This window comes from Heteronotia binoei, chromosome 2 (assembly GCF_032191835.1).
Source record: "Heteronotia binoei isolate CCM8104 ecotype False Entrance Well chromosome 2, APGP_CSIRO_Hbin_v1, whole genome shotgun sequence".
Taxonomy (NCBI): Eukaryota; Metazoa; Chordata; class Lepidosauria; order Squamata; family Gekkonidae; genus Heteronotia; species Heteronotia binoei.
In genome coordinates, this window is record NC_083224.1 from 189,042,512 (window position 1) to 189,112,768 (window position 70,257).

The 70,257-nt window shown below is 48.6% G+C and overlaps 2 protein-coding genes across 2 annotated transcripts in view; one reads left to right on the forward strand and one right to left on the reverse strand.

Moving 5' to 3' along the window:
* The first annotated feature begins 13,503 nt into the window (after positions 1–13,503).
* On the forward strand, positions 13,504–40,076 carry RNF126 (ring finger protein 126). Its single transcript, XM_060232706.1, has 9 exons — positions 13,504–13,664; positions 25,222–25,280; positions 25,953–26,016; positions 27,679–27,923; positions 32,142–32,210; positions 32,308–32,377; positions 36,215–36,308; positions 36,746–36,861; positions 39,161–40,076. Exons 1-9 carry the CDS (start codon positions 13,590–13,592, stop codon positions 39,320–39,322), a joined length of 954 nt encoding a protein of 317 aa, XP_060088689.1. The 5' UTR covers positions 13,504–13,589; the 3' UTR covers positions 39,323–40,076.
* Positions 40,077–56,336: 16,260 nt separating this feature from the next.
* Positions 56,337–70,257, reverse strand: part of FGF22 (fibroblast growth factor 22) — a 15,382-nt gene continuing 1,461 nt past the window's right edge. The window contains exons 2-3 of the mRNA XM_060233411.1: positions 57,070–57,173; positions 56,337–56,673 (exon numbers count right to left, since the gene is read on the reverse strand). Coding sequence (XP_060089394.1) covers positions 56,479–56,673; positions 57,070–57,173 — 299 coding nt within the window. The 3' untranslated portion in view covers positions 56,337–56,478. The remainder of the gene's footprint in view (positions 56,674–57,069; positions 57,174–70,257) is intronic.

The following is a 70,257-nucleotide window of genomic DNA, read 5'->3' on the forward strand; positions in this document are numbered from 1 at the left end:
CAACCCTATTCCAGCGGGGTCTAGAGTGGGCCACCCTTCCCCTCTCCAGAGCTGGCACGCACAACCTACAGGCCCCAGCAGAACGGCCCTGCACCCCGGCCTCATCTGGGGGTTTCCCAACTCACCAGGGGGTCCAAGCGGCCCACCAGGGACCAAGCGAGTCCAGGACTAGCTGGTGACCAAGAGAAGAGGCCCCGCCGTGGCCGGAATGCGCTGGCAGAGAGCCCCACTGAGCACGTCCCCGGATTAGGGGAGAGCAACAGGTCAGTCCTGCAATGTGGGGAGCTGAGAGGGAGGTCCCAATGCAGCGGAAGGGCGTGCTGCAACCAAATGGGGCCCACCTGCGGAGCTGTAGCAGCACAAGCCGCTGCTCCTGAACCAAAAGAAAGCAGCACAGCCTGAAGCCAGCAACGAGGTGGCTGCCCACATGTTGGGGACCCTGCCCAAGAGTCCAGGCATAAAAGCAGAGGTGGAGCCTAGCAACAAGGAAGCCCTACAAGGAGGTAGATCCAGAAAAAGGGAATAAAAGGAGGCCACTTGAGGTCAAGGAGGAGCAAAGGCTGGCGCTGTAGGTAAAGCTAGAGAGAAGGCTGAGCAGGGAGGAGGGTCAAGGGGGTGAAGCCACCTGGCCCACTCCCATTCTGAGACTTCTGGCTTGATCATTAGAATCATAGAATCAAAGAGTTGGAAGGGACCTCCAGGGTCATCTAGTCCAACCCCCCCGCACAATGCAGGGAACTCACAAACACCTCCCCCTCAGTTCACAGGATCTTCATCACTGTCAGATGGCCATCTAGCCTCTGTTTAAAAACCTCCAAGGAAGGAGAGCCCACCACCTCCTGAGGAAGCCTGTTCCACTGAGGAATCGCTCTAACGGTCAGGAAGTTCATTCTAATGTTCAGCCGGAAACTCTTTTGATTTAATTTCAACCCATTGGTTCTGGTCCGACCTTCTGGGGCCACAGAAAACAATTCCACACCATCCTCTAGATGACAGCCCTTCAAGTACTTGGTGATCGTATCACCTCTCAGCCGCCTCCCCTCCAGGCTAAACATGCCCAGCAACCTGTCCTCATAGAACTTGGTCTCCAGACCCTCACCATCTTCATCTTCTTCCTCTGGACCCATTCCAGCTTGTCTAGATCCTTCTTAAAACGTGGCGCCCAAAACTGAACACAATACTCCAGGTGAGGTCTTATCAGAGTAAAGCAATACCATCACGTCACGTGATCTGGACACTATACTTCTGTTGATACAGGCCAAAATTGCATTTGCCTTCTTAGCCACCACATCACACTGTTGACTCATGTTCAGCGTATTATCCACTAAGACCCCGAGATCCTTTTTGCACATACTACTGCTAAGACAAGTCTCCCCCATCCTATAGTCATGCATTGGATTTTTCCTACCTAAATGGAGAACTTTACATTTATCCCTGTTAAAATTCATTTTATTGGTTTTAGCCCATTTTTCCAGCCTGTCAAGGTCATCCTGTATCCTGTTTCTGTCATCTACTGTATTTGCAACCCCTCCCAATTTAGTATCATCTGCAAATTTTATAAGCATTCCCTCTATTCCTTCATCCAAATCATTGATAAAGATGTTGAACAAAACAGGTCCCAGGACAGATCCTTGAGGCACTCCACTTGTCACTCCTTTCCAAGAGAATGAGGAACCATTCACAAGCATTAGGAGGGGTGAGGCTGCCCAAGAGCTACGGCAGCCTCTGCGGGGCTCGAGGGGGTGTGACAAACTCACTGGAGCACAGCTCCGGAACCTCTAAATTTTATAGTGCTCTTTCTTTCTTACCCCCCGCCCAGTACTTCCTTCTAGGCTCCATTGTTCAAACCTCCTGTGAGAATTTTGCTGAACTCTTTAAGATTTGACAAACTTTCTAATATCCCCCCCCACAAAAATGGGGAAATAATCAAAACATATAAAGCAAACAGATGGAAATCTTCCTGATGCCACTGTGGCCACATAGAAGAAAGTCATTTTAAAAGTATGATGGGAACAATACTCCCTCCACACTGTGGTCTTTTGAGCAAAAGTTCTACTTTGTGAGCTACTGGCATTAAAATTGTGAGCTCCTGCATAAATTAGTTTGCTCTGGAGTCATTTTTCTTGAGCCAAGACAAAAAAAGTGTGAGCCAGAGGCTAAAAACCTGTGAGCTAGCTTACACTAACTCAGCTTAGAGGATGGGAGTAAGGTTTTGTTATGACAATTCTAATTCAAGAAGCATTTTAAGGTAGATGCTGAGCTGATATAATTTAGTACACCTTCTGGTGACGTCAGGGGCCTGTGGCATATGCAAATGAGTTGTGCTAATGAGCTCTGGTACCACTTTTTCTATGAAATGACCCCTGCATATGCTCTGTTCCTCCTCCTCTGCACCTTACATAAAAATTCACAAACCTGGATTCTCTTCCCCAGAAAGACTCATCATTTCTGGGTCAAACTTGTTACTGGAGCCTTTGTCCAAGTTTGTAGATTTTTACCTTAAGCCCTTTGTGTTTGAGATTCCTTCCTGTGCAGAAGATAGCAGAGACTTTATCTCCAAAACGGAAGGCTTACAGTTTACGGAAGAATTGTTTTTGCTAACTTTAGGTGTGTCGTCATCATCAGGGCATTTTTTGTAGCAGGAACTACTTTGCATATTAGGCCACACACCCCTGATGCAGCCAGTCCTCCTGGAGCTTACAGGGCTCTTTTTTGTAAGCTCTTGGAGGATTGGTTACATCAGGGGTATGTGGCCTAATATGCAAAGGAGTTCCTGCTACCCAAAAAGCCCTGGTCGTCATTGTATACTAACATCCCTCTTGAAGAAGCGAGAAGTGTGGTTCAGAATGTTCTTGACAGATCAAAATTGTTTCCACCCACTTACTTTCTAATGAAGTTAGTGGATGCGATTTTTGAAAAAAAATTTCTTCTGGTTTTTAGATCAGTTTTATCTCCAAATAAAGGGAGTTGCAATATGGGGAGCAGTTTGGCGCCCTCAGTGGCCAATTTATGTATGGCACATTTGGAGAGCAGAGCATAAGCAATAAAGCTAATACAAGTTGAACAGAGAATTCAGAAAATCGGGGATTGTTTCATGAAAATTGGGGGGGAGGGTGTAGAAGAAATAGTCTTGTTCTTGCCACAAAATGAGTCAGGAGGACTCCTCAGGTTAAAGGCAAGCTGTGCATGGTAGCGGTACTTTTCGTAACAGCTCAAGAATACAGACGAGGATTTATAATGGCACAGACACTTTGAAAGCAAAGTGGACAGGGCTTTTTTTGTAGGAGGAACTCCTTTGCATATTAGGCCACACACCCTGATGTAGCCAATTCTCCAGGAGCTTACAGTAGGCCCTGTAATAAGAGCACTGTAAGCTCTTGGAGGACTGGCTACATAAGAAGGGTATGGCCTAATATGTGAAGGAGTTCCTCTTACAAAAAAAGCCCTGGAAGTGGGTAAGCAGCCGAGACATGGACTTTTTGGTTGTGGCACCCCAGTTACAGCACAGAATTACAAGGCTGAAATTGGCTGGCTGGGGTTCAAGCATCCCTGGTTTGATTCTCCCCCAGGAAACATAAACCCCAGTATCTTTATTCCTACGCCAGTTTCTCTTTCCTTATACAGAGCACTGCATTTCCTCATAGCTGTTTTTACATCTATGCCCTTTAACATAGATGCCGATAAAATGGGATCAAAAGGAAAGGATCCAGGCATGTTGGGAGATTGGCTTTCATAACATGAATTAGATCAGAGCAGTGTGTGGACTCTGTGGAGAGTACGCCAGAGAGAAAATCTAGCAAATGCATTTTATCACACTCTTCCTGCAAGGTTCTTGCTTTTCCATTTTATGCCCACAATAACCCTGTGAGATAGAATGGGTTGAAAGCTCACGATCATAGGGTTGCCAGGTACTATCTTTCAGATGGCGGGGGCAGGGGGATCGATGGACCTTTCTGGAAGCTGCTGCCTGCTTTAATATCCATGTACCACCATGAAGTTCTCTGTGGGTAGGGTTGCCAACCCCTCAGTTCAGGTGAGGTTTTCCCCCTCCTTTGCGACCTCCTCCCCATGGCCCACCAGCTGGTTGGCAGAGGGAAACTCCACCCACAAATGCCACAAAACATGGCACAATGATGTCACCCAGAAGTAACATCATTGTGCTGCAAGTGTTACACAACAATTCTCTAGTTTGGGGGCAAAACTCTATGGTTTGAGCCCAATTTTACCATAGAATTTTGTCCAAAAACTAGAGTGTTGATGTGTGATGATGGCAGGGTGATGACATCACTTTTGGATGACATCATTATGCTGCATTTCAAGGCATTTGCAGGACAGGTTTTCCCCACTCCACCTGTAGAGCTTCATGGTAGTTGTGGAGAAACGCCATCTTAGTCAATGTTGGTGCTTCATTGGGAGGGATCATTAAACTACTAAAGTAGGCTTTGGCCTAGCCTCCCTCCAACCCCCCCCCTCCCTTCCAGAGTTAAACCAGCGCCTCTAGGGGGAAAACCTCCTAGAGGGGCAGGAAGTTCTTTTGTTCTTTGTATTTGAGTTAGGCAGGAAGAAGCTAGTTCTCAGCTGGCGCTCCAAGGAAGAGGTTACCAGTGTGGGGGCTCCTGCCTGTGGGAGAGGCCTGATCCAGAGGAAAAGGACCCCAGGCAGTCAGACCAGGGCAGTCATTCACAAGGTAAGGCCAGTTTACACCAGGGATGAGCAGATGCGTTTAAATCCACCTTTATTTGTCCTCTGGTTGCTATTCAGGGGCTGTGCTAAACTTTTACTTGTAACTGTTTTTGTTTTTTTTATTTTCTTTCTCTTCTTATTAAACATTTTTTTTTCTGTTTTGAATGCTGGCAGTCAAACTCTGTACCACATAGATCCCGACCGCTTAGACCACGCTGCTTTATGAAGGGGGCCCCGGGGAAGGAGGAAGGCATGCAATTGGATAAGGTGCCAATCCTCCAGGGGTTCCCCGAAGAAGTGCTGTGGTCTCTGTGATACCCAAGTACAGGGTGGCAGAGGACCTTGAGGCCTGGCCTCATAGCTGGAGAGGGGGATTGGGAGTCCTGTTCCTCTCAATCTGAACCCCTAGACTGATCAGGTGGTGGCAGCGAGCCCAAGTGGCCGGAGGAGAAATAGCTCCCTCCAGGAGTTGGCGACTCAATAGGGAGTTGACGGGACCAGGTCTGAAGGCAGAATCGGGCCGGTTCCGTCACAGTAGTGCATGGATATTAAACCAGATTTGTCAGATGCTAGTCCAGGGATCCAGAATGTAGTGCCCATGGACACCATGGTGCTTATCGATACCTTTCCTGGCTCCTTTGCCCAGTCTTTTGACTGGCCATCAGGGATTTGATTGGCTGTGTAGATATCTAAGAAGGTTGCTTTGGCAGCAGCTGCCACCATAGCACAAGAATCTTCAGTGTGATTAAAGGTAAAATGCGGCAGCCATTTTGTGACTGGCTTTGCCTCTTGTGGCAGCCATTTCCTGGCAGACATTTTGTGGCTTCGCCCACCACGCTCTGCCAGAATTCAAAAAGTACCCAGAGGTTCAAAAACCTTGGACACACTTTCCCAAGCCCAAAACTCTAGCCCAGGAGTGTCAAACATGCAGCCTTGGGGTCTGAATCAGGCCCCTGGAGGGCTCCTATCAGGCTCCTGAGCAACTGGCTGTTATCTGCTTCCTTCTCCCTCTCTCTTGCTTCCTTCTACGTAACGGTTTGCTTTGCCAGACTTGCTCAATCGCAGAGGACCTACAGAACAAAGCCTCTATGTTCTCCATTGGCTGAGGCTCCTCCCTTTGGGAGAAAGGGGGGGGAGGCAGAGGTTGCTTTGCTTGGCTCTCTCAATTGCACAGCAGAATCACTGAGGTAAGCCTCTCTTCCTCCCCCTCCTGGTCCCCTGGATAGAGAGGGAAAGAGCCAGAGCTTCATTTGCCTAGTTCCTTGGATTCCACGAGAGAAATACAAAGAAAGCACCTTTAAGACCAACAAATGCTAATGTTTTAAGCATGCTTTAGTTTAAGTTAAAAAAAACCCTTTAATTGTGTTTGTCTGTGTCCTTTATAAAGTTTATATCTCTGCTACCTAATCTTAAATAGGTACACATACATGGCCCGGCCCAGCCCAGTCTGGCCTGACAAGGTCTCATTTATGTCAGATGTGGCCCTCATAACAAATAAGTTTGACACCCCTGCTCTAGCTGCTCTACCATACCTTTATCTGGGAGCCTGTGGCAGTGATTAGCATCCCAGTTTGGTGTAGTGGTTAAGTGTGCGGACTCTTATCTGGGAGAACCGGGTTTGATTCCCCACTCCTCCACTTGCACCCGTTGGAATGGCCTTGGGTCAGCCATAGCTCTGGCAGAGGTTGTCCTTGCAAGGGCAGCTGCTGGGAGAGCCCTCTCCAGCCCCACCCACCTCACAGGGTGTCTGTTGTGGGGGAGGAAGGGAAAGGAGATTGTGAGCCGCTCTGAGACTCTTTGGAGTGGAGGGCGGGATATAAATCCAATATCTTCATCTACCTCACAGGGTGTCTGTTGTGGGGGAGGAAGGGAAAGGAGATTGTGAGCCGCTCTGAGACTCTTCGGAGTGGAGGGCGGGATATAAATCCAATATCTTCTTCTTCTTCTATCCCTCATAATCAGTGGCCAGTGTCACTGTGGAAAGCCAAGGGTCTAAGAAACCCATTGAGGGCAAGCCAAACCGGTTGGATGAGCATTGAACTGGGCCCCAGGCAAGGAATCAGCGCCGCAAGTCTCTTAAACCACCTTCCTAACCAGACAAGGGAAGCAGAGGCTGCAGGGGTTTTCCCACCACAACCTCTGAATTGCTAGAATGTACCCTAAACAGGTGCCACCCAGTGTTCCCTCTAAGCCGAGTTAGCATGAGCTAGCTCACAGATTTTTAGCCTCCAGCTCACACATTTTTGTCTTCGCTCAGGAAGGATGATCCCAAAGCACACTAATTTATGCCATAGCTCACAACTTTAATGCCAGTGGCTCACAAAGTAGAATTTTTGCTCACAAGACTCAGCAGCTTAGAGGGAACATTGGTGCCACCTATTTACCGATCCACAAGCAGCTTAATCATTCTCCAGCACTCCCGTCTTAATTGCAGGTTGGCCTTCACCTCAGAAAACCTCAGTTTTGCTCAACAGATGGGAAGCCTGATTGTAAAAGGAAGGTGCTGCCCCTTACCTGAACTCTGTTAACAAATAACCTGCACACAGCCCAGGTGGAAGCCTTCTGAACCCAGACTGTTAGCAAGACTGCCAGTCTCCAGGCTGCGACAGGAGAACCACAGGTTCCGTCCGTGATACACCAACCTACAAATAATGCAGAAATTAAACAAAAATCAAACCAACTCCAATATAAAATAAACAAATTTTCAGAATATTATTTCAAAAACACCAATTCCAAGCAGGAAGGACAACAATGGATGGGACAAAACCCAATTACAAAAATCTCCGTGTTGCTTAAAAGGACTCAGTCCAATATATTCATATGAGAAGTGCAGAATCCATGTCCTCCAAAAGCGCAGCAAAGTACTAATATATTCAGTTTGGTGTAGTGGTTAAGTGTGCGGACTCTTATCTGGGAGAACCGGGTTTGATTCCCCACTCCTCCACTTGCACCTGCTAGCATGGCCTTGGGTCAGCCATAGCTCTGGCAGAGGTTGTCCTTGAAAGGGCAGCTGCTGTGAGAGGCCTCTCCAGCCCCACCCACCTCACAGGGTGTCTGTTGTGGGGGAGGAAGGTAAAGGAGATTGTGAGCCGCTCTGAGACTCTTTGGAGTGGAGGGCGGGATATAAATCCAATATCTTCTTCTTCTTCAAAGTGCTGCAGTACACAATGTATCCTTAGTGCAATGGTGTCCCCATTTCACTGACGCTTCTTCCAGCTGCATAAAAAAAATACAACCTTTTACAATAACAAAAATTATAAATATAAAAGGGCGTAACCAGTTCACATCTTAAATATATACAGAATATTAATTCTTAGATCCCACCTTAATATTCAAATTTCAGATCATGGCAAGGAAGCTTGAAGGCACTCTCTGGTGCAGTAGCTACAATCTTGCAAATTGTAAAACCAACAGGCAGGAATTTTAAACCAAAGGTGTAGCTCATCAATAAGGTCCCCATAAACTTTCTTAAAGACACAATACAAATTCAAATGTCCACAGCAGACAACCTCATAAATTGGGAAGAAATCAGCACCGCAAGTGGCTGGAGAATTCCCAGAATTACAACTTGTCTCCAGATGACAAGAGAGCAGTTCTCCTGGAGAAAATGGCTCTTTTGGAAGGTGGACTCTATGGCATTGTACCCCACTGAGATCTTTCCACTTCCCAAACCCTGCCATTCCCCAGGCTCCACCCCCAAAATCTCCAGGAATTTCCCAACTCAGAACTGGTAAAACCTATCTGTTGGACCAGACCCAGCTCCATCTAATCTTCCATCCCTATTTCTCACAGCAGCCAGCTGATTGTCTCTAGGAAGGCATGAAGCCCTCCCTGGTCAGGTAGACTGTCTCTGAACATGGAAGCTCTGCTTTGCTCTTATGGTTCTTAGGTGTCAGAACGATCTTCCATTAGGCTTCTCAATCCCCAGCTCCCAGTGGGGGATCTCGTTTTTGCAGGCTCCTTCCTGCCCCCAGTCAGCTGGCCAGCAGGGGGAAGCTCGGCCTCAACCACCACGTGCCTTTCCACTTCGGAAGGCTGAAGAAGCTTGGAAACTGCTTGCTTTTTAGAAGGTGTGTGTGCCTTTAAATCTGTAGGAACCAGACTGAATGGGGGTGGGATGAGCTGGCAGAACAACTTGGCTGCTCCCAGTGAGCTGCTAGAAAGGAAGGGAAATCAGCACAACAAACGGAGGGTTTATTTTACATTCCTTTCAGAAGTTGTTTGCACAGTAACATAGAGAGTAAAGAGTAAACTATAACCTTTAGCTCCTCTGTGTCAGTCTGAAGAACTTGGCTGAATATACAGCAGATGGTTACATTCAACAACTCTGTGAGTAAATTACCTCTGTGAGTAAATTACACACAAATTACCTCTGTGAGTAAATTACCCTGGTAAGATCATAAAAGTGTGGGATTGCAAACTGTTTATTTTGGCTGCTTTGTGTGTATGTGTGTGTCTGTTCTGTAGCTGGTTTTTCTTAGTCGGCTGCTTGTATGTCAGCGAGATTTAAGAGATTAGGGATTTTCTAAAGAGAGTAGTAGGAAGAGCCCCATGGCGCAGAGTGGTAAAGCTGCAGTACTGCAGTCGGAGCCCTCTGCTCACGACTTGAGTTCGAACCCAGCGGAAGCTGGTTCAGGTAGCCGGCTCAAGGTAGACTCAGCCTACCATCCTTCCGAGGTCGGTAAAATGAGTACTCAGTTTGCTGGGGGGGGAGTGTAGATGACTGGGGAAGGCAATGGCAAACCACCCCTTAAAAAGTTTGCTGTGAAAACGTTGTGAAAGCAACGTCACCTCAGAGTCAAAAACGACTGGTGTTTGCACAGGGGACTACCTTTACCTTTAAAGAGAGTAGTAGCTGCTGGGGGATGAGCAAATGAAGACTGTATTCAGGGGAACTTCACTGCTGTATTTTTTTATTTATTTCTTTTAGAGAATGTGAAAGTCTCTTGGCTCCACCCCCAAAGTCCCCAGGTATTTTCTGAGTTTGGCAACTCTATCTTCCATGAATGACTCGATTCACTCTTAAAGCCACATGAAGCTGGGGGCAGCAAATCCCACAACTTAATTAGGGGTGCTCTGTTATTGCCTGCTGATTTAATGAGAAGGAAATCATGATTACTAGTTTTTTATTAGTTTATTTATATTCCACCCCTTCCCCCATGGAGGCTCAGAGCGGAGTGCATCAAATATACAATAATAAAACAATCAAAACAGCTAAAATAATAAAATCAGTTAAAGCATTAAGCTCAGGCATTCCTTTCACTTTCCTTTCCTCTTATTCCCTTAGTTCATGAATTCATAAATCTTGGGCATCAGAAAATACTTATTCGGATTCCGTATTTTTTGGACGCAAGGATTATAAAGACTGGATTACTTTTGCATTCAACAAACTACCCTCTTATATAGCTCTAATCTTTAAAACTGGAAATCCCCCATCTCTTTAAATCTCGCTGACATACAAACAGCCAACTAAGCAAAACCAGCTACCGAATACTAACAGGTCACCTAACAGGCATGCTCGCTGACTGATCTGATGCCCCAACGAGCCCAGGTGCCCGCTCTGCCCCCAGATCTACTAAGGAGGACCCAATATTACATGTACAGTTCTAGTCACTGTATCTCAAAAAAGGACATCACACCGCTGGGGAAAAAGTGCAGATGAGGGAATCCGAGAGGATCTTGGGGTTGGAGCACCTGTCCTAAGAGGAAAAGCTGAAGAGTCTGCTGGGATCTCTGTTTAGAAAAGAGATGACTAAAGATGGACATGAGAGAGTATGCATGGGGTGGAGAGAGTTGACAAGAACTCTTTTCCCCTCTCCCAAAATACTAGGACTTGAGGGCATCCAGTGAAGTGACAGGCAGTAGATTCAGGACAAAAGAAAATACCTCTTTACACAGACAGTGATTAAAATTTGCTGCCAGAGGATGCCCTTACTGACACAAGAATAAATGGCTATAAAATAATAATAATATATTTTATTTATATCCCGCCCTCCCCGCCGAAGCAGGCTCAGGGCGGCTCACAACATGTAAAACTTACAATTTACAATATAAAACATTTTCCAAAACAATATATGTAATTTACTAAATAAAACCATATAATTACAATATTAAAAACATAAAATTACAAAAAGAATTAACATTTTCAATGCTATACTCTAGATGTTCTCCTCAGTAGTTTGTGATGGCCGAATATAGTGGATCAATCCACATTTAAGCGAAGGACATTTGAAAAAGGTTAGCCTTGCAGGCCCTCCGGAATTGATCAAGACTCCGCAATATAGATTCATGAAGCATAGGTCTAGCAGTGGTACTAGCAATGGCAACGAAAGGGAACCTCTGCATTCAGAAGCAGCCAGCCTCTGAATCCTGGAGCCAAAGGCACCATCAGGGGAAGGTCATGGCCTCTATGCTGTTGTTGGCCATCCATAGGAACTGGTTGGCTGCTGTGTGAGTCAGGATGCAGGACTAGATGGACCACTGGTCTGATCAAGCAGGGCTCTTCTTATGTTCTTAGGAAGGCCTCAGTCTCTGTGCCCTGTTGTTGGACTTCCAGAACTGGCTGGACACTATGTGAGACAGGATGCTGGACTTGTCTGATCTGATGCAGCAGGGGTCTTCTTATATTCTTATCAGGGAAGGCCTCGGCCTCTGTGCCCTGTTGTTGGACTTCCAGAACTGGCTGGACACTATGTGAGACAGGATGCTGGACTTGTCTGATCTGATGCAGCAGGGGTCTTCTTATATTCTTATCAGGGAAGGCCTCGGCCTCTGTGCCCTGTTGTTGGCCCTCCAAAGGGACTGGTTGGCTGCTGCGTGAGGATGCTGGATCAGATGGACCACTGGTCTGGTCCAGCAGGACTCTTTTGATGTTCTTATGAAGGCCTCAGCCTCTATGCCCTGTTGTTGGCCCTCCAGAGGAACTGGCTGGCCACTTTGTGAGACAGGATGCTGGACTAGATGGACCCCTGGTCTGATTTAGCAGGGCTCTTTATTTTATTCAATTTATATTCCACACGCCCCCACAAGCAGGTTTATGGTGGGTTACACAGCCACATAAACTGTGACAATAAAACAGTATCACATTTAACCATAGAAAATCAGAAATGTCTCTAATTGCCCTTAGTGTAGTGTAGTTCAAACTCCAATATAGCTTATGTGATGCGGATCTTTCCTTTGGTATCAATAAAGGATTAGATTAAATATGGATCCCTCTTTAGTTCCCCATTTTCACACTGCACAACACCCCATAGAGGATTTAAGGGTAGTTATTCTGTACCAATAGATTCAGTCTATTCTTAGAGAAAACATATTTTAAGCCTCATGATTGTTGATAGCACATGACTTCTGAAATATAAATAATGTAATATGACATAATTTAATATAGATTACTGAGTATGGGCCTGGACTGGATTCAGCCTGGAAAACTAAGATGTCTGCAAAAGTCAGGTCTTGATGTGATGTCCAGCACCTCCTCACACCATAGTCATCTGCCACAATCTGATCAGCTAATGGCACAGTGAGCTGTCACCCTGATTCCAGAGCACTGATGGCACTCCCAAGGGACATCATTCCACTCTGGGGCTGGCCATTGCAGTCACATTCTACTCCCAAAAACTGCCGTTCTCTCTGGGAGTTACACCAAGATGGGCAGCCATGTTACTCTGTCAGAAACTGTATGAGAAAAAAACAGAGCGGAAGCACCTTTAAGACTAACGTTTGTAGCTTTTGTGAGTCGCTGCTCATTTCCTCAGATATCCCCTGCCATAAATTTCGTTAGTCTTTAAGGTGCCACTGGCCTCCCAGGGCCAGAACAGGAATCCGGGGGCTCATTCTAGGCCCAGAACACTCATGCCACTCCCAGAACAAAGTGTGAGTCCAGTGGCACTTTAAAGACCAAGCAAGTTTCATTCAAGGTATAAGCTTTCGTGTGCAGGCACACCATGCACATGAAAGCTTCTACTCAGAATAAAACGTTGTTGGTCTTAAAAGTACCACTGGACTCAAACTTTGTTCTGCTCAGACCACCATGGCTACCCAACTAAAGCTACTCCCAGAGACCATCCTTCTTCTCTGTAGTCTCACTTCTGACTCGACCTCTACGAGGACTGTCATTCTAAGCCCCGAGCGGTTTATCTAGTCCCAGAGACCAACCTTCCTCTCTGGGGCCTGTCATTCTAGGTCCAGCCGAGGTTGCCAACCTCCAGTCGGCGGGTGGACTCTATGGCACTGCACCCCAACCGAGGTCCCTCCCCAGGCTCCACCCCCACATCTGAATGAATTTCCCAAACCAGAGCAGGCAACCGTAAGCCCAGGGCACATTTTCTTGGGCAGCTGTGGGCGCCACGATGCATTCCAACGGAGCCCATACAAGTCAGCCAGCACCCCTGCCCGCCATTAGATCCCTTCTCCTCGCAGCCATGAAACCCGGCTACGGCCCCCGGAAGCAACCAAACAGCCTCGAAAGGCGCACGTCCTGGAGTGGGCAGTCGTGTGGGGCTGAAGTAGCGCAGCAAACTTCAAGTCCCGCCAAGCACCCGGAAGACCGGCGGAAGTTTACTCCAGAGAGGCGCTTTCGCCGGCCAGCCGGTTTTCCGGTGCCTGGAGCAACTCGAACTTTGACCCGGAAAGATGCCGTTTTTTCCCCAGGCTCGTGGACTGGCGCGGGAAGATTAAAAAAAAAAAAGGCAGCAGACTCCGCCCAAAACGTAGTAGGGCTACGGCGGCCGAGAGGGGGCGGGCTGCCACACGCACGGAAACTTCTACCTTGCGATTGGACGGGAACAAAAACAGGAAAGCGGTCGTCGCCCCCGCGCGGCTCTCAGCCTCCCGGCCCTCTTCGGCCACCGTAGCCCGATCGCGTTGTTGGGCGGGGCCTCCTCCCCGCGGGGGAGGGAGGAAACAAGATGGCCGAAGCTTCTCCCCAGGCCGGGCGTTACTTCTGCCACTGCTGCTCGGCCGAGATCGCGCCGCGGCTGCCGGTGAGGGAGGGGGCCGAGGTGCGGGACGGGGGGGAGAGAAAGGCGGCCTGCGTCCCACTGAGAGGGCCGCGAGTGGAAGAGGTCGGGCGGGGGCCTCAGCGGGGAAGGGAGGGGGCGTCATACGGTCGTTGGGCGCGGGGGGTGGGGGGGGTGTCTTGTTTTCGCTGCTGTTTCTGTGTGTTGTCCGGAGGCCTGATTTGGAAGATGGGTCCTAGGGAAAAAGGACGCTTAGAGTAGTGAGGTCTGAGCTTGCTTTTGCTCCCCTTCCTTAAAAAGAAAAAATAATAATTCTTGGTTTTGCTCCCAGATTCTTTGGGTCCAATTCAGTGTTTCTCACCCATCCTCAAAAGGTAGGCTGAGGAGAGCGAGTAGCCCAAAGCTGAGCGGGTGGCTAAATCTGGGTCTTTCCAGGTGATGACTGAGCTGCCAGTTGCTGGAGGACTCATAGGCAGTGGGGGCTAGCTCTGTCCACCCAGTCCAAGTGGAGGCTGGCTGGAAGCAGAGCAGAGCAGTTGTTCATGCTGGGGTGTGCTGGGCACCCTGGTCTGAATGTGAGGATGGGACTGAGGAGTAAAGGCCTTTTATGTGTGTCTGTTTATTCAAATTCTCCTCTCTACAATGTTTAGTTCTGGTGTTTCACCCTACCATAAACCCCTCACCTTTACTGCTTATCTTCTCAAATTATCCTCAGGGATGGAAGCTGTGTGTTCCATTAATTTAATGATAAGAATAATAATGTTACAGATTTAGTAGTCAATAGGTAGAGCACAGTATTATCAACAGGTGATCTGAGGGGGTGGATGCTAACAGAAAGTGCTTTATCTGCCTAAGGTGCTCAGTTCTTCCATGTACTTACATGCCCCACCAAGGAGTATAATCATACCTGTTAACAGGCCGAGACAGATAAATCTACCACAATCTAGATTCTTCTGAGGATTGCTATAAGTACAAAGCAAGAACTTGAAAGACAAGTAAGTCAAGTAAAAGAACCTTAATTTACACATTTTGTCATGTTCATAACACATAGTATATTATTAAGTATTTAGAACATATTCCGGAAAAGCATTCATTTTATAAATGAGAACACTGAGACACAAGTTCACTCAAGAAGAGGAACCAAGCTTCAGGACTCTCACAGAACCTGTCTCTGGCTCTTCAGATACTATTCAAAACAGGAGATTGTTAAGCCAAATCAAAGAGTGAGTAAATCTGTAGCACAAAACTTGCGATCTAAGCAGGCAGGCATTATTTATATATTTAATCACTGTCGGCCCCCCCCTGCCGCCCTTGACAGACTTGTTCTGCTGCCTGCTTCTGGTGGGTGGGTACTCTTCCATTCTGGCAGCTGACCTTGGCACTTCGTATTGACAGAGTGGGTACAATGTTTGTGTTTCCAGCCACCCCAACCAGGAACACAGGAAGGGAAGCAATACAGTGGGACACAAAGGGGTGTGTAGAAGGATAGGTAGTGGAGGAAGAGGTCGTCAGTAAAGGAATGAGGAGAGCAGAGAAAAAGTAAGAAAATAGGGAGGGGGGAATTCCAGCCAGGTGACAATTCTAGTGACAGAAACAGATGTATTGACCTGCCTTGCAGATAGTGCCTCAATAGTGACTAGCCTGCAGCCATTTCTGCTAGCCCACCCACCCATTACTAGGGGCCAGCCCTTCGAGGATCCCAAGAAAAAGAGCAAACTTGTGTTAAGTTTTTTTGACCGGAAGTGTCTGTTTATAAGTCTAAGATGAGAGGGGATAAAAGGGACACAATACTTAGTACATTAATAGTGCTTTCGTGTATTGTAACCTTATAAGCAATAAGGGGTGAGGCAGAAACAGGGTGACTTGACTATCTCAGGAGCTCGTGATGGATACAGGGTTCTGACCAAAGACTTTCTGTTTCATAACTCAGTCTCTTAGCTTAGTATGCAATACCCCCTATGAAAGTGAAAGTTATGTGAATGGTAGGCTTGTCAAGGCTGAGGCAGAAGGGAAACTGACTAAAGTCCCGTTAGGGGAATTAGTTTTGTAAGAAAATACATCAAGGATTGTTTAGGTTCTTGTTTGTTTGCAGGACTTGGCTAAACAAGAAATCGAAGATTCTGGCCTGGGAGCTGTGTGAGCCCTGTGTTCCATGGGCAGCAAGATGGAACTGAGCCAGTCTTTTCAAGGGTGACAAAGATGGGCAGTTCCCTTTTCTAACACACCCATTTGTTTCTGGCTAGCCCAGCATAGCCTTGTCAAACTGGGACAACTTGATGGTGGTGGGAATATGTAGGTTTCATGCTGAAATATACCTGCAGAATTTCTCCTCAGTAGGTCATAGAATCATGGAGTTGGAAAGGACCTCCAGGGTCATCTAGTCCAACCCCCTGCACAGTGCAGGAAATTCACAAAGACCTCCATCTAAATTCACAGGATCAGCATTGCTGTCAGATGGCCATCTAACCTCTGTTTAAAAACCTCCAAGGAAGGAGAGCCCACTACCTCCCAAGGAGGAAGCCTGCTCCACTGAGGAACCATTCTAACTGTCAGGAAGTTCTTCCTATTGTTGAGCTGGAAATTCTTCTGATTTCATTTCAAATTGTTTGTTCTGGTCCTACCTTCTAGAGCCACAGAAAACTATTCTGCACCATCCTCTATATGACAGCCCATCAAGGACTTGAAGAGGGTGATCATATCACCTCTCAGCTGCCTCCTCTCCAGGCTAAACATGCCCAGCTCCTTCAACCTTTCCTCATAGGACTTGGTCCTTGGAGAGCAAGTTTGGTGTAGTGGTTAAGTGTGCGGACTCTTATCTGGGAGAACCGGGTTTGATTCCCGACTCCTCCACTTGCATCTGATAGCATGGCCTTGGGTCAGCCATAGCTCTGGCAGAGGTTGTTCTTGAAAGGGCAGCTGCTGTGAGAGCCCTCTCCAGCCCCACCCACCTCACAGGGTGTCTGTTGTGGGGGAGGAAGGTAAAGGAGATTGTGAGCCGCTCTGAGACTCTTCGGAGTGGAGGGTGGGATATAAATCCAATATCTTCATCTTCTTCTTCTTGGTCTCCAGACCCCTCACCATTTTCATCGCCCTCCTCTGGACCTGTTCCAGCTTGTCCATCCCCTCCCTGATCTGGACAGCCCAGCAAGGCCAGCCTTGGTCAGTACTTGGATAGGAGACCCCCAAGGAAGTCCAGGGTTCTATGCAGATGGAGGCAATGGCCAACCACCTCTGAATGTCTCTTGCATTGAAAACCTTATGGTGACCCTCCTGTGCCTCAAACCTAATGACTAGAGCAAGCACCTGTTGAAAGTTGCCTTTGACAGCTTGCTGAGGGTGTAAGACCTATTTAGTTTATTTGGTCTTAAACATGTTAATTTTGAAAAAGCATTTAATGTTGTTGTTTTTTTTGCCCTGCCTTTTCACTGCGGAGTGCAAAATGGCCATTTAGTATCCTAGTATCCTTGTGGGTAGTTTAGGTGCAGAGACATGTCCAAGGACATACAGTAGTCTTTGTCGATAAGTCTTAAGTTTTGATCCTGAATTCAAGGAAATCCTGATACTTTTAGCCACACCAGAGAATTTTAACAGCCCTTTGCAGTAGGTTCCATTTTAACAGCAGGATAACTGGGACAGAACAGATTGCTCAAACCATGCAATCTGTGATAGCTAATTCAGCAGTCCCCAACGTGTTGCCCCTGGGTGCCATAACACACCCATTGGCACCTTTCTTGGAGCCCACTGAGTGTTTTTAGAAACTGGTTGAGACCAGGTGGGTCTTCTACTTACCAGGATTCTGATTGGCCATGCGCTGTGCAGATTAAAATAAGTTTGTTTTGGTGGCAGTGCAGGTTTTATTTTCTTCTTCCTGTTTCCCAGTGTATTGTAAAAATTACTCCTCTGGTTCCCTATAATTAGGCTTTTCCTGTGTGTTTTTTGTGTTTCCACCCCTATCAGTGCCCTGTCAGAATTCTGAAAGTGCCCATGGATTCAAAGAAGTCTGAGACCCCTGCTCTAACTGTTCTGATCTCCTGGACAGCATCTTGCTAGTCTGAACTGACATTTCCCAATAAAAGGCCACAGATGAACTAAATCCCAAGGCCCTCTTTGCTGAGCAGCAGGCTAACAGGACTCTTGATTTTGCTAGGAATGTTCTTGCATCAGAGCTGGGCTAACTCATTAGTTGATCAGCATGAAAGGTGAGAAGGCAAATGGGAGTGCCTATTGATGCGTGATCGTTGGTAGTGAACAGAAATGTTGTGACACTTTAAAGCAGGGGTGTCAAATGTTTGGCCCACAGGCCTGAACTGGCCCACCCAGGACTTTTCTCTCCCCACCCTTCCCATCCTTACCCTTTGAAGCTCCAAGACTGGCAAAGTTCCCAGTTCCTTCTGCCTTGGCTTTGCAGACTGAAGCAGGAAGCAATTCTGGGCTTGTAAAGCTGCAAAGAAAATGTGGAATGGATATTTCATTAAGGTCTCTGTGCTCAGATAGACTACTCCCAGAGAAAAAAAGAAAAGTGCAACTAAGCTCCACTCCATTAAAATACATTGCAGCACAAACAAAACTATAAGAAAAACATGGAATGGATTTTCTATTAAGGTCTGGGAGTAGTCTGTCTGGGCACAGAAACCTTAATGGGAAATCCATTCAGTATTTTCCTTGCAACTTTCTCTGGGCTGCAATGTATTTTAATGGAGCTCAGTTTCACTTTTTAGCATTTATGTGGCCTGTTGGAGGCTGTTCCTTGCTGGAGTTGTGTGACCTTGCAGATAAAGGGTTGATGCTTTGAGCCAACATGTCTCTGTTGAATGGACCTTAGAAATGGACCTAATAAGTACCTTACTGGACCTTAGAGCTGGTGCCTAGTGAGTACTCTAGGAGACTGGAGTCTTTTTATCCTAGACAGAAGTTGGGAGGGGTGTTGTAAAGGATGCAGAGGTAAAATGTGTATTGCAATCAGCATGATTAGAGTGGAGAGGAAATGCTTAAAATCATTGTTAAAAATACTTAGCAGCTACAATGGCATTTGTAGGCACCATGACATATGCATACCTTCGTTTTTAGCAAGCACATTTGTGAGTATACCCAGAACTGCAGAAATAACCATTCCAAAGGCAGCAGCCAAGTTAGTCGTTGCTGGAAAGTGAAACAGAAAGTGGCACTTTAAAGCCTAGCAAAGTTTATTCCAGCATAAGGTATTATGAGTCAGACCTTGCTTCTTCAGACGCGTATGGAGTGGACAGTTACTCCACATGAGTCTTTATGACCAAAATCATTGTGAGGAGGTGGAGTTCATGGCAGAGAAAGAGGCCTGTTGCAAAGTGTTCAGGTGCGAGTCCCTCTGTCGGGGGCTGCAGTGGAAGTGGTTGCGAAACTTCACGAATAGCGAGGTTACAGAGAAACATAATCTTATCCAGGCAATTGCAGTACGAAGCACAAGAAATGGATTGCAGCAGGTGAGATGTTCTTATTGCTGCATCCTGCGTTCCCCCCCCCCCTCCATTGCCTCTGAACAATCGATTTGCCCAACTGAGTGTGGTGAGGGCCTTTTCCATTATGCCCGGGCCTGCCCCAGGGGACTTTTGTACCACAGGGCACAGGAGTCTCCTCTAGCAAATCATTCCACCAGGCTTTGGCCACGACGGAAAAGGCCTGTGTTCCGCAGGGCATGTAAGACGGTTATTCCACCGGGCATTCCACGAATGTCATTTCAGTGGGCTCTCTTAGCAACGCCGCTGCTGATTTTTTTTATGCCTAAAGCACTAGTTGCAGTGAGCTGAGTCTTTAATTGGATTTTGTTGACATTATGGTTTTAGTCTTGTTGCTGTATTGTTACCTTAGCTGCCCCAAGTCCCCATAAATAAATGAGAGGAAGATTAAAAATAGCAACACAAATATTGTAGTAGAGTAGTAGTAGAAAGTAACTTAATAAGATTGGAAACATTGAACCCTTCAATGTTTATGCATTATAATGTTTATACCTTATGCATTATATAGCCTCTTACAGACGCAATCACATTTTAAACCAGGGGTGTCAAGCTCAATTGTCACAAGGGCCGGATCTGACATAAAAGGGACTTTGTGGGGCCAGGCCACGCATATCATAAAACGTAATGCCAGGTAGTGGAGATACAAACTTTACGAAGGCTACGGAGAAACGCAATTAAAGGTATTATTTTTTACTTAAAATACAAAATGCTCAAAACTCTTGCAATGTTTTATTTCAATACCAGTAACCTTTAATGACACAACTACCGGTATGTTTTATTTAAAATGGAAAGGTGGGGAAATGGTGGGAGTTGGCAATGCACTTTTAAAAACAAAACATCAAGAAAAAGCACAAGGATCACAGCACAATTTAAGACAGAGGTGCCACGGCTGAGGGGAGCGGGCTTAGAGTTGGAGTGTAGATTGCTGGCCTTTGATGGGATGCTATTAACATCAGCACCAACCATCAAGAGTTTGGGAGTGACACTGGATACTTCTCTTTCAACGGAGGCCTAGGTCGCACATATTGCCAAGGTGGCATTTTTTCTTCACTGGCACTGGCTCCCCTCCTGTCCCACTCAGACCTGGCCGTAGTAATCCATGCGATGGTCACTTCCCGCTTAGACTACTGTAACTTGCTCTATGCTGGCCTATCCTGGACTCTGACACGGAAGCTCCAGTGGGAACAGAATGTGGCAGCAGAAGTCCTACACTGGCTTCCAGTTGAGTATCTAGTCAAATTCAAGGTTCTGGTTATGACCTTCAAGGCCTTGAGGGTCTGGGACCAACATATCTACAGGACTGCCTCCTTCACTATGTCCCTGGAAGGGACATTGTGCTCTACCGGTCAGAACCTGCTGGTGATCCCCAGCCCTAAAGAGGCGCAGCTGTCCTCAACAAGGGCCAAGACACTTGCAATCCTGGCCCCGACTTGGAATGCTCTGTCGGAAGACACCAGGGCCCTGCGAGATCTTTCACAGTTTTGCAGGGCCTGTAAGCAGAGATGTTCCACCAAGCTTTTGCATAAGGACAGTGATGATTGCTGTACTGGCACCTCCATCCTGTGCCCCTGTTAGGGGGAGGGACGGTGGCTCAGTGGTAGAGCATCTGCTTGGGAAGCAGAAGGTCCCAGGTTCAATCCCTGGCATCTCCAAAAAAGGGTCCAGGCAAATAGGTGTGAAAAACCTCCGCTTGAGACGCTGGAGAGCTGCTGCCAGTCTGAGAAGACAATACTGACTTTGATGGACCGAGGGTCTGATTCAGTATAAGGCAGCTTCATATGTTCATATGTACCCCTGCCCTGATGTAGCATTCAGAAACCTGTTCAACAGCACTTAAATAGGGTGCCCTCAGGGTTTAAGTTGTTTTAGTCTAAATGGTTTTATCGGTCTATATTTTTTTACTCTGTTGTACATCGCCTAGAATCCAGCAGCAGCCAGGATGGGATGATATATAGAGTTTAAATAATAACACCAACAATAACAGCAACCAAAAATATAAAATGTTCTGGGCTTAGGAAAACATGAAATGGCTGGGCATTGCGAGCTTCTCCCCCAGCCCCCAGGTCTACGCAGACTGGCAATGGCTCTTCTATGTTAGATCCTCCTCTGGCTGTGGGTCCCCAGGTTAGAGGACTCACTAGGGACCAGTTCTCATGTCCGTTCAGCAGAGACATGTCAGCTCAAAGCATCAATCCTTTATTTGCAAGGCCACACAACTCCAGCAAGCAGCAGCCTCTAACAGGCCACACAAACACTGACAAGTGAAACTGAGCTCCACTCCATTAAAATACATTGCAGCACGGACAAAACTGCAAGGAAAACACAGAATGGAAAACTGCTCCCAGAGTATTCTACCTGAGCACAGAGACGTTAATGGAATATCCGTTCCAGATTTTCTTTGCAGCTTTGCAAACCCAGGACTGCTTCCTGCTTTAGCCTGCAAAGCCAAGGCAGAAGGAGCTGGGAACCTGGTCAGCCTCTGAGCTTCAAAGCGGGAGGACAGGAGGGAGAGGGGGGGGGAAGCCCTGGGTGGGCCCATTCTTGATGGTGGGCTGGACATTTGACACCCCGGTTTTAAACAAATATATCCATTAAAATAGTGCTACACATTTTGAATGAGTGACACTTTGTCTTAAAAAGCATTTCATTCCAAGAGAGTATTTTGTTGCTGTTTCCCCCCACTCCGCTCTCCCAACTTTCCAGGGGGTTTTTTTTGGTGGGGGGAGCATTTTTTCTGCCACCTTTCAGCTTTCCAGTAATTACATCATGGACTGTAAAAAAAATTCTTCTGGGGGTTCTGAGCCGGTAGCTGGTTGTTTCCTGATCCCGTCCATGTTACTTGGAAGGTGAAGGGAAAGAGGCTGTCAGCCAGAGAGGCACTGGGTCAGCGCCATCCCATCTTTCTCTATTATGACATATTTGTTTACTTATCCCCCCCGCTTTCTCCCCAGTGAGGACTCAAGGTGGCTGACATCATTCTCCTCTCCTCCATTTTATCCTTGCAGCAATCCTGTGAGGTAGGTGAGGCTGAGAGAGTGTGACTGCCTCAAGGTTACCCAGAGAGCTTCCATGGGGATTTGAACAAGGGTCTGTCAGGCACTACAACACTCTTAACCTATACACCGTGCTGCTGGCTCTTGGAATGATTTCTTAACCACATTCAAATACAAATTCAGGCTGAATTTTTGTGTTCTCCTGGAAGATCTTTCCCAGTGTCCCTGGCTCCCGCTTGCTTTTGCTGTGACAACTAGGCCCTCTTAGGAGATACCTGGATGGGCGTGGAAACAGCTGCAGAGCTTGGAAGAAGCAGGCCTGTCGAGGAGGGCTTAGGGTGGCACGACCAGCTGAGCTCTTGGTCTTAGTCTTCCCCCACTCCTACTGTCTCAAGCGCCTGTTCTGATGTGCGTTTCGGTTTGTTTAAACCCAGCTTCCAGGAATACTTGGGAAGGGAGTAGGCTGAGTCTGCTTGCCCTGTGCTGATCTGACAAAGTCCAGAGGGGTGGGGTGGGGGAGGTGGAACCCAGAAGCAACAGATCTGTGAACATAGCCCAGGCTGGATTTCTGCTGCCTCTTGTATGCGGGGCTGTCCTCGAAAGCAACTTAGAGGCTTCAGCAGCTGCTGCTTCTGCTTACTGGAGTAGACTGAGCTGAGCAGATAATTCCCCCTTTGAAGCAGTCATACTGGCGCCTATCTGGTTTCCAGGTTCAGTTTGAAGCTCTAGCTATTACCTTGAAGCCTTCTGTGGTCTGAGACCATCAAATACCTGGGGTTAGACCCATGCGCCCTCTTGTGTCCACCCAGCAGGCTCCCCCAGCTATCCTTTCTTTTTGGCTGGCTTCGGTGAGAAAGAGACCTTTTCCTGGTCATGGGGCAGCCTGCCTGCAGGTTGGGAATCATACCCCTCTTAGTTTGTCAGACCTGTATGAAGACCTGGCTATGCCGGGGTGCCTTTTGCTGACCGTTGCTAGGTAGTGGGTGGAGACTGAGGCGCTTCTCCAAGTGGCAGCTTTGAGTGGAGATGTCTCTGATGTTTTTAATTTGGTTTTATTTTGTTCATGTTATATATTTCTGTATATAAGAATTGTAACGGTGGTTAACAGCTCTGAGCCTTCTTGGATAGAGCGGGATACAGATACTTTAACTGAGATGGATCTCTTTCTCCCTGCACTTTGAAATCTGAGCGCTCATCTCTGCCCTTCATCGGGTTCAGTTCTGCTTTCCAAGGTGGCGTGCCCAGTGTTGCTTGGTGATTTTAGGTCATCGACTCCCTCCCTGCCCCAGTTCAGGTTCAGGTATTACGGGAACGTGAGCAATCCCAGAAATTTCCAAAACAACGTGCCAGGACAATGTGCCAGGAGAACGGGAGGGGGGGGGGTGCACTGTGAGAACATTCATAACTTGCATCCTTCTGCTCAGATGTCTTGAGCGCTTGCTCTGTGTCAGAGATGGCTGGATCATACCAGAGAAGGTGAGGGGCTGTTTTGCAACAGCCGAGCAAGGCTCCGTTCGGTTCGCCATCCTTGCTACCAAGGGCAGCTGCCGTGATGGAAGCCTGCAAGCAAGACATGAAGTCAACAGCCTTCCCTTGAGGTCCATGTCCCCTCCCCCCCACAAACACACAGCTGGTATCTACTAACAGCCATTGGCAGAGCTTCCCTTTCTGAATTAGACAAATTTATCAAAGATTTCAGGTTTTCACGGCTGGCGTCAACATTAGGGTTTGTAGAATCTTTCGGGCTCAAGTGCCGTGTTCTACTGGAGAAAGTTTTTCTTCCAGACGTTTCGTTCTCAGCTGCGGAGAACATCCTCAGTGGCGTTGCAGCCGGAGCAGGCGCTCTGACCTTCTTGGCTGCTGTGCGTTGAGTGGGGCCAGGGCTGCTGGAGAGCTGCTATTTGTAGGCTGGAGGGGGTGTGATGAAAGGGCAATTGGTTTGTGAATGTACCCATTGTTTGGTGGGGCTTCCTGGAAGGATAGTGATAAGGAAACTGGCTGTTGAATGCAACCATTGTTCTGTGTAAATTGCTGGGAGGGTTGGAAGGGGTTTGAAGATAAGGAAGATGGTTGTTGACTGTGCTGATTGTTCTGTGGAATTTGCTGGTTGTTCTGAGACTTTTTGCAATTTATAGTCTGTAGGGTGTTTTGCAGAGCTGGGTACCAAGATTGGTGGATGAAAATGCCTTCTTCCTTTCTGTTAAAATTGTGCTGGTGTTTGTAAATCTCAATAGCTTCTCTGTTCAGGCAGGTATGATAATGTGAGACCGTAGAAAGGACTTCAGTTCTTTCAAAGTGGATGATGTGGTCTCCTTCTTGAAGTGCATGTTCAGCTACAGCTGATTTTTCTGACAAATTTACTTTCAAAGCTGCCCGACAGAGTGGCTGGTCACGTCAGCGAGTTCTCACGTAGTGTTCCATGTCCTCTTTCCCCTCTTCTGAATCTGCTGTTATCAGTTCCGGCGGCCGCCCTGTGTTCTAGCATTACGAGTCAGCCCTTCTGCTTTACCGTTTTGCCTTGTTGGGTTTTTTTTTTTTTTATTTCTTTGCATTTTCTATCCTGCCCTCCCCAAACGGGCTCAGGGCAGGTCCCATGAAATAAGAACAAATTACATATTGCCAAACAAGCCAATTGACTCATTAACGCTCACTAATTAAAATGAAATGCAGGATTCAGAAGGCAACCGTTTCGCAAGCCTGGCTAGATAGGAATAGTGAATCCAGGAGGCATAGTCAAGCACCGCTCCCGAGTGGGCCAGGATGTAAGCCTTTCTATAAACCTTTCTCGTTCCCCCAAGTCTCAAGGGCTGCACTTGCCTCACGGAAACAGGCTCACTCTGGCTATCACTTGCCTCCTCTCTGAGCCTCTGTAGACACAGCACAGGACGTGGGGAAGCCAGAGTGACCCTTCAGCTCAAGACAGCCAAGATGGGGGGCTGTGTTTTGTCTGCAGCAGGAGGAAAGAGCCAGAGTCCAGCAGCCCCTTCAAGCCTAACGACATTTGTGGCGGGAAAGGAGCTTTCAGGAGTCACTGCTCACTTCCTCGGATATTTTCTTAGCCGAAAGGCTGTTTATAACCCATTTCTGTTTCTGTAGGATTACATTTGTCCGAGGTGCGAATCCGGTTTCATTGAAGAGCTTCCGGAAGAGCCCAGGTAACCAGCCTCTTTCTGATCCTGAATACCTTGTGTTACGCGCGGCGTTCGCTTGTCAACTTTGCAGGGAGCTCACAAGCCGCTCCGCTGAGCTGCGCTTGGAATTCTCGAGTGGTTTTCTTTCTAGAAACTGCTTGGCGGCAAATGTCAGGTGCTTTCCGGCCAGCTTCCGCCAGCATCTAGAAAGCAGGTTTAAGAGGAGAAACGAAAGGAAGTAGAAGTCATTGTGTGTCCCATAGGCCTGTGGTTTGAGAGTGGCTGCTCCGGTTGGAACTCCTCCAATACGTTCCCAGGAAACTGAAGATAAACCACCATTTCTAATGCTGGAATTTGGCAACGGATGTCGGGCCTGCCAGTGAATGCGGGGTGCGCTTTGCATTAAAGCACAGCCCAACCGTGGAGAGACATTTTGAGCAGCACAACATATCCCAGAAAAAATAGCGTCTACCAAATGAATTGTAGCCCCCAAACACTTACCAAGCCCACCTTTCCACATGTTCCTTTGTTAGTGATCTGAGGCCTTAGTAAGAGAGAGAATGAGCGCCCCCGAGTCTCTGCAAAGCCTCAACTTGCCTGTTCAGACATTCCTCCTCGTTGCAGGCTGGCAGCGTTGATTTTACAGGCCAAATTCCCCCATCTCTTTAGCCGCGACTTTGGTTTGTCTCTCCCCAGGAACGTTGAAAATGGCTCCAGCTCTTCAGCTTCAACCAGCGACCAGAGCAGACATCCGTTTGAGGTGAGCCTCCTTCCCCCCATCGCCACGCATGGGCTTTGCGTTGGACGGCTGCAGAAGCCACCCCTTGACTCTTAGCCGAGTCTGTGGTAGGAGGAGACTGAGTTCTTACATCCCGCTTTTCTCTGCCTTAAGAAGTTTCAAAGCAGCTCACTGCCACCTTTCCCTTCTTCCCCCCACAACAGGCACCCTGTGAGGAAGGTGGGGCTGAGAGACTTTTGAGAGAACTGGGACTGGCTCGAGGTCACCCAGCAGGCTTCATGTGGAGGAGGAGTTGGGGAATCAAAGCTGATTCTCCAGACTAGAGGCTGCTGCTCTTAACTGGAGAGCCAGTTTGGTGTAGTGGTTAAGTGTGCGGACTCTTATCTGGGAGAACTGGGTTTGATTCCCCACACCTCCACTTGCACCTGCTGGAATGGCCTTGGGTCAGCCATAGCCCTGGCAGAGGTTGTCCTTGAAAGGGCAGCTGCTGTGAGAGCCCTCTCCAGCCCCACCCACCTCACAGGGTGTCTGTTGTGGGGGAGGAAGGGAAAGGAGATTGTGAGCCGCTCTGAGACTCTTCGGAGTGGAGGGCGGGATATAAATCCAATATCTTCTTCTGCTCCACCATGCTACGTTAACAGTGGTTGTTGCTTCTCCCATCTGTATCACCGCCTCCCCACCTCTTCTCAAGGTGAGATGAGCCGGTGCAGTGCAGACACATAGTGCAAAGAAACTGCCAAGTGTTGCTGGGAGAAACAAGGGTAATTGCAGGCTCCTTGGCATCCAAAGGAGGCTGCTTGGTATATCTTGCCTTCTTCCAGTGGGGGCTGGCAATTCTATCCCATTTCTCCTTCATGCAACTGGGCTGATGGCATAGAGGTGCAGCAGAAACCACCTGTGTGATGCATTGTTGCCTTGGCTTCTGTCTTGCAAATCAGGAGATGTGTTAGCACCGGTGACTCATGCAGAAGAACAAGAAGTGGGCGCCTCTGAGCACGAGTCATCTGTCACACCTTTTTGTGCACCTTTTTGAGTGCAAGTGTGACCTGTACTTTTAATCTGAAAGACATGTCTCAGCAGTTCGAAGTTTGGGAAGTTCCAGACTATAGCACTAGAGAGCAGAGCCTTTTTGGTGGTGGTGCCTGTCACTGCATGACCGCCTTTGTGAGGCCCAGTCATTGCCTGGCTTCCCCCCCCCCACACACACACACTGTTTGCTTCCCAAGGCTTTAAGTTCTTCAACAGTCTTTTAATAATCAAGTTGCCTGCCTTTCTTGCTTGATGACCATTTATTTAATCACTCACAGTGTGACAGATGCTTCTCAGAGATCACTTTGGAAACGTAGCTAATGACTTCCGAGGGGGAAAGACATTTTGGAGCCAAGAAATTCTAGGTTCAGATTCTAGGCAAGCCCATAGAACTGGGAGAAAAGAGAGTGGCAGGCATTTTGAAAACAAACCTGTTGGAAAGATCCATTGCTCAGTGGGAACAGTGCCTACTCTTGCATGCAGAATGTCCTAATTTGGGATCGTTGCTACTTTCAGGGTAGCAGGGACTGGGAAAGACTTCTGTCCGCCTGAAACCCCAGAGATCTGTAGTAGGAGCAGCCTGTTTCTGCTGGTGCAGGCTGTTGTGCTCTGACTCTTTTGAGGGCACTTCATCCGTGTTTCCCCTCTTGCCAGAATGTGGATCAACACTTATTCACCCTGCCGCAAGGCTACGGCCAGTTTGCCTTCGGGATATTCGATGACTCCTTTGAGTTTCCAGCCTTCGGGTCCAACGCACAGTCAGAAGACAACCGGGATGCCGAGAACCGGCGAGAGAGGGAGCACCAGTCTCGGCACAGATACGGCGCCAGGCAGCCCCGGGCTCGTTTTACCACACGGCGCACTTCTGGCCGGCACGAAGGGGTCCCGACTCTAGAAGGGTGAGGACTCTTTCAGGTGGTGAGGGGTCTCGAGTGTGGCTTAGAATGACTGAGAATGCTGAGAAGTGAATTACTGCTGCCTCTTGGGCAGGAATGTCTCTTCTCCCTTCAGTGGTCCAGAAGGTGGGGTCTCTCCGCTCCCTAGGATTGGGTGGGACTTCCTTCTCAGAGCCTGACTTCTTCCTGCCTTTGCTGGTCCCTTCCAGTCTGTTCCCCTCCTATGTGGCGGGGCAGTTTGTGTCTGCACCACAAGTATTTCTTTATATATATATTCTGGAAGAACTGAAAAATAATATAAAGAGGGGGGGTTACCTAGTGTAAATATATATGATAATATATAACCAAATACGAAAGAATAATATTTCTCTCCAATGTCCCCCTTCATTACACTGAAAAGTTTTATGGACATTGTCTGTAACAGTGATATGTGTTTCTGATGGGTACGTTTATATTTATATTCATCAGTTTATATTTCAGATTTCATAACTAGTTTGTTTTGTAGCTATATTATTAGTTTCATCATTGCTACACACATTTTTGCCTCTTCTGCATACCCACTATCGCTTTTAACAGGTATACAGCTACTACTTTTAACAGGAAGATAATATAACAAAAATACAGAATGAACATCTATTATGTTTTTTATAATAAGAAAATTAAAGTTGGTGTTCTCCCCAGAGCCCACTTCCTTACACATTTTTGTATATTACACTTAAAACTTGTTCTCATTCTGCTACTTCTTAATTACCTTTCATTTGTATACTGGAGAGCCGGTTTGGTGTAGTGGTTAAGTGTGCGGACTCTAATCCGAGAGAACCGGGTTTGATTCCCCACTCCTCCACTTGCACCTGCTGGAATGGCCTTGGGTCAGCCATAGCTCTGGCAGAGGTTGTCCTTGAAAGGGCAGCTGCTGTGAGAGTCCTCTCCAGCCCCACCCACCTCACAGGGTGTCTGTTGTGGGGGAGGAAGGTAAAGGAGATTGTGAGCCGCTCTGAGACTCTTTGGAGTGAAGGGCGGGATATAAATCCAATATCATCTTCTTCTACAGTATTTTAAACTGATGCTCATTCTAAAGTGGTCTCCTTATTGAATAGTATTGGCAATACACCATTTTTTCCTCAAATTTTGTAATTGATCTGTTTCTCAAATAAGTTAATTTTGCCATTACTGTAGATTGGCCAAGTTTATTTTCCCAGTCTAAGCGTGGACAGGCCTCCAGTTTCCATTTTGCTATGCAGATAATTCTAGCCCCTGTCACAAGTATTTCTAAAGGAGAAGAAAGATGTTCTCTGCTACTGGGGAGGGGGGTGCTGTAGGGCCCCAGAACCAGCCACACAGCTGCATCCCACCTTCTCCACCTCCCCCTGGGGAATGCTGATGGGGGAGTCTATGCAGTCAGCCCCCAGGCTGTGCCGGGGGTCCTGAGGAAAGAGCCTTGAGATCGGTTCTGTGCCATCAGAGGAGGCTTCAGATTTAGGACCTTATTGCACCTGTGGGGAGGGGGAACCTCTCTCCCTTCTGGCTTGGAACCCCCCCAAGTAGGAGATCATGTAGCAGCTGGAAGACTTCAGCTGGTACCCAGGAGCATATGGGAAGAGGTGCTCCTTTAGATAAATTGGCCCTAGGACATGAAGGGGGTTTAAAAGTCATAACCGGCGACTTGTGTCTGATGCAAACTGAACTTTTAAACAAAAGATATGCTTGCGTCAGCCAACCCTCGACAGTAATCAGGCTGCTGCATTTTTAACCTCTTGCGATTTCTGGGCTGCCTTCAAGCCTAGCCAATGTAGAGCGCATTTCAGAAATGCAGCCTCAAGATTACAGTAGTGTGGCCAGGTGAGCTGACCCCTCCCTCATTGCCCCCCCTCCAGTTCTCACCCCCTCTCCGTCAAGGGTGGTCTCAGATCCTTTTTTCCCCTTAGGTGCAGCTGGCCGTAAGAGGGCAGACGAAAGTAACTCCTAATGACCTGCCTGCTGCTTTCTCTTCCCTCTCCTTCCTCTCATCCCTTTGCTCTGGAGCCACCAGCTTCTTCAAAGGCCTCTGCAGGGCAGTCTTCCATGTGGTCTTCCATATGCATCCTCTCCAGGCAATACAAAGTCCAGTTGCCTTCCCTGAGGTGGCCTTTGGAACTGGTACTCCGCTGTGGGGTCAGTCCCACCTACCTTCCACCTCTGGGCTGCTGTGGCTGCTCTGTAGGACCTCATTGTCTGTGCCTCTGGAGGCCGATGGGCAGAGGGGATGGAGAGTGTGCTGGCTGGATGCCTTCTCCTGCCAGGAGTCCAGGACTCCCCCACTACGCAGAGGGCGAGCAGTGCTTATTGCTGAGGCGACAGCAACTGGCTCTGGAGAAGTTGTGAGACTTCCAGCCCTGTCCAGTCGTCCAGCCCTGGCCCAGTTCTTTCTTCCGTCTAAAGAAGGTGACCCGGACAAGGCAGCTTTGGGGAGGTTCTGTGGCAGAATTTGGGTTTTGACTGTATTGGAGGCAACATGGCCAGGAAAGAGGGTCTGTTGCTCAGCGGTACCACTAACGTAAAAATACTGAGCGCAAGAAACGAGATATAATCTGGCTCAGTGGTCATTAACGTAATGTTTGCCGTTGAAACTGGGGAGTAGGAAAGCAGTATCGGGTTGATTGGCAGGTCAGCCTCAAAGCAGAGGGTACCCCAAAGTGGGTCCCACAGGGTTGCCAGCTCCAGGGAGGGACATTCCTGGAGATTTTTTTTTGTGGGGGGGAAGCCTGGGGAAGGAAGGAAGGTAGCTAAGCAGGGATACGATACTACAGAGCCACCCTCCAAAGCAGCCATTTTCTCCAGGGGGCCTGATCTGTATCCTCTGGAGAATAGTTGTAATTCCAGGAGGTCTCCAGGCCCTAACTGGAGACTGGCAACTGTCCCCACTTCAGGTAGTTTTGGAACCACAGCCTTGTGTCAAGGGTGCCTCTTGCCACGATTGAAATGAAGCTGCTTAACCTGTAGTTGCCTTTCTTTCGCCTTGCACCGCGCTGTGATCTCTTTGTAACGGTATGAAATGCACTCCCACTTGGTCTCCAGATAATCGAGGTCACGAGCCCTGTCTGCACCTGCGAGGGGGGCATGGGGGCCAACCTTTGGCGGGAGGGGAAGCTTGCTTGGCCCCCACTTTCTTTGAATGTCAGACGGTTTGTAGCCGTAGTATAACTATGCCATTATCAGTTTTCACAAGGGCCATATTGGCCCATGGAAGTCAGTTAATTCTTCTGAATGAAGATAAGAAGATGAAGAAGATATTGGATTTATATCCCGCCCTCCACTCCGAAGAGTCTCAGAGCGGCTCACAATCTCCTTTACCTTCCTCCCCCACAATAGACACCCTGTGAGGTAGATGAAGATATTGGATTTATATCCTGCCCTCCACTCCGAAGAATCTCAGAGCGGCTCACAATCTCCTTTACCTTCCTCCCCCACAACAGACACCCTGTGAGGTAGATGAAGATATTGGATTTATATCCCACCCTCCACTCCAAAGAGTCTCAGAGCGGCTCACAATCTCCTTTACCTTCCTCCCCCACAACAGACACCCTGTGAGGTAGATGAAGATATTGGATTTATATCCCGCCCTCCACTCCGAAGAGCCATATTGGCCCATGGAAGTCAGTTAATTCTTCTGAATGAAGATAAGAAGATGAAGAAGATATTGGATTTATATCCCGCCCTCCACTCCGAAGAGTCTCAGAGCGGCTCACAATCTCCTTTACCTTCCTCCCCCACAATAGACACCCTGTGAGGTGGGTGGGGCTGGAGAGGGCTCTCACAGCAGCTGCCCTTTCAAGGACAACCTCTGCCAGAGCTATGGTTGACCCAAGGCCACTCCAGCAGGTGCAAGTGGAGGAGTGGGGAATCAAACCCGGTTCTCCCAGATAAGAGTCCACACACTTAACCACTACACCAAACTGAACTGAACTGAGGGGACTGGACACCTTGAAATGATGCCATCCAACGTTAATTTGGGTAGAGGATGAACAGCGAGGGCTTCTTAGGTCTCAGCGGCCGTGCTTGAGGGTGGGAGTGGGTTCTCGAATAAAACTGGTTAGCCATAACTTTGAGACTGAAGGGTTACGAGAGCTCTGGAGGCTGTTTCATTCAGAATCTCCAGTTCCGCTTGGCGGTTTCTGTCGGTGGCTTTTGGCAGCCTTTCCCTCCCTGCGCTGAGATCGCTCTTGTTGCTTTGTCCCTTTGCAGAATTATCCAGCAGCTGGTCAACGGGATCATCGCTCCCACCACAATACCAAACCTCGGCGTGGGCCCTTGGTGAGTTGGGGCTGCGCGTGGCTCTTTCGGAAGGCTCGCCTGTCCCGGTGGAGACTTAACCCTGCCTCCCCCTTCCGTGTTGTCTTTATTCTTAAAGGGGAGTCTTGCATTCAAATCCCATGGACTACGCCTGGGGGGCCAACGGCTTGGACGCCATTATTACTCAGGTAAACTTAGCTGCCTCTCAAGGGGGTTCTGCTTGGGGGGGGAGGAGAGGGGAAAGAACAGGCCGGAGCTGGGTGTGAAAGCAGCCAGCCCGCTGTCCCAGATCCTGCACGACTCGAGGCAAGCCAGGCCTCGCCTTTGCAACACAGGAAGAAAACGCTTGCAGACCTTAGAATATCTGTAGTTTTAGTTAATCATAGCATCCTTCACTCTAAAGCCTGGGGCAGGTCTCTCAGCTCAAAGGGGTATGGTTTCTGCCCCACAGATGCCTGCCTAGAGTTGTGTCCTGACAACAACCCCCTCAGACCCACAATTTCTGCACAGTTTCCTTGGAATTACCCAGTTGGTTCATGCCCCACGCTCAGAAAAGCCGAACTGTGCAATCAAAGCGAGCCGTCGTGACACTGCTTTGCCTGATTTGAGGGCAGCTGGGGTCACTTTGGTCTCCTGCTCTTAGCATGAGGGGTTGAGCTCCAGGCTCTCCAAGGGTTAAGGTGGTTTTCCAAATCCTTTCTGATCCAACTTCGGGACAGAGTTTGATGTTGAGGCCACTTTGGTCACTCTGGTGGTGGATTGTCGGGGTGGGGGGTGAATTGGACCCTGTTGATTCTCTGGGAGCCTCTTGTCAGCTCTCTATTTATTTATTTATTACATTTGATTTATATCCCGCCCTCTCCGCAAGCGGACTCAGGGCAGCTCACAGTATCTACACAATTAAACCAGTGCAATATACAAAACCATAATTTAACATTTTCAGTTTGAAAAACATATTACAATTAAAAAATTATTAAAACCATTTTAAAGTGCTGAATCCCTACATTATAGCGGCATTAGAATTCCAAACAGCGATCGCCGGCGTTCTGTGTGACGTCCGGCGGCAGCCATCTTCGTCAAGCATCGAAGGCCTGCTTGAACAACTCGGTCTTACAGGCCCTGCGGAACGCAGACAGATCCCGCAGGGCCCATATGGCTTCTGGAAGAGCATTCCAGAGCTCTGCCACCGAAAAAGCCCTAGATCTTGTCACGCATAGCCTGGCTTCTTTTGGTCCGGGGACCGAGAGTAGGTTTTTTGCCCCTGAACGCAGTGCTCTCTGGGGGATATGCGGAGAAAGGCAGTCCCGTAGATATGCAGGTCCCGTAGATATGCAATCAAGTACTGTATATAATATTTTTCTAGACTGACTGCAGGAGGTGGTTTGGGTGATGGTTCTGTGGCAGATGGGGTACCCCAGGCAGTCTGTACTCCCCCCATGACAGTCGGTCATCCGGAGTATGTGAGTGGACTCCTATAAATGTCAGTGACATCCAACACTGCTTCTGCTGGTCTGCTGAACCGGATTCAGTGGGGGGGGGGGGGTGTGCAGGGAGCTGCATTTGACTGAAGCAGTGGAATGAAAGCTTCTACCCGGAATAAAACTTCGTTGATCTTAAAGGCACCCCTGAACTCAAATGTTGTTCTTCTAATGCAGGTGCAGCTCTTCTGTCAAGAGTTGGTAGCTTCAGGAAGATTAAATTGATTAAAGATTAAATTCAGTAAGATTAAATTGAACTCAATAGTCTTCCTGCTTTCTTGGTAGTGTCGCCCAAATTGTGGGTTGGGCCGACTTCTGAAACGTGCCAAAAGTCGCATCTTATGGACTGATCTCTTTAAACAAAGCCTTTTCTTTCTCCCCCCCCCCTCCAAAATTTTTTTTTTTAATTTGCCTGTTAACTGCATTTAGCCGTTTCAGTTTTGTTTCTCATCTCTTTTCCTCTCCCCCCCCCCCCAAAAAAGGACTTTCCATTACTGTTGGAAAGGAAAGGTCCGCTGTGCAAGCACCAGTCGTTTCCAACTCTGGCATGACGTTGCTTTCACAACATTTTCACGGCAGACTGTTTTACGGGGTGGTTTGCCATTGCCTTCCCCAGTCATCTACACTTTTCCCCAGCAAGCTGGGTACTCATTTTACCGACCTCGGAAGGATGGAAGGCTGAGTCAACCTTGGGCCAGCTACCTGAATCCAGCTTCCGCCGGAATCAAACTCAGGTCGTGAGCAGAGAGTTCAGACTGCAGTACTGCTGCTTTATCACTCTGCGCCACGGGGCCGCTTACTGTTGTAAAAGAAGCAGCTTAATAACACATCTTGAGAAGCTTGTCCTTCGAACTGAAAGGCAAGTGATCTGCTTGCCAAGGGAGAGCTCTGGGAGCCCCTGGGAGTGTCGCTGCCGTCAGCTGCAGAGTGCAGCCTTGGGGGTCTCATAGGAACATAAGAGAAGCCATGTTAGATCAGGCCAATGGCCCATCCAGTCCAACACTCTGTGTCACACAGTGGCAAATTTGTTTTGTGGCTAATAGCCACTGATGGACCTGTGCTCCATATTTTTATCTAAACCCCTCTTGAAGGTGGCCATGCTTGAGGCCGCCACCACCTCCTGTGGCAGTGTCTCGGGGAAGAGGAGGGGGGCAGTCCCTCCTGGTGGGTTTCTATGTAGCAAGCCCTTTTCAGTCCCCCTGCTCCTTTAACACCCAGGGTGGTGATGGGGCCCAGGCCCTTTGTGTCTCCAGTAGGCTGTTTCTGACTTCCAGTAGCTTCTCAAGCTCCCGGCAGCTGGCTGGAGGAGCTCCCAAAGAGCCGGTTGGTTCTTCCTGTTGGGCTCCATTTCTGCCATTCTCCCAGCATTGCAGGCCCTCCCCCCCCCCCCCCCCGGATGTCTGTTGCTGTGGAATAAAAACCTACAAGCCCAGTGCTGGATCAGACCAATGAGGATCCAACTAGTCCAGCATCCTGCCTCACACAACAGCTGCCCAGTTCTTCTGGAGGGCCAACAGACATGGCATAGAGAGCCTGGGGCCTTCATACAAACATAATGAGACCCCTGCTGGATCAGAGCAGCGAGGGTCCATCTCGTCTAGCATCCTGTCTCACACAGGGTCCCAGGGGTAGGGAACGTTGGCTCTCCAGATGTTTTTTTTTGCCTACAACTCCCATCAGCCCCAGCTAGCATGGCCAATGGCTGGGGCTGATGGGAGCTGTAGGCAAAAAAACACATCTGGAGAGCCAACGTTCCCTACCCCTGGCAGTTCCTCTGGAGAACCAACAACAGGGCAGAAATGCCGAGGCCTTCCCTTGAGGTTGCCTTCAGCACTGGGATTTGGAGTTTGACTGCCTCTAAATGTGGAGGTTCCTCTCAGTAGCCGTTGAGGGACTTATCCTCTATGAATCTGTCTCGTCTAATGCTCTGCTGGCCCTACCTGCACATCAGGGGTTTCTCTAGGAGTGGCCTGTGGATTTGCTGAATCCCAGAGTGCAGGCATGTCCAAGGGGCTGTTGCCACAACATTCCCGGATCATTCCCCACCAGGCCCTGGGAAAATGGACCTGTGGGGCCCACATGGGCTGGCTAGCTGCATGTTCTTTCCTCCCCCTTGCACGGGCAGACTTTCCCTTCTTCCACAATGCAGTTTGCTAACGTGAGAGGCGAGAGAAGGATTTGCTCGCCTTCTTTTTCACCGACCCGTTGCTGAATCCAGTCCACAGAATCAAAACCTCTTCTGAAATACACAGTAGGAATTCTTGAGGTGCAGAACGGCTTTTCTTGGTTTTAAAGGCCCCCGTTCCTTCCAAATTTGTGTATCTCATTCTGCGAGTTCCAGATTGAGATGTGAATTACGGCAGCGTTACGGTTTTAATCTGGGGTAAGTACGAGGAGTAACTTGCCTGGGGCTGCCAGCTGAGCTTTGCAGTCAGCGAGGGCTTGAAACTCCATCTGCTTGCCTGCCACGCTGCCCTCATGCCTCCCTGGTGCTTGGCAAGGGGGGTGCAGCCAAGCCATTCTGCTGATGCCTGCTTCTCTTTTCAGCTACTGAATCAGTTTGAAAACACAGGGCCACCCCCTGCAGCCAAAGAGAAGATCCAGGCCCTCCCGACTATTCCTATAACAGAAGAGCACGTAGGTAAGGTGCTTGCTGACATCTTGCCCTCCTCCCCCAGGATGTGGATTCCTATCCTAACTGTACTTTATACCCCCTCCTGCCCAACCTCGTAGTCCTTGGCTGTCTTCTCAGAGCCACCAAGTCCAGTCGGGGTATGTTTGTGTGCTGAGACGGCACAGAATGGGGTCTTGCAATAAATGAATGAATCAAAAGCCAAGCATCCCCAGGATTTTTCGGGGGGGGTGGGGGCTGGGGGTGGGGGTTTGGAGGCTGCCTGCTGCATAATAGCGGTGTGCCAAGCCCAAGGATGTTTTAGTTCTGAAAGCGTTCCCAGCTTCCTGACTTGGATCCATGGGTCTGTTTTGCTGCGAGGCGTACGTCTTGCCTCAGGAAGCCCCAGCACTTGAGACGGGGCAGGCGTCTCTCCCGCTTCTCAGTCGTGCCTTCTGCAACGGCAGGTTCTGGGCTGGAGTGTCCCGTCTGTAAAGAAGATTACGAAGCTGGCGAGAGCGTGCGGCAGTTGCCCTGCAACCATTTGTTCCACGATGGCTGTATCGTCCCCTGGCTTGAGCAGGTGAGTAGCCCAGGGACTCAACTCTGTTTCATCCAGGTGTGACGAAAGGGGGAGGGCATCCTGAGTCTTTTTAAAAGTTGGACAAGAGAGATGATACAACAGTGTGCAGCATACCCAGTTTTTTTCCAAGCAGTCTTGCATCGCTTCACCTGTGTTAATACTGAATGGTACTACGTTAACAAGAAATTAATAGTTCTGCACTCGTCTGACCTCCTCAGTTTGGTGTAGTGGTTAAGTGTGCGGACTCTTATCTGGGAGAACCGGGTTTGATTCCCCACTCCTCCACTTGCACCTGCTAGCATGGCCTTGGGTCAGCCATAGCTCTGGCAGAGGTTGTCCTTGAAAGGGCAGCTGCTGTGAGAGCCCTCTCCAGCCCCACCCACCTCACAGGGTGTCTGTTGTGGGGGAGGAAGGTAAAAGGAGATTGTGAGCCGCTCTGAGACTCTTCAGAGTGGAGGGCGGGATATAAATCCAATATCTTCTTCTTCCTTTGCCCGTTCTGGATACTGCACTCTGAAAAGGGAGGGGGGGGAAATGGACGAATTGGATTGTGTTTGTAGGAGAGTAACAAAGATTATCGAGGATCTAGAAAACCAGTTTTATAAGAACAGGTTGAAGGAACTGGATGTGTGGAGGGGAGAGAGGAGAGAACAAATGTGATCAGTCTTCCAATAACTGATGACTGCCACCTGGAAGAGGCCAAAGTCTTTTTTTTGCCACTACCTCCGTAGTGCCTCGGGCATGCCCAGTGAAGTCTGTGTAAATTGTTAGCCTGTGGTGCTCTACCAGTTATTTTAGGAGCCAGACTCCCCAGAAAGGGGCCCCTTTGCTGTGTGTCACAAAATGCGATCCCACAGTTTATAGGCCACTGTCTGCAATTGGTGTATCATCCCCCCGTAAGGACATTGCTGGCGGCCGCCCCTGCTTTTCACTAAGTACACCCAGTTCCTTCCCCTTGTTCGTAACTGGGGTCTCCCAACGGTGAAGAACTTGTGATCTGGCCTCAAAAGATACACCAGTTTCTTGCTAGCAGCTCTGCATAGAAACTTAAAAGTAACTTTTGATAATGTCTCACTAAGTAGTTTCAATTCTCTTGGATTCCCCAATGGCAGTCGTGTTCTCTGCTTGTTGGAGACATTTCTGTTGCATCTTATGCTGCCCTTCCTCCAGGAAGCCCAGGGCAATTAGAACTTTTAGTAACTTTTTATTAGTTATGTCAGGTGGCCAACGGTAGCTCTCCAGATGTTTTTTGCCTACAACTCTCATCAGCCCCAGCCATTGGCCATGCTGGCTGAGGCTGATGGGAGTTGTAGGCAAAAAACATCTGGAGAGCTACCGTTGGCCACCCCTGAGTTATGTGTTGCCGGGAGTCAAATTTTGCTAATATTTGCAGACAGATCTTGGTGCGGTAAGAACTTTTCAAATGTACTGGCCTTTAAATATTATTCAGGTGGCCTGATTTTCCATTTTGGCTTTTATTTTGACCTATGGCTGCAGAACACAAATCAAGTGGTGTTCAATAATTTCATCAATTCATGGATTGGAGAGAACAGCTGGCAGCTAATAAATTGAGTTAATGATGTTTTTACAATGCTTTCTATCACTCCTGTGAATTTTCTGAAATAAGTTGCTTGCAACTAATTACAGTTCAGTTCAAAATAGATCTAGATGCAAGTAACATTTCGCTGCCTCTAAAAAGCAATTGGAATGACCTTTTGTGAGTTTTATTAACAGAACCGTTGCTTCGGTTGTTCAGAGGGCCGGTATGGTTGTAAGAGTGTCAGACTAGTATCTGGAAGACCCAGGTTCGAATCCCCACTCGTGCCATGGTCACCTTGTGCCAGTCACGATCTCTCAGCCTGACCTACCTCACATGGTTGTCGTGAGGGGGAAATGGAGGCAAGGACAGCGATTTTGGGTCCCTATTGGGGAGAAGGGCAGGGTATAGAAGGATTAAATAAATTGTGAATCCAGCCTTTGTTCAGTTTTGGCGCCAAAAACTGGACACAGTATTCTAGTTCTAGTGTAGTAGCTTTTCAAGTCCTGGAGATGCTGCCTCTGAGAACACTAGACTGTGTCCCCCCCTCCCGCCTCCTCTGATCGATGCGGCTCTGACTCGGGGCCCACAAATGCACGATGGCCCAAGGCCTCTCGGGGGGTTCCCGGCAGCCGCGAGGGCACTGGGGAGTGTTATGAGAAGCCCCACTCCAGGGCAGAAGATGAGCCTTTCTTTCTGATTTCTTCTCCCTCAGCTGCCCATCTTGATTTTGTTCTCCATCTGCTTGTTTTCTCCCCAAAGCACGACACCTGCCCGGTGTGCCGGAAAAGCTTGAGCGGACAAAACACAGCCACAAACCCCCCGGGACTATCGGCAATGAGTTTTGCTTCTTCGTCCTCCTCCTCCTCCTCGTCCTCTTCCTCCAGCTCACCAAGTAACGAAAATTCTGCAAACAACTCATGAGTCTTTTAAGAAAAATGAAAATAAGTTGCCATCCTCATTCCCTTCTCTAATGTCACTGCCCTCCCTCACTTCCACCTGGGGCAATGCGGGAGAGGGCCCCCCCCTGAACAGAGCAGCGGGGGTGGGAAGAATGGGAGCCCTGGTATTTTTTTCCCATCGTGATGCGAAGGGCCTCTTGCCCCCGGATGCTTTGCGATGTCACCATCTGGAGCACGGGGCAAGGGAAAGGCCCGTCCCAAAGAAGGACGGGCCTGAAATTGGCCCAGCTGCTCTACGCTGAAGCCACAGCAAATTGGCCCATGGAAAGCACTGAGAGAGAGAGAGGCTGCAGTTCCAAATGGAAGGTGGTTTCTAGGGACGGAGTTGGGGGTTTTGGAAGTCTCGACCATTTTCTCCTGTTTCTTCTTTCCTCTGCTTCACTTCCGTTCGTCAAGCTTCGGTGTTTAGCGGTGTCATCTGCCTGCCCCCCCCCCCCCCCCCGTCCTTCCCCCTCCTGTGCAGGCTTCCCACAGGGTGAGGCTACCGAAGCTTTTAGCAGGTCGAAGCTTTTAGCAGGTCGTCGTTGAAAAGAGGCCTGAGCTTGAAGGAGTCTGCCTCCCCCCCAAGCCTCCTGGCCCTGTTGAGTTTGACCTCTCTTCTCTCCCCCATCCCTTTTCATTTAACATCATCCTTTGGGCAATTTGATACTGAGAAAAGGGTTTTTTTATAATTTTAAATTATTACTGCTATTAAAGAAATGGACGTTTCAGCTCAACGAATGTCATGTTTTGGGTTTATGCCAGCAAAACCAAGTGAGATCCTTGGATGATGGATTGGCACCCGCCTTTCTTTGGCCTAAGCCAGAGTTGCCCCATTGGGATGGCCAGGCTTCCTCGTGTAGCATCCCAATTACAAAAATCTGAGTCTCTTCCTGGCCTGTGTCTGTTTCCTCAGTGTTCCACAAAGGTGAAAACAGAGGTCTCTAAAATCTCTTTGCTCAGCTGATGCCCACCTGTGTGCTCAGTACGTTTGAAACCCTGACCCGGTGTGGAATGTTCAAGCATGCAAATAGTGCGAAGGGGGGTGAGAAAGGATTTGGTCCAGTGCCATCCAAGCCAGACTTAATGCTGCCCAGGGGAGCTTCTCCCCTACTGCTGCTCTTTCCAAGAAGGGATTACAGGGGCGGAGGGCTGTCTTGTGTGCAGTCACAGGTCTCTCTGCATGCAAAATCCTCCAGGGCTTTCTGAGGGTCTCTCGCCTTCCTGTGTCAACGGAAGCAGTTCAGGAGGGAAATCGCATGGGCACACTCAAAGCCAGCTGCAGGGTGGAAGTTCTCTAGGTGCTGCAGGATTCAGGCTCTGCTCTCCGGTAGAGACTGCTGTGGTCACTCTTTGATAAGTGTTTAAATGTCTGCCAGTGCAAGGAGCTGTAAAGCAAAGTCTCCATGACTGGGGGGGGGGGGGTGGAATAAAGGGTGCCATCAGGCCTCCAAGGATGTAGTTTTGCAGAGGACAACGGAAGAGCAGGAAATGAGGGGAGATAAACTGTGGTTGGCTAGCAGGAGCAAGATTGGAAATGCTACCATGCCCCTCTTCTAGGATCCTTGAAGCTCTTTAAGAGCTCGATCGGGCTAATTTTTCCTCCCCTCGATTCACCTCTCGCCCCCGCCCCACTTTAGTTGTCAGCTCCTGGAATGTGTTCATCCTTCATCAGGTGGGGAGGGGCTGCTGCTTTTGGTAAACTTTCAAAGTCCTGCTTTTTTGGCAGCCCTTGTGAGTTCCCTGGAGGGCCAGATGGGCAATGCCCTTTTCTTCAAGAGTGCGTCTTGTTGTGCTCAGACGTGCAGGTGGTGCCAAAGGCCTCCTCCCTGTAGCAGTGTTACAGAATGGCCGGAGCCCACCAGCGAGACCTCGTGGTGCCTGCTGTCTGGCAGGCCCGGTTGCCTAGCGAGCAGATAGAATAGGACTGCGGCTCAGAGGTAGAGCCTCTGCTTGGCATGCAGAATGTCCCCGGTTCAATCCCTGGCAGCATCTCCAGTTAAAAGGACCAGGCAGGAACTGATGGGAAGGACTGAGGCCCTGGAGAGCAGCTGCCAGGCTGAACGGACAACACTGACCTTGATGGACCAGGGGAGGGATGGGTCTGAATTCAGCGAGAGTTCGTTATGCATCTGTCTGATGAGGCATGCCTGGATGTAGGCCTCTCTCTGCTTTCCCCTCCAGTAGCTTCAGAGTACTCAGTGTGGTTAGAGGAGAGCTAGTATGGGGGGACACGGGTTCAGATCCCACTCCATCATGGGTGACTTTGGACCAGTAATTCTCTTGCAGCCTCCCGTGTGAGTGAAATGATTGAGGTTCTACTGGAGGGAAGGGGGTTCAGTGCATACCAGTTGTCGCCTTGGGAGGGCTATTGAGAAGCAGTCTGTAGAACTGTAGCCTGTAGGGGGCGGCCAAACTTGCTTAACGTAAGAGCCACATAGGATGGATGTCAGATGTTTGAGAGCTGCAGACAGGAAAGAAGGTAAATAGATGGGGGGGAAGGAGAGGTAGAAAGAAAGCAACTTTTAACTTTTGATGCATTCTCCAAGCCGGCCAGTTGGGTGGCGGGGACTTTCACAAGTGTGTGAAAGAGCCATATGTGGTTCCCAAGCCACAGTTTGGCCACCCCTGCTGTAGAACACGGTGGCTGCTGCCACTTTTCCTGGGTTCCACCAAAGGTTTTTAGAGAGTGGGAGAAGCCAGATAGGGCTTTTGCCCAGCAAGGTTTCTGAACCTCCTCGGAGGAGGAATGGGATGCAAATGAGAGAAGCAAGCAGCTTGGCCCCTCTGAGGAAGCAACGCTGGACCCTTTCAGCAGTCCCATGGCTAAGTACCGCATCCCTTTCCTCGCCACAAATGGCTTCCTACGCATTGGGAAACCATTGGAGAAGCAATGATTCATTTGCAGAAACTGAGCTAATGCATTAAATAGTTTGTAATGCAATCGAGAGGCAGAATTCTCTGGAATGGCCCTCCTGCAGATTGCAGCAGCCGAGGGAACTGGGACACGAGCGTTGCTTAAGCAGCCCAGCTCCTGGGACAGGAGTCCTCGCTGCTGGCTCGACGCTCTTAAAAGCCATCTTCTGTCCATTTCAACATCTCAGGGTTATTTGAAATGCCCTCGAGGCTAGGCTGAATGGAAGGTGGAGCTGTTTGGATTCTTTTGTGGTGGGAGCACTTCTTCGAGTGAGCTGGAGCAAAAAATCCCATTCAGTGGAGGGTGTCTCGAGCATTCCCGCTAGCTTGAAAACCCTTGCAGCAACCTAAAGGGAAGCAGGTCTGTCGGGGGTCAGAGAGGAGCAGCTGAAGTCCATCAGACCCCCCCCCAACCACACCCCTTTGTGGACCCTCTTGCTTTCCCCGTTCCACCGAAGCGGCCAATTGGAGTCATTCTGCAGAAGCTCTTCCCACCTGGACCTCTTGATGCCTTGGGAGAGGGCTGGTGAGAAACAGCCTGTGCAACATGGTGGCTGCTGATGCTTTTCCTAGAAAGTGGGAGGGGCTTTTGCCCAGCAAGGTTTCTGATTCGCCATTGGAGACTTTGTCTGGCCTTGCAGATTTTAAAAAGTGTTGCTGTGGTATCCCCGGGCTCAAAAAGCTTGGGACCCCAACCCTAGAGCATTCCCCATTTCCTGAAGGTTTAACACTGTCATGATTGTGTTTTGCGAGACCATTTAACAGAATGAAACGAGTCCAGCGGCATTCCAAAAAAACCGAATGAGAAGCGCACACTTCATCTGGTGCGTGAAGTGCTATGAAAGGGGCAAAATGTAAATCCTGGTGCAGGATGGAATGTGAATCAGTTGGTCTGTAAGGGGTAGGAAATGCGAGATGTTAGCTCCTGTAGTGAGTTAATCCCTGGTGTCAACGGAGCCTGGCACATCATCTGGAATTTGTTAATGAATTCTAATGCTGCAATTGGACACTGGGCTCTTCTTATGAAGTCCTTTGTAACAGAACTGTAACTTTTAGATCATCAACAGAATGTCCTGGAAGATTAAAATGTTTCCCCACTGCTGTTTTTTTTTTATATCGTGGATTTCATAATGTCAGGTATATGTCCTTTCTTTTGCGCGGAGCTAATACTTCCTTTCGTAACGCATGCATTCACTTGTCCTTACAGATGTTGATTTCTTCAGTTAGACCCATTTAACTTGTTGCTGTATCGACGTGGCTCGTTTATCATGTTGGAGGTCTGGCCTACCTAGCAACAGTGAGATGTCCTTCCCCTGGGGTGGTCCAGGCTGGTCTGACCTCGTCCGATCTTGGAAGCTGAGCTGGATGTGGTTAATCCTTGGAGAGGAGACCACCCAGGAAGCCAGGGGTTGGTACAGACAGGCAGGCAAGGGCAAACCCCCTCAGTCCGTAGCTCTGTTGCCTGACCCGGATGGCGCAGTTCTCCTCCGGTCTCTGAAGCCAAGCGGGTCAGCCCTGGTCGGTACTTGGCGGGGAGAACACCCAGGAAGTCCAGAGTTGTGATGATAATAATAATAATAATGGGGAGGGACGGTGGCTCAGTGGTAGAACATCTGCTTGGTAAGCAGAAGGTCCCAGGTTCAATCCCCGGCATCTCCAAAAAAGGGTCCAGGCAAATAGGTGTGAAAAACCTCAGCTTGAGACCCTGGAGAGCAGCTCCAGTCAGGTGAGGGACGGTGGCTCAGTGGTAGAGCATCTGCTTGGGAAGCAGAAGGTCCCAGGTTCAATCCCTGGCATCTCCAAAAAAGGGTCCAGGCAAATAGGTGTGGAAAACCTCAGCTCGAGACCCTGGAGAGCCGCTCCAGTCAGGTGAGGGACGGTGGCTCAGTGGTAGAGCATCTGCTTGGGAAGCAGAAGGTCCCAGGTTCAATCCCCGGCATCTCCAAAAAAGGGTCCAGGCAAATAGGTGTGGAAAACCTCAGCTTGAGACCCTGGAGAGCCGCTGCAGTCAGGTGAGGGACGGTGGCTCAGTGGTAGAGCATCTGCTTGGTAAGCAGAAGGTCCCAAGTTCAATCCCTGGCATCTCCAAAAAGGGTCCAGGCAAGTAGGCGTTAAAATCCTCAGCTTGAGACCCTGGAGAGCCGCTGCCAGTCTGAGAAGACAATACTGACTCTGATGGACCAAGGGTCTGATTCAGTATAAGGCAGCTTCATGTGTTCATGTTCATAATAATAAATTGTTATTTATATCCCGCCCTCCCCGCCGAGGCAGGCTCAGGGCGGCTCACAAGACCTGGTGCATAGACAGGTAATGGCAAAGCACCTCTGTTCACTTCTTTGCCACGAGAACTCTATAGGGGCGCCGGAAGCCAACTTTGACAGCATTTCCCAACAGCAGCAACAGTCGTGAATGTCTCACCCACTCTGAGTGAATTGATTTGTCTCTGGATTGGATCTTGCTGTAATGCCCCGCCACGCCAATTCTGCGAGACTCATTCATACATCTGTCTGATGAGGTGGGTCTGGACTTTTGGAGGCTTAGGCTAGAATCAGTTCTGATAGCCTTTGGATGCTACTGAGCTCTGATTTCTTCTGTTACAAACTGACAGAGGTCCCCATCTGGGATTCTCACTTAACAGGGGCTAAGATCTGTCATAAAGCAATAGTAACCCCTTCTATATTTGATTTTTTAAAATTAACTCATGGGATGAATCTGGTTATGTTTGGGGAAGGAATCTTGCTATAGAAAGAATTATAGCCCTCTTATGGGATTACTAAACTCTTCTGAGAACCAGTTTGGTGTAGTGGTTAAGTGTGTGGGCTCTTATCTGGGAGAACCAGGTTTGATTCCCCACTCCTCCACTTGCAGCTGCTGGAATGGCCTTGGATTAGCCATAGCTCTTGTAGGAGTTGTCCTTGAAAGGGCAACTGCTGTGAGAGCCCTCTCAGCCCCACCCACCTCACAGGGTGTCTGTTGTGGGGGAAGAAGGTAACGGAGATTGTGAGCCACTCTGAGATTCAGAGTGGGGGGTGGGATATAAATCCAATATCAACATCATCTTAGAACTGATTTTAACTTCTTGGGAGTTAATATCTGAATCAGGGTTTTTTTAAAAAGATGTTGCTGTTCTTAACATCTGCTACAAAGAGCTTTTGTAGCTGGTTGCTTTTCTTTATATGGAGCTGCTGGAGTTTTGGAGGGAATTTGTTGTGTTAAATATTTTGAGTAAGGAGAAAGTTAGGCTGTTTGGTGTACTTTCATTTGAAAGCTTTATTATACAGTGCTGTGATACCTTTGCATAAAGGTGACCTTTTATTTTTAGGCCAGCAATATACTTGTGAAGGAGCAAGAGGGGGCAACCTGTAGACCATTTTCTGTTGCTGCTTGCCCTTTGAAATCTAAGAGAAGCCATGTTGGATCAGGCCAATGGCCCATCCAGTCCAACACTCTGTGTCACACAGTGGCCAAATACACACACACACACTGTGGCTAATAGCCACTAATGGACCTCTGCTCCATATTTTTATCTAACCCCTCTTGCAGCTGTCTATGCTTGTAGCCACCACCACCTCCTGTGGCAATGAATTCCACATGTTAATCACCCTTTGGGTGAAGAAGTACTTCCTTTTATCCGTTTTAACCTGACTGCTCAGCAATTTCATTGAATGCCCACGAGTTCTTGCATTGTGAGAAAGGGAGAAAAGTACTTCTCTTCCTCCATCCCATGCATAATCTTGTAAACTTCTATCATGTCACCCCGCAGTCGACATTTCTCCAAGCTAAAGAGCCTCAAGCATTTTAACCTTTCTTCACAGGGAAAGTGTTCCAAACCTTTAATCATTCTAGTTGCCCTTTTCTGCACTTTTTCCAATGCTATAATATCCTTCTAAAACATGGGATAAAAATACTCTTGAGGACAGCTACATAAAAAAGAATGCACTGAAGGCAAGTTTCTCTAGGGTTTTGAATTCCTCAATAAAAAGAACAGAGATGATGGTCTGTAGAAAAGCCTTTCTTATGAAGTGCTGCCAGTGCAAAGGCATCGGAGGGCTGGCACCTTCCTCTCCTGGACCAGAATCAACCAAGTGGAACATACGGATTTTAAATGGTCCCACATGAGGACCATGGGGCAAGCAGCCCCATGAAGCTTATATGGTCCTAGTCAAAGCTTTTGCTGTGAGCGGACATTCGTGCAATGCTGGTTTTGTATGCTGCAGTGCCCCAGAGTGCCCCGAGTGGGATGACCCTGGCCAGCTTCATCGAGTCAGATCTCAGAAGCTAAACAGGGCAGCCTGCTAAACTTGTCCTCTTGATTTAAGAATTACTGCAAGACTAACATTCCCCCCCATGAAGCCTGTTGGCAAAACCACGTAGGGAATGTTGGGAGTTTTAACTGAGTAATAAAATATCTTTTAACCTTGTTTTGCCCCATGGGCCTTGGCTGTATTTTTACTCTGCATAACAAAAGAAGTTGTGTAATTATTGTCTCTTCCTGCTTTGTGCAGGGGGCTGAACTAGATGACTCTGGAGGTCCCTTCCAACTCTATGATTCAAAGAAGAAAGCAGATTGGAACTGTGCTGGGAGAGGAGGGAGTCCCAAAGCAAAAGAGAAAAAGAAACAAAGTGGCTGCACAGTAAGATTGAGCCAAAGCAAAACCACTGTGCACAAAAATTAATAAGTACAGTGTCCAAATTATTTATAAAGATACCACAAATATACAGGAAGTTTCTATGAGGGGATGGATCCCACAATGAATTTCAAGAGAGGTTCCAAGGAGAATGCAAAGAGTCCATTCAAAAAAGCTTCCCCTGGAAATTCGAACGCAGTCAGTTTCAAAAGCTGTGGTTGATCCAATCTCCCAAAACAACTCCAAAGGTACAGTGTTCCTTTTACGTGTTCGTCGACTTCGTATCCCACATTTCGCAAATGAGCTTCAGCCCAAGAGCCATCCCGTAACCAAACATCAATGATGTCAAATGAAGACGTTTTCAATTTTGAGCTTGTGCCTTTTGGAAATTGAATATGTCTTAGAAACTTCCTGTATATTTGTGGTATCTTTATAAATAATTTGGACACGGTACTCATTTATTGTTTATTTTTGTGTACACAGTGGTTTTGCTTTGGCTCAAACCAAAAGAGGGCAAGGCAAAGTTTAGGGTTGCCAGCCTCCAGGTGGGGCCTGGCATTACAACTGATCTCCAGGCCACAGAAATCATCTCCCTTGGAGACAGTGGCAGCTTTAGGGAATGAGAGTATTAGCCCCTGCTGAAACCCCTCAAACCTCCCAGAATGTCCCAGCTCAGAGCTGGCACAGACCTTGGGGGAAAATGCTGCTGATGGGGATGTGGGTTTGGATGGCTGACCCCGAGTACAGGAGGCCTTCTCGGTGAGCTAGCTTGGTGACCTAAGGCGAATGAGTGTCAAGTTTCTGCTGTGCCCCTTTCAATGCCCAGGGCCTTCGACAGGTTACCAGGAGCGGGACAGGGAGAGAGGCTGTCTCCTGGAGCGGTACAGAGCCAGCAGCAGGCGCTGTTCACATGATTGTATAAATGCCATGGAGAGCCAGTTTGGTGTAGTGGTTAAGTGTGCGGACTCTTATCTGGAAGAACCAGGTTTGATTCCCCACTCCTCCACTTGCACCTGCTGGAATGGCCTTGGGTCAGCCATAGCTCTGGCAGAGGTTGTCCTTGAAAGGGCAGCTGCTGGGAGAGCCCTCTCCAGCCCCACCCACCTCACAGGGTGTCTGTTGTGGGGGAGGAAGGGAAAGGAGATTGTGAGCAGCTCTGAGACTCTTCGGAGTGGAGGGTGGGATATAAATCCAATATCATCATCTTCTGCAGCTCTTTTGTGAGAAAATGATTCTAGTCCACTTTGAGAGCTGAAGGGGGAAGCAGGAATGAACAGCAGATCTTTCCACAGGAAGGCTGTAACTGCCCGCAAACATGTCGTTTTGTGGAGAGTGCTTGACTTTACCAGAGAAAACCAAGACTACTACAGAGGTCCCATTCCCCCACATTTAAGGGACCCCTGACTAGAGAAGGCTTCCTTGGGGACAGATGAATAACAGTTGCCTCTGCACTTTCAGCCCTGCCACAGAGGAGAGATGGCCACAGCAGGGCACACTTCCTGTTGACAGGCCCAGCTTTTGGCAAGTCAGCAGTCAGTGCGCTGGCACAATTACACCATCACCTGTTTGCATCTAGGCTGGTTCCTCTCCCGCCCAGGAACAAGGAGGGCAGGGGATGGACAATAAAGCTGCCAGGGATCTGGGGAAGGGCCGTGCCTGCTGCCAGTGGAAACTGGGAGGTGCTTGGAGAGGTGCAGGAGGGTACCCAAAAAGCCTGCAAGAAAAAGGAAGGACTTGGAGCATCTTCTCTGCTAGGAAAGGCTGTCACAGGTTTAAGGTCCCAGAGCTCACCTGACCAGGCCTGGGATGGGTGCTTTTTAATATCAGTGCATAACCTGAAAGTGCACCCAGTGCTCATCTGCCGGTGGACAGTGTTGCTGCCCATGATGCAATGGGGCATGTTGGCTGGCTGGGTACCTACAAGCCATAGCATGCCTTTGCTAAACTCTGAGAAAGCAGCAAGGTTGCTGGTAGGGTTGCCAAGTCCAATTCAAGAAATATCTGGGGACTTTGGGGGTGGAGCCAAGATCAAGGCTGTGACAAGCATAATTGAACTCCAAAGGGAGTTCTGGCCCTCACATTTAAAGAGATGGCACACCTTTTCAATTCCTTACATAGGAAATAATGAGGGGCACCTTTTGGGGCTCATAGAATTGGACCCCCTGGTCCAATCTTTTTGAAACTAGGTGGGTATTTTGGGGAGAGGCACTAGATGCTATACTGAAAATTTGGTGCCTCTACCCCCAAAAACAGCACCCCTAGAGCCCCAGATACCCACGGATCAATTCTCCATTATTTTCTATGGGAATAAATCTCCATAGGGAATAATAGAGTTCCCAGAAGACATTTCCCTCCCCTCCCCCTGGGGGGAGGGCCTCCAAACGGGGGGATCCCTTGTTGCTGGGTCCCTCCTGGCCACCAATGGGGGATGGGAAACAGGGCTGCAGGCTGGGGAAACTCCTGGAGATTTGGGGGGGAGCTGGGAAGGACAGTGGCATACAAGGGCAGAGAGTCCACTCTCCCAAGCAGCCATTTTCTCCTGGGGAACTGATCTCTCTAGGGTGGAGATTAGCTGTAATTCTAGGGGGGGGGGGTACTCAGGCTCCACCTGGAGGCTGGCATCCCCAAGAAGGGGACACAGAGGAGGGAAGGGAGGTGAGCACAACCACAGTGGAGCTACAAGGGTTTCTCTAAGATGTTTAGGGAGAGACAGAGCCCAAGACAGCTGGTCCCCATTAAAAGGTTGGTTGGTTGCTTGCTTGCTTGCTTGGTAGATAGATGAAGTTGGTAGTGGACATCCACCCCTTGCCATTTCCAATGCCTCTTGGAATGACTGGCTGAGAAAATGGCAACAATCCTTTGTCACTGGTGATGGCATGCCCTTAGCATTGGCATTTAGTTGGTCAAAGTAATATTTAACCAAGTATTTAGAGGGTTGATTGAACCCCCCCGAACTATAGCCTGGAGCACACTGCTGTGTTGCAAAGGAATGGATAATGTGCTGCAAGAGAAAAATAATGCTGGTCCATCATCTCCAAGGACCTATGTGCAGAGGAGGTGGTTTGCTGCATCTCTGCATGAGCCATTGTTCCGGTCTTGCTCACTTCCATTCATTTCCCTCAAAGTAGCAATTCTGCAAAATTGTTTCACGTTGCATTCAACAGAATTGCTTGAAGGGAACTGCCTGTTGTGTTCCTGCGTTAAAAGCTGCTCTGAGCTGGCTTCCATTCAGGAAGTGTGCCAGAAATTCTTAAACATTCTTCTGGAGGTAGGTAGTGCCTTGGTCCGTGTCACGGATGCAAGGAAATGAGGTGGCAGAATGAAGCACACCATTTGGAAACTCCATGGGGAGGATCACAATTTGCACAACCTCCCCCTGGGTTAAAAATGCCCTGCAGTAACAAGGACAGAGGAGTCCCAGCCCCCCCCCCACACACACACACCCCATATGTGGAAGTCCTCTGCCTTCAGTCACTACTACCCTCTCATTCTTTAAGTGTGAATCTCGGTCCTGGTCTTGCCTGTGTGAAACCACCCGTGAGAAGCAAGCCTCCAATTCTAAGACTGTGGACACTTTTGAAATTCTGACAAAGGGTGGGGGGTGCATCCACAAAGTGGTGGCCCCAGTCGGCAGGCCACACAGAGGAAGCCCAACTGCGCAGGGGAAGACTGGGCTCGCTAATCAAATGCACAGGAAAGAGCGGGGAGAGAATAAAGCCAACGCTGTGGTTGGAGCTGCCGCTGGATCGAGGCTATTTTAGTCTGCCCAGTCTATCAGGTCTCCAATGGCCAATCAGAATCCCTGCTGGGCAAGTCCCCCGCCCACTGACATAAAACTTTAACATGCGTTAAAATATTTAGGAAAAAAAAATCATTTATGGACATAGTCCAAGGAGCACTGTGTTAATTGCTAGGTGACAATTACTGTCGCAGCGAGAATAAACACAGGGTTAAGTGCCCCTTCAAGACGAACAAGAACATTTCGTAGCCTTTGGGGTTGCCAGCTCTGGGTTGGGAAATATCTGGATATTTTGGGGGTGGAACCCGGAAAGGCAGGGTTTAAGGAGGAGGAGGGACTTCAATGCGGTATTATGCCATAGATTCCACCATTTGAAGTGACCGTTTTCTCCAGTGAACTCATTTCTGTCACCTGGGGTTCAGTTGTGATAGCTGGAGGTTATACAAGCAAAACAAGCACTGATATACTGGCTAACACATTTAGTAAAACCTTTGAAAGAATCATATAAATCTATTGTATGCATAATAAAGAAGTGCGACTTTACAATATTGCAAAGAAAAGTCCATCCAATCAGCCCCTGAATATAGGCTCATTTTGTCAAAAGCCTTCCTCAGGAGTATTCCTATTTCCTTCAAAGTTTTCAGCCTCTTGTTACAATTCAGTGTTGGTACTGGGAGCAAGCCAGGCCTTAACCCCAAATGCAAAAGCCTGGATTTTGCTGGCAAAATGCTCTACATTATTTTAGGAGCAAGCCATTCCTGAACCTCTTTTCTAACCAGATGCAAAAGAATTCTGAATTTTGATGGCAAAATGTTCTCAATCCATGTTTAATTTAGGAGCAAGCCAGTTCTGAACTTCATCTGTAACCAGATGCAGAAGTCTTCTGGATTTTGCTGGCAAAATGCTCCCAAACTGTGTTTAACTTAGGAGCAAGCCATTCCTGAACCCTCTTTTCCGACCAAAAGCAAAAGCCCTTTGAATTTTGATGGCAAAATGCTCCCAATTCGTGCTTAATTTAGGAGCAAGCCAGTTCTGAACTTCATCTGTAACCAAATGCAGAAGACTTCTGGATTTTGCTGGCAAAATGCTCCCAGACTGTGTTTAACTTAGGAGCAAGACATTCCTGAACTTCTTCTCTAACCAGATGCCTTCTGAATTTAATGGCCAGTTCCCCTGAAGAAAACGTATTGTAGGACTAATGCTTCCTTGATAACATGGAGGCTTGCTCCCCACCCCACCCCCCATGAGATGCAACAGCCTCGGAAGTAGCAGCTCCAGGAGGCTTGCGATTGTGCCTCTGTGACCAGAGCACAAGACCCACAGATGACTTTCTCCTGACCTTTGTCCTGAGTTGCCTGTGGATCCATCTTCTCCCCAGCAGCCAACCTTTGGTAGGAAAAGGGGGGGGGGCTGCTCTGCTCGAATTCCAGCTGGGTGGGAACTCTAAAGGTTAGCAGGTATCTTCCTGCCTACCAGGCACAGCCTGTTTTACATGGAGGAGTAGCTTTAAAGAAAATGGGGGCTGGGTAGGAGAGCCAAGGCAGCTGGGCCTGGGCATCTCCTGGTTATCCTTGATGTAAACAAACAGGATGTGCCCTAAAGCAGGGAACTGATTGAAGAGGAAAGAAGCTTGGCAAAGAGCATTTAAGATGGATTGATTTAATGAACAAGCCCTTTATGTGGGTCACAGATGCACCCATTAGGTGCAGTTTGTACCAGAGGCCAGTGAGGGACTGAAGATTGGCTAAAGGCTGGCCTGAAATGTCCCTGGGTGAGTCATTTCCCCTTGTTGCTTCAGTTTTGCACCTATAATAAGCAGATTAATGAGTCTGACCTGCTTTAGAAGACCAGCATCACAATCATGCCATTTGTACAGCTTTTGGGGGGTTGTTCAAAGGATTCAAACATGGATTGCTTCAAGAACCCTGTAAGGTTGGCCAGTACTGTGTCTACAATGCAGGGCACGTGTTGGGCTGAAGCTGAGAGTAGCAGCTTATCAAAGGACAAACTCTGATTCTTCAAAGAAGTGCGCATGCACACACATGGAAAGCTCATCCCCGGAATGCAGCTTGATCGGTCCCCAGGTGTCTGACTGGACTTGAACTTTGCTCTGTTGCTTCAGATCAGCAGGACTGCCCACCTGGAACATATATGTAGCTGCCTTACACTGAAAAAGACCCTTGGTCCATCAAAGTCAGTATTGTCTACTCAGACTGGCAGCGGCTCTCCAGGGTCTCAAGCTGAGGTTTCTCATGCCTACTTGCCTGGACCCTTCTTAGTTGGAGATGCCGGGGATTGAACCTGGGACCTTCTGCTTACCAAGCAGATGCTCTACCACTGAGCTACTATCCCACCGGGATCTAAGGGCACAAACTAAAGGCTGACGCAAGATTTAATCACACTAAAGAGGAGTTTCTGCAAACTATGCTCAGAGAGGTTGCTATGGGCATCTGCTGCAGGGTCCCATGGCAGATGGGGTTGCCAGCAGACCTGAGTGGGGGGGGGGGGAGGGAATGCCCTGTCCTTCAATGAGAATCTTAATGTGTGGAAATGGGCAGCTGAATCTTTCCAGGGCATGGAGGTAAATAACACCACCATTCAAGGGAGAGGGCATTTCCCCTTCAGGCTGTTTGTCAGCATCCCGAGTTAACGCCGAATGACTTTATTGTGGCAAAGCAAAGGCTTGGCCACCATCACTTGATGTGTTTCTCAGCTGTCCTGAGATTCTAGGTTGTTTCCTATTCCTAAAAGAAAGGCTTTACCAGAAAGACTTGGAGCATTAATGAGAGTGTTGGCAATTAAGAAAGAGGCAAGGATTTATTTATGCCCACTTCCCTCCCCCCCCCCCCAGTGGGGACTTGAGGAGCTTCCAGCCTCCATTGTCTCAACACAACGTGGCCTGTCAGATATTCCAGGCTGAGAAGGGAGAGCGGAATAAAGCCACCCAACAAGCTGCCAGGGTAAAGTGAGGATTCACATCTGAGTCTCTGAGATCTTTGTTTAACTGCTAAGATAGAGTCAGGTGGGTCCCCGTGTGGGTCTGAAGTAGCGAAACCAATTTTGAGTCCAGTTCTCGAAGACCAACAAAGTTGTATTCAAGATATAAATTTTCATGAGCTAGTACACTTCAGATCTGTGTGCACACAGAAGATTCTTCCCAGAATAATCTTGTTGGTCTCCCAGGTGCCAATAGGCTCAAACTTTAGTTTATCCACTACTCTGCTCTGGCTTAGGTCTGAGTCCTTGCCTGGAGACTGCCCATAGATAAGCTTTCCAGAGCATGGTGCAAGCCCACCCCCCACCCCCACCAGCATTGTTCCTCCTCTGGCTTTGAGTCCCCCAGCCAACATTCCTCTCTCATCTGCTGAAGCCCAGGGGCTGCTCCATCCTTTCCCATGCCTCAAAACAGAGGTACTTTCGGGCCCCAACTCTGCGAGGCACAAATCAAACTGTCCCAGATGGAAATTCTGGCCTGCCTGCAGCATAAGACACCTACCTAGCATCTACCAAGCAGAATTCTTACCATTAGAGCTGAATCTTCACACCCCTGGACATTGTGCTCTTGGATCATCATTGGCCTAGGTTTTCCTGGGGGCTTCTCCTGTAATGGGAGGCTCTTCTCTCTGATTGGTGTGCTCCGTCTTTGTGGAAGGAGGCCCAGGGCAGGGGAGGTTGCGGGAGGGAGTGCATAGCGCGCACACACACACATGCACACACGAGTTCCCTGTTTACACACATCAGACCCCTTAGAGATGAGTCTTGCTCACACTGCTACATTGCTCCAAGTACAGCATTTTAACTTTCTCTAAGGAGTGTGTGACAATCATACAGAGACAGCGTATTGTAATGGTTTGAGTCCCTTTTCAAGCTACCTTTGTACTCTATTTTACTAACCGGTCGCGAATGAATTTTTTTCTGTCATTTCAGACAGACCCGTTTCAGTAACCAGCTGCTGGCAGGATTTATTTACCTGTTCATACAAACCCACTTGCATCGGGTTAGCAAAGCGTGGTTGAGCTGCTTTGGAAGGAAATGGATTTCTTCTGTTTTCATCCCCTTCTGAATAACTGGTGTGCTGTTTAACATGTCCATGGTGCTGCCTACAATGCCGCTTTTTCCCCCTGCCCCTTTTCACTGTGCAATCTTCCTTGTACTAAAAGAAAAAGAGTTTTAAGGTGAGCGCTATAGCACAAAGCCGCTGTAGCACTTCAGCGCTATAGCAGCACCATTGAGATGCCTTGACTCCATTGACTCTACTGTACCTTACAACTTTTTTTTAAAAGGCTGAGGAAGATCACACAGGGGGAAAGGGCATGTTGGAAATGACCATTGTACTTCAGAGTCAGCTCATTAATGGAAGGAAATTCACTGCATGAACCCCCTGTCCTTGTATCAGATTACTCGAAGTCGGGCCAACAATGAATAATAGCTGGTTTAGAATGGCAATATGAAAGGGGCCAGAGGGTCACATAAGGAACTCAAGTTCAAATCCCTGCACTGCTATGCTATGAAAGGTCACTGGGCAACCTTTGGCCAGCCTCACTGGGTGGTTGTGAGGATGAAACAGGGAAGGGGGGAACCGCATGTGCCATTCTGAAATTTTTGAAGGCAAAGGGGTGAGAAAAGCTACTGAGAGAACTATTCAGTGATATGAAACAAAGGATATGGGTGAATTCATAGCAGAGACCCTGTAAAACTGAATTGTTTCGACAGGCCTTTAATATCTGAGGACTGCCACTCTACACTGCTGAGCGACATCGTTTATGAGGCATTATATCCACCATAAGATCACTGTCAGAAGAAAGAAAGTTATGATTCCACCTATAGTGAACTTTGAGTAGCACCATGAAATGTATTTTAATTGTTAATTTCATTGTCTTAAATTGTCATTTTAAATTGTGTTTAGATTGACGGTTAGCCGCCCCGAGTCTGCTCGCAGAGAGGATGGGATAGAAAACTAGCAATAAATCAACGGAGTAGAGGCTTAATCCTCCCCTGGGCAAGGTCAACGGTCGTGGTGGTAGGGACAAGATTCAAATGCTGTGGCCTGTCAGCTTCTTTGTTTTGCCTCACAGGGGTCAGCAACAGCCACTAAGATAAGACAAAGAAGGTACTGGACAGTCCCAACCCAGCATCGCCTTATTTACTTCGTTTCTCCCTGCTGGGGACTTGGAGTGGGTTCCCACATTCCCCATTTCTCCATTTTATCCTCCTTTTGTCCTCAGGTGAGGCAGAGGCAGGCTAGGTTGAGATTCCACGACTAGCTCAAGGTTACCCAGCAAGCTTCCCCAGCACAAGCAAGGACTCAGACCTGGCTTTCCTGGATCTCAGTCTCATGCTCTCTGGGATCCATCTTGGATCCGTTCTCCATACGTAGCGCAGTGTGACAGAAGCCGGGGAGCTGGTTTTTTTGTGTATAGTTTTGAGCAAGGTAACAACTGAAAATGTGTAAATAGTTTCAGAACTAACCTTCATTGCTCTGTAAACTCACCAAGGAAACCCAGTGGCACTTCTTTCCATCAATCCTGGAAGATGTTCTGACTTAGCCTTGTCCCTCCCCACCCGCAGTCCAAGGACTGGCTTCAGAGACCATCTTCCCAAGTAACCAGGCAGTTCTGATTCAGGACAGAGATGGGAAAACTCAGGTGTCAGGACCAGCCTCCAAGAAGGTATGCAGGGACAAATGCACGAATGCCTCTTAGGTATGCAAACCAGTGTAATAGTGTACAGGACTGGCTTTATTCCTTTACACTTAAAACGCTTTTTTCATTTTTTTTTTACAAAAATAATAAATAGGGGGGGGGGGGAATTAAATATGCATGTAATAAAATAGTCCAGTGTGCGAAAGCAATTACTTCAGGTGACGAGCATGGGTAGGAAGTGGGTGGAGAGGTGTTGCCGGAAGGTCTTTGTGCCCAGCCGTGGGATGCCTTTGCCGTTGAGAGAGAGGAACATCTGGCGGCCTTGGTGGTGCCAGCGCAGCGAGGCGTATGTGTTGAAGCCGTTCTCTTCAATGCGCTCCTTAAATTTGCAGTTGGGGCTGTATACTTTCTAAGGGAAGGGTGGGAGAGGGGATTAAGACATAAGGATCACTTTCTGGTCAATACATAAGACATTTTTTCTAACTGGAAGAAAACTATATAGGGTTGGGGGGGGGGAGAGGAAGCACACCAGGTTGTGTTGCCAACCTCCTGGTAGAGCCTGGAGATCTCCCAGAATTGCAACTGATTTCTGGATTGCAGCAACCAGTTCCCCTGCAGAAAAGGGCTTCTTTGGAGGGGGGACTCTCCGGCATTATACCTCCCATAGTCTCCTCCCCTCCCCAAGGCCCACCCTTTACAGGCTCCACTCCCCAAATCTCCAGAAATTCCCCCAACCCAGAGTTGGCAACTCTGTCCCCAGCCCATCCTTCCCTTCCAAAGGACAAGAGTAAATGTGCCACATTACCGTTCCATAGATTTTCCCCTTTCTGTTCATGGCCAAGTAGAATCCACTGTGAACGGATCGGATTGCAACGACACCCACATGCACCGAGCGGATCTCCACAATGCCTGGGGGGGGGGGTGACATTGAATAATAAGCCCACACCAGGACATCCTTAGAACATAATGACATAAGAGAAGCCATGTTGGATCAGGCCAAGGGCCCATCCAGTCCAACACAGTGTCACCCAGTGGCCAAAAAAACCAGGTGCCATCAGCAGGTCCATCAGTGGGGCCAGGACATTTGAAGCCCTTCCACTGTTGCCCCTCCCTCCTAAACACCAAGAATACAGAGCATCACTGCACCAGACAGAGAGTTTCATCTATACCTTGTGGCTAATAGCCACTGATGGACCTCTGCTCCTTCCTAAACACTTCAGCCAACTTTGACACTGGGAAAGCAGTGCAAAAATCTGGAGCCATAGTTATTTATTTAATCACATAGATTAGCAGCAAAGCAGATTTATATGCATTTGTCAGAAATCCTGCTCACTGACCCGGATGACCCAGGTAGGCCTGATCTCCTGTGAGGCATCAGCCCTGGTTAGTACTTGGAAGGGAGACAGCCAAGGATGACTGGGGTCACTATGCAGAGGAAGGCGATGGCAGAGCTCCTCTCCCTTGACCAGGATGGCCCAGACTAGTCCAGCCTCTTCAGATCTCAGAAGCTAAGCAGGGCCAGAAGGGAGACCAGGGTCATGGGGACATGGAGGAAGGCAAGAGCACCTCTGCATATCTCTTGTCTCGAGATCCGCATAAGGGGCCACCGTGATTCAGCTTCCCATCACCACCGCTGTGACCAATACTGTGGGTACAGTTTGTGGCATTCAGTGCCAGACTTGGTTTTCTGAGAATCCTGAATGGAAACCGCTTGTCTCTATGTAGCCGGCACCTGCTGATCGTTTAACCTCCCCGAAACGAGAGGGGAAACTGGCTGGAAGGGATTTGGCAGAGGCAGGATGGGCACAGAGCTTTTGTGATCTCCCGTCCTGTGATTAGCAAGCCCTTGAATCAATAATGCCAAATGATTTATTATTTATTTGCAACATTTTTATCCCAGCTTTCTGCCCAATCAGCATCACCAGGGCAGATCACAAGAAGAACAGAGCATAAAACCTCTTAAAACCTAAACTAAAATACAGATGTAAAGACACAGGAACAGCAACTTAAAACATCAGGCAGGAAGGAGAGTTCTTTTAAAGGAACATAGGGTTGTTAGCCCCCAGGTGGTGGCTGGGGATCTCCCCCCATTATAACATCTCCAGGCAACAGATAGTTGACCTGGAGAAAATGGCTATTTTGGATTCATTTTATTTATTTATTGTATGGCAAAGTTACACACAAACGTAATCCAGTTGATACAATGGGTATGCAGACCGATTGGGCAATCCCCCTAAGTACTAATATCTAAATTTTCAATCCACTCAAACCTGGGAGAGCTCAAAGAGCTCCATCACATCACCTTGGAAAACGTGATGCTCACATTCCTGTAACAGAAGAAAAATATTTAGGTGGGTTGCACCACAAGTGCCCATTTAAAGAGTTCATGGCCCCATTTTGCCCCATTTAAAGAGTTCATGCTTGGAAAGATTGTTATTGAGATGGAAACAGGGGCATTCTGTTTTCCCTGGACTTGAGATAAACTGCTATTCATGGTAGTAGTCAGTCAAAATTTTGAGGTCCCTAGTCAGTATTTCCTCAGTCCTTTCAATTGATTTGTGCCTTACTGCAATCAACATATAATCAGCATAAGCAAACCTCCTGGATATCATCTCAAGAACATCGGAGATATATAGGTCAAAAAGAACTGGAGCAAGGACCAAGCCCTGGGTTAGACCCATTATTCAGGTTATTTTGCTTGCTGATTTACTGATCAGCATGATATTTAGGAGTCAGAATAATGTTCTGCAGAGGGAAACTTGTAAAATCTTGTACAGCAGACCATCGCTTCAGACTGTATTACAAGTGGCAGTCAGATGAAAACCGTTGCTGTCTTAAGACACTTCTGATATCCTGCTTCCATGAAAGTTGTTATGCTCAGAGCCTGGTCTTCCAAATTATGATGGGGTCTAAATCCTGCTTGCTCTACAGTGACATATTTGTTAATTCTGTCACTGATTCTGTTCAGGATTAGCCTCTAAAGGAGTTTATAACAGGAGATCAGGAGGGAAATAAGACTGTAACTTTCTGCCAGGTGTCAGAATTGCAGCTATCTTTGCTTTCGTGAATTCCACTGGGAGTCTTCCTGTCCGCATGATGCCAGTGGGAAACTTTGTGAGCCGCTTAGTAAATGTGCCACAGTGGATCAGAAACTCATTATGGATACAGTCAAAGCCTGGTGCCTTTCTGCTCTGGATGTCCTTCAGTGCCTTGGAAATCTCATCAGCACGAAATCCTCCGACATCTTGCCGTCTTCAAGGCAGGTTTGTTTCAAAATCTGGAGTTCTCTTTTTTTTATCCTGATTGAAAAATCTGCTTGGGCATTTCCCCCCCTCCCGAAACCCTGCCCACTTCAGGCTCAATCCCTAAAATCTCCAAGTATTTTCCTACCTGGAGCTGGCAAACCTAAAGGAACAGTGCTGCTGGGTATACTCAGTCATAGACGCTGCATGTATAAATGGTTATATATGTCAGTACCATACAATTATAACAATTCCATATGCTGTAACAACACACATTACTCAAAGTACTTACATCAATGTCATAAGAAAGCGAGTCCTTTTCAATACAGGCAGGCACCCCAACTGGGTCCCAAAATTCAGGTCCAAATGAGGTTCTGCAGCGAAGCTTCTCATTTCGTTATGCACCTTTGTCAATAGACAGAATCTGCATTACAGGCCACATCTCGATTAAGCCTTTCGGTATGGAGCAAAAAAATCCTCTCAGGAAGTCCTCCATACTGGAAGGCTTTTTGGCCAGCGACAGAGAGCTTCAGGAGTTTGGCCTCCATTTCAAATTGCCTTTGCTTGCTGCATGGACAGAGTTGGATTGTGACGATTCAGGCTTGTCTAATTAATCCAGATGTGGTGGAAAGTCTGATATGCTTCGTGCCCGTAGGAGGATTCAGTCCATTGACAAAGGTGCATAATGAAACGAGAAGCTTCACCGCAAGACCCTGTCTGGACCTGGATTTTGGGACCCCGTTGGGGTGCCTATAATGAAGAGGACTCTCTTTCCCATTACATTGATGCGAGTCCTCTGAGTAATGTGGGCTGTTACAGCTTATGGAATTGCTGTTAGAGTTGTATAATTGTAGGGGAGGGACGGTGGCTCAGTGGTAGAGCATCTGCTTGGGAAGCAGAAGGTCCCAGGTTCAATCCCTGGCATCTCCAAAAAAGGGTCCAGGCAAATAGGTGTGAAAAACCTCAGCTTGAGACCCTGGAGAGCCGCTGCCAGTCTGAGTAGACAATACTGACTTTGATGGACCGAGGGTCTGATTCAGTAGAAGGCAGCTTCATATGTTCACATGTATGGTGCTGACTAATGAGATATTGCATATTGTTGTTCCACTAGCATTGTTCTGTGTGTGTATGTATGCATTTATACATGCAATGTCTGTGACTGTTTGAGCGTATACAGCATTGCTCCTTATTATTTCTTTATTAGTGCCGTGAGTCTCTTGTAACTGTTGAACCCTCAGGGAACACCAGACACAACAACAGAAAGGTCTTCACCTGCTGGTTGAAGACAGAGGCAGAAGGGGACAGACAAAGGTCCCAGGACAGGAAATTCTGTAATTATTTTTTTTTTGCCACAAACTCTCCCTCCCTCCCTCTCTCTCTCTCTTGAATTGCCACCTGCCTAACCTCTGATGGATGGCCAGGGCACCCTGAGGAGGGCCTCAACCACAGCTATCATGTACCTTTGTATGGAAGTAACAGTCCTTAAGGTATGATGGTGCCAAAGCACATGGGGTTTAAAGGGCAACACCAGCAGGCCAGGATTCAAGCTGGGAGCCAGAGCCAAGATACAAGCTACCCCGTCAACATCTTGGTTGCAGCGCTCTGCACTGAGTGGAGTTCCCAACCACTTTTCAAGGGCAGCCCCACATAGAGCAGTAATCTAATCCAGGTGTTACCAGGGCATGCACCGCAGTGGCCAGATCTTTTCTGCCCTGTAAAAGACCACAGGCAGGTAACCAGGCAAAACTGGTAAAGGCACTCTTGGTCATGACTAGGGTTGCCAACTGCAGGCTGGGAAATACCAGGAGATTTTTTTTAAGGGGTGGAGCTTGAGGAAAGTGGGGTTTGAGGAGGGGAAGGACTTCATAGGTCGGATGCAATAAAGTCTATCTTCCATTTTCTCCTGATCAACTGATCTCTGTCATCAGAGACGACAGTGGGAGGTCTCCAGTCACCACCTGGAAGTTGGCAATCCTAGGTAATAACCCAGGTCCAGGACCACCCCAAGGATACAGACCTGTTTGTTCAGCAGGTCTGCAACCCTGTCTAGCACCAGAGACCCCTTAATGCTCAGCCCTTCAGTTCACCGGTAGCACCTCCATCTTGTCAGGTTTAAGCTTCAACAAGTTTCTGCCCAGTTCATCCGTCCTAAGCTCTGGTTCGTCAAGGGGAGTGGGCCTCCAGGATGAAGGTTCTTGGGAACTTGCACAGGTGGTGCCTCGGAACATAGGAGGGGGGCAGCCAAAGCCACCATCAGTCCCTCCCTCCCTCCTGTCACAGAATCTTACACCAGTTCAGGCAGGACTCTCTCTCTCCTTCTGACACCCTCCTGCCTTCTGCAGAATCCCAGCCCAGTTGTAAGCTCCCTTTTAACCTCTCTCCTTCTGGCCCCCTCCTCCAAACCAACTGCCCTACCCTGCTTCTGCCTTACTGCTGTGCCCACAACTCCATGGAGTGACTCACGGGGGCTGTTCCTCTCAGGGTAGCTCCTGATCCGACGTGGACTTGGGAGAGCTTCCAGTGTTGTTGGTCCAGTCCTCGGGATCCTACCAAGCCCTGCCAAAATCCCTGGGGGAAATGGGCTGGTCACAGACCTCTCTCAGAGGCCTCCTTTGAGGAACCCGCTTCAGGTATGGATGTGCGTGAGGAACAGGGCGCATGAGGGTCTTGCTGGGGGCTTGGAGAGTCCAGATTCAGGGACCAGAGTCCTGGAGCCAGACAGTTTCAATTTGTTATGGTGAGGGACTGTGGTTTAGTGGCAGAGCATCTGCTCTGCATGCAGAAGGTCCCAGGGACAATCCCTGGCATCTCCAGTTAAGAATCGGGCAGGAGGTGATGGGAAAGACCTTTCTCTGCCTGAGACCCTGGAGAGCCACTGCCTGTCTGAGTAGACAAGACTGACTCAAACAGACCGAGGGTCTGATTCAATAGAAGGCAGATGCATGTGTTCATGCGTGCTTGCATTCACCCCAAAATTGCCTCCAGGCACTGGTTCAGGGTTTCTACAGCTTCCCTGGGACTGGCTGGAAGTGCAACATAGAGAAGAAGAAGAAGAATGAAGATTTATACCTCGCCCTTCTCTCTGAATCAGAGACTCAGAGCGGCTTACAATCTCCTATATCTTCTCCCCCCACAACAGACACCCTGAGAGGTGGGTGGGGCTGAGAGGGCTCTCACAGCAGCTGCCCTTTCAAGGACAACTTCTACAAGAGCTATAGTGGCTAACCCAAGGCCATTCCAGCAGGTGCAAGTGGAGGAGTGGGGAATTAAACCCGGTTCTCCCAGATAAGAGTCCGCGCACTCAACCACTGCACCAAACCGGCTCTCAGCTGAGCATCATCTGAGCATATTGGTAACAGCCTGGCCCAAATCTCAGGTGACCACACCCAACAGTCTCCTATAGAAGTCAAAAGGCCTGGGGCGCAAGATGGACACTTGCAGGACCCCAGAGGCCGAAGAGCAGCTCCCCAGCTCCATCTTCTGAAGTCTGCCTTCCAGGTGGGACTGATACCCCCTGCCATGTGGTGTCTCCTGATCCTGATTCTAGAAGAATGGCTGGAGGGAGCGACTCAGCATGCCTGGACATTGTGAGGCGCTAAGAATGTCAGTGCTCTGTGCATTTGCAAGGAACATGAGGTCAGGACTTAACAGAGCAGCCCTAAGCAGAGTAGACCCACTTCTGAGCCTTCCTTCCGCAGACCTGGAAGGATACTATTCTGCTTAGCGTGTTTTATTTATACATATCCCACTTTTCTCCCTAAGCAGTTGACAACAACATTCTGTCCTCTTCCAGCTTGGACTGGGAGGCGGAGTGGCAGGCTCACATTCACCCAGCAAGCTTCCGTGGCAGAGTAGGGATTCAAACCCTGGTCCCACACCCATGTTCGTTTTTTTAAAAACAAGAAACAAGCTACTCAAAGGTAAAGGCCAAGGTTTTCCCTGAGAAGAATCTAAGAAGAGCCCTGCTGGATCAGACCAATAAGGGTCCATCTATTCCAACATCTCTGGACAGCCAACAACAGGGCAGAGAGGCTGAGGCCTTCCCCTGATAAGAACATTCAGAAAGAGCCCTGCTGGATCAGACGAGTGGTCCATCTCATCCAGCCTCCTGTCTCACACAGTTCCTCTGGAGGCCCAGCAACAGGGCAGAGAGGCCAAGGTCTTCATAAGAACATCACAAGAGCCCTGCTCGACCAGACAAATGAGGGTCCATCTAGTCCAGTCTCCTGTCTCACACAGTGGCCCACTATATAGGCTTGCCAATCTCCAGGTCCCAGCAGGGGTTCTTCTGCTTTCCCAGGCTCCTTCCCGCCCCCAGTCAGCTGGCCGACAGGGGGGGAAGCCCCGCCCCCACAGCTAACATGTGACTTTCCACCTCCGGAGGCTTCAGTCTCCGATTGGAAAGGCTTCCTCTTGGGATGATGTGTCTGTGTTACTTTGAAGAAGTTGGCAGCAACTCATGAGTAGAGATGCCAATTCCTCGCTTCAGAGTCGCCAGAAACGGGGGGAGGGAAATGTCTACTGGGCACTTCATTATTCCCTATGTGGAGATCGATTCTCATAGAGTATAATGGGGAATTGATCTGGAGGTATCTGGGGCTCTGGGGGGGCTGTTTTTTGAGCTAAAGGCACCAAATTTTCAGTATAGCATCTAATGCCTCTCCCCAAAATACTCCCCCAAGTTTCAAAACGATTGGACCAGGGGGTCCAATTCTATGAGCCCCAAAAGAAGGTGCCCCTATCCTTCATTATTTCCTATGGAAGGAAGGCGTTTAAAAAGGTGTGCTGTCCCTTTAAATGTGATGGCCAGAACTCCCTTGGAGTTCAATTATGCCTGTCACACCCTTGCTACTGGCTCCGCCCCAATGTCTCCTGGCTCCACCCTCAAAGTCCCCAGATATTTCTTGAATTGGACTTGGCAACCCTACCCACCAATGCTACTGTAGGGCCAGCACCAGGGCAGTGAGGCCAAGGCCTTCCCTTGAGAAGAACATCAGAAGAGCCCTGCTGGATCAGAGCAGTGGTTCATCTCATCCGGCATCCTGTCTCACACCATGGCCGACTAGTTCCTCTGGAGAGCCAGCAAAAGGGCAGAAAGGCTGAGGCCTTCCCCGGATGTTGCCTCCTGGCTCTGGGATTCAGAGGCTAACTGCCTCTGAAATAAAGCGTGCTTCTAGCACATGAAAGCTTACAATCAAAATAAAACTTTGTTAGTCTAAAGGTGCGACTTGACTCCTGCTTTGTTCTACTGCTTCAGATAGGGTTGCCAGGTCCAATTCAAGAAATATCTGGAGACTTTGGGGTTGGAGCCAGGAGAATTTGGGGGTGGAGCCGGGAGCAAGGGTGTGACAAGCATGATTAAACAAAGGAAGTTTTGGCCAGCACATTTAAAGGGACTGTACACTTGTTAAATGCCTTCCCTCCATTGGAAATAAGGAAGGATAGGAGCACCTTCTTTTGGGGCTCATAGAATGGGTCCATTCTTTTTGAAACTTAGAGGGTGTTTTGAGGAGAGGCACTGGATGATACGCTGAAAATCTGGAGCCTCCTCTACCTCAAAAAACAGTCCTGCCAGAGCCCCAGATGCCCACAGATATTATACCCAATCGGAATCGGTCTCCATAGGGAATAATGGAGTGCCTGGCAGCCATTTCCCTCCCCCCCCCCCACTTTCTGATGACCCTGAAGTGGGAGAAGGGCCTCCAAACTGGGGGATCCCCTGCCTCCACCTGGGGATTGACAACCCTAGCTTCAGACCAACATGACTGCTCACCCGGATCTGCCTCTGAAAGTGGAGGTTCCTTCCCCTAACCATGGCCAGTAGCCCCTGACAGACCTCTCCTCCATGAATCGGTCTAATCCTCTTTGCGAGCTGTTTATTCCTGCGGGCACCTTTGGAGCTCCAATCAGAGTGGTAGGCACAACCATGAACAGCTGCTGCAGGAGGTGGAGCCAACCACACAGAGGATGCCCAAAGGCAGAGGAGAAAAGCGGCAATTTTTAAAAATACAAAGAGGAGAGAGAGAAGATAAAGCCAAGCCAGCACTCTGGGGGCTGCTGCCCCTGAAACTATGTTATTTTAATCTGCCCAGACAACAGGCTCTCCAATGTACTTCTTCACCCAAAGGGTGAAGTACTTCTTCACCCAAAGGGTGATTAACATGTGGAATTCACTGCCACAGGAGGTGGTGGCGGCCACAAGCATGGCCACCTTCAAGAGGGGTTTAGATAAAAATATGGAGCAGAGGTCCATCAGTGGCTATTAGCCACAGTGTGTGTGTATGTATAAAATTTTTTGCCACTGTGTGACACAGAGTGTTGGACTGGATGGGCCATTGGCCTGATCCAACATGGCTTCTCTTATGTTATGTATGGGGCAGTGATGCTCTTTATTCTTGGTGCTTGGGGGGGGGCACAGTGGGAGGGCTTCTAGTGTCCTGGCCCCACTGATGGACCTCCTGATGGCATCTGGGTTTTTGGCCACTGTGTGACGCAGAGTGTTGGACTGGATGGGCCATTGGCCTGATCCAACATGGCTTCTCTTATGTTCTTATGTGACACAGAGTGATGGACTGGAGGGGCCATTGGCCTGATCCAACATGGCTTCTCTTATGTTCTTATGTGACACAGAGGGTTGGACTGGGTAGGCCATTGGCCTGATCCAACAGGGCTTCTCTTATGTTCTTATGTGACACAGAGTGATGGACTGGAGTGGCCATTGGCCTGATCCAACAGGGCTTCTCTTATGTTCTTATGTGACACAGAGTGTTGGACTGGATGGGCCATTGGCCTGATCCAACATGGCTTCTCTTATGTTCTTATGTTCAATGGTCAGTTAGATGAGCCTGGCTGGGCAAGAGCCCTGCCTAACCACACCCCCCCCCCCGGTTCTAAAAACCCTCAGTGGGCACCATGACACCTATGGGCCCCAGGCTGGCGCCCCTGTTGTTACAATCATTGTGCTTAAGTACTGTTATGTCTTGCATTTCAGTTGTGATGTTACAACACAGCGAACACTACAGAGGCGACCAGTGGAAGTCCACTGGTCCCCGGATGTAGCTCGCTAATACGCTCCGCCAATCAAGATCTGTGGCGGGAAGTTTAACTGGCCAGGATTGGATCTGGCCAGATGGAGGGTTGTTCCGGGGTATGTATATAATTGGGACCCGGCCCGCATGTCCTTCCCTTGTGATGTTTTCGCCAATAAAGTATGTTGCCTTCAACACGTCTCGTCACGCAGTACATTACAGTGGCGACGAAGGTGGGATCCTAGCCAGGTAACTCCCCAAGCGGGACTTCGCTGACCTGGCTGGAGACGAGGAAGGCACGCAGTCTAGAGAGATGGAAGCACCCACCACCACTGCCGCCATGGCTAACCCGAGTGTGATGACGGGCCACCTTGCAGAGTTCAACCCCGCCAACCCCGATAGGTGGGAGACCTACACGGAGCGGGTCGACTGCTACCTACGAGTGAACATGATCACGGACGACAGCCGTAAGAGAGATGTGCTCCCGAGTGTCTGCGGGGAGGCCACATTCTTGATCGCAAAGGGTCTCTCGGCCCCCGCAAAGATCACGGAGAAAACGTACGAGGAGATAGTCAGACTCCTGACCGGGCACTTCTTGCCCCAGCCATCCATCATCGCCCGCCTATTTCTCTTCCACAAGAGGGATCAAGGGGCGGGAGAGATGGCCGCAGTCAACCTGGCCGCCTTCCGCCAACTTGCGGGGAACTGCAACTTTGACAAGCTGGCTGAAGCCCTGAGGGATCAATTCGTCTGGGGCCTCCGAGACAAAAGACTGCAGCAAAAGCTCTTCGCAAAGGAGGAGCTCACCCTCCAACTTGCATTCAACGAAGCCACCATGTTTGAGAGAGCCATTTGTCTGTGATGTTACAACACAGCGAATGCTACAGAGGCGACCAGTGGAAGTCCACTGGTCCCCAGATGTAGCTCGCTAATACGCTCCGCCAGTCAAGATCTGTGGCGGGAAGTTTAACTGGCCAGGATTGGACCTGGCCAAACGGAGGGTTGTTCCGGGGTATGTATATAATCGGGACCCGGCCCGCGTGTCCTTCGCTTGTGATGTACTCGCCAATAAAGTATGTTGCCTTCGACACGTCTCGTCACGCAGTACATTACAAGTACCTCTCTCTGATTAGGGGACGAGCCCCATGGCCCCTGTGCTGCCCCCGCCACTTCCCTTTGAACAGGCCTGGGAAACTTCCATTGAATCCACTTGCAATCCTTTTAGTGGGCATGAGGAGTGAGTGTCCGTGTGCAAGGCACCACTGGGACGCCCCACTTTCATCTCAGTAACAGATAATGTCAGGACAAGAGCCAGTAAAGCGCATCCTCTTGTGTTCGGGGAAGGGGGGGGTGTTGCTCTGCAATATTCAGGCTTCTGCTTCATGGCCGGCTGGAGGTAGTAGAAGTTGAGTCCTGGCTTACAATTAAGCCTTGTAGCAGCTTCAGACACTCCCCAGATGTTGGCTCTCTTGGACACAGTGGCTTTCGTGAATTTGTTGTCTCTCTGACCCCTAATAAGGCTCATTTTCACAGCAAAAAGCAGCCTGGCCCCAGAAGAGTCTGCCCATTGTGTATCTGCATCATGTACTGTTCTGGGGATGCCACCTGACTAGAAATAAGTCCTTCCAGTTTTTTTTTTTTTGGGGGGGGGCCTCATGCTAAAACAGACAGCTTCCTCCAAAAATGGGTCTTTTGCCACATCTATTTTGGCACTGCAATCCTAAACAGAGTTACCCTGTTGTAAACCCATTAACTTCAATAGGCTTAAAAGGGTGTAACTGTTTAGGATTACACTGAGCATGATCCAGTTACACCTACTGAAGAAACATAGCAGAGCCAGCTCCCTGTCTCCCAAGGAGTCTGGAAAGCAAGTCAAGAGCAAAGACTCCTGCAGAGAAACAGCAGCCACCCTTTCTGAGAAGAAGAAGAAGATGATGATATTGGATTTATATCCCACCCTCCACTCCAAATCTCAGAGTCTCAGAGCGGCTCACAACCTCCTTTACCTTCCTCCCCCACAACAGACACCCTTTGAGGTGGGTGGGGTTGAGAGAGCTCTCACAGCAGCTGCCCTTTCAAGGACAGCCTCTGCGAGAGCTATGGCTAACCCAAGGCCATTCCAGCAGGTGCAAGTGGAGGAGCGGGGAATCAAACCCGGTTCTCCCAATAAGAGTCCACACACTTAACCACTACACCAAATTGGTTCTCTGTGGTTGGGGGCACCTTGGGCTCACAGGAAGTTTTGTCTGTTGAACAGATTGATTTCTCATTCATTCCTTTGGGTGCAGTTTGGAAATGACCCCTGTTGTGCCAGAAATGGGATCACAGAATGGTGCTGGTTAGCAAGGTGAAATTCAGGCTAGGCTTTGCTTCCATTAAAAAAAGAAGAATTTTCTCTGCACCGGCTTTATGCCTATCAGGGCAATCTCTCACAAGATGGCCATTGGCTTCTTTCACTCCTGGCTGAGATGCACTAGATGCCTCAAAAGCTGCCAGGAGTTGTTTACAAGGAATTCCAAGAATCAATAGAAGAGGGCAAGGCTCGGGTTGGCTGCCAAACTTCCTGCCTTCCTGATTCACGACAGGTATATTTTCTCCAGTGCAGATATGACTGTGGACAGATTATCCCAAGCATCCAGTGTTCACAGATATACTGCCTCTGTGAATGGAGGCTCCATTTGTTCTTGCCATGGTAACCCAAACCAAAACAAGCAAACTCTGACTCATGTATAAATTATTCAAATTAAGAATGTGTGTTCATATTGTTTTGCTTTGGTTAGCTGGGAGTTGTGGCAAAGAAAGCACAGGGCTTCTGAGAGGCCGTCAAGCGCACATTCAAACAGGTTTTCACAGCCTTGGAGGCCACAACCTTGCCCTTTAAATGAAAAAGCAAACTAAAATTCTGCAGAATGCCACTCCTTTGCCTGGCAGAAATGTGCAAAAAAAAGAATGCCCTACTGTGGCCTATTGCGAAATGAATTTGCGTCTTCTTGTTACCTGAGCTAATAACTCCAACAATAAAAACATTAATATTGATCTATCATACACAAAGATCCTTACAGAATCAGGCCAAAGGTCCAACCAGTCCAGCATCCTGTTTCCTATACTGACCAGGCTCTGGGAAGCTTCGCAGGCGGCTCTCATAAGCAGCTGAGTAGACGGCCTTTGAACATTGGAGATTCCTTTTAGCTAATAGCCTCTGTCTGTCTGTCTGTCTGTCTGTCTGTCTCTCTCTCTCTCTTTTAAAGCCCCCTAAACTTCCTGCGACTACCCCTTAATTCTCTGGTGACGAGCTCTGTGTACCTGTTTGTGTTAGGAATGACTTTGTTCTGAATTTGCCATTGACAGATTTCATGAGGTGCCTGTGAATTTTGGGGTTATAAGAGCAATATTTCTGTCTGCCTCCTGGATGTCATGCCTAATTTTATCTTATCATGTTTCTTCCACAGTCATCTTAGCAACAACAACTCTTAAAGGTCAGGAAGAGTAGCTAGAGAGTTAAATACCTAGGAAAACATGGGACAACAAACCATTTGTCTTGGTTTCTGGGGAGAAGCATTGAAATTTTGGAGAAAAATTAGAGATAATATTTGCTTACCAAACATGAAATGACTGTACTGCTCAGACAACACAAAATGCATATATTCCATCTGGCATATTAATGAAATCTAACACCTCAGTTTCCTACAAGCAACACTGCAAACATACCCAGTACTTAAGAAA

What these genes read in the sequence shown, in the direction of transcription:
- RNF126 (XM_060232706.1), top strand. Translation starts at nt 13,590, where the DNA reads ATGGCCGAAGCTTCTCCCCAGGCCGGGCGTTACTTCTGCCACTGCTGC. An exon ending in AACCTCGGCGTGGGCCCTTG is followed by an intron (nt 32,211 to 32,307) that starts GTGAGTTGGGGC and finishes TTATTCTTAAAG; the next exon opens with GGGAGTCTTGCATTCAAATC. An exon ending in TGGACGCCATTATTACTCAG is followed by an intron (nt 32,378 to 36,214) that starts GTAAACTTAGCT and finishes TTCTCTTTTCAG; the next exon opens with CTACTGAATCAGTTTGAAAA.